The 72,089-nt window shown below is 37.4% G+C and overlaps 8 protein-coding genes and 1 pseudogene across 8 annotated transcripts; all 9 read right to left on the reverse strand.

Annotated features, from left to right (window-relative positions):
• Positions 1 to 3,551: 3,551 nt before the first annotated feature.
• On the reverse strand, positions 3,552 to 4,535 carry LOC148830595 (olfactory receptor 51F2-like). Its single transcript, XM_088919945.1, has one exon. The coding sequence runs from the start codon at positions 4,524 to 4,526 to the stop codon at positions 3,552 to 3,554; it is 975 nt and encodes a 324-aa protein (XP_088776071.1). The 5' UTR covers positions 4,527 to 4,535.
• Positions 4,536 to 8,331: 3,796 nt separating this feature from the next.
• LOC148830596 (olfactory receptor 51F2-like) lies at positions 8,332 to 9,327 on the reverse strand. Its single transcript, XM_088919946.1, has one exon. It carries the CDS (start codon positions 9,325 to 9,327, stop codon positions 8,332 to 8,334), a length of 996 nt encoding a protein of 331 aa, XP_088776072.1.
• Positions 9,328 to 18,561: 9,234 nt separating this feature from the next.
• LOC148830597 (olfactory receptor 51F2-like) lies at positions 18,562 to 19,545 on the reverse strand. The gene has a single exon (XM_088921569.1). The coding sequence runs from the start codon at positions 19,543 to 19,545 to the stop codon at positions 18,562 to 18,564; it is 984 nt and encodes a 327-aa protein (XP_088777695.1).
• A 5,880-nt stretch (positions 19,546 to 25,425) lies between these two features.
• On the reverse strand, positions 25,426 to 26,403 carry LOC148830598 (olfactory receptor 51F2-like). Its single transcript, XM_088921610.1, has one exon. The coding sequence runs from the start codon at positions 26,401 to 26,403 to the stop codon at positions 25,426 to 25,428; it is 978 nt and encodes a 325-aa protein (XP_088777736.1).
• Positions 26,404 to 28,788: 2,385 nt separating this feature from the next.
• Positions 28,789 to 29,780, reverse strand: LOC148830599 (olfactory receptor 51F2-like; annotated as a pseudogene).
• A 9,893-nt stretch (positions 29,781 to 39,673) lies between these two features.
• LOC148830600 (olfactory receptor 51F2-like) lies at positions 39,674 to 40,651 on the reverse strand. Its single transcript, XM_088921644.1, has one exon. The coding sequence runs from the start codon at positions 40,649 to 40,651 to the stop codon at positions 39,674 to 39,676; it is 978 nt and encodes a 325-aa protein (XP_088777770.1).
• A 3,142-nt stretch (positions 40,652 to 43,793) lies between these two features.
• On the reverse strand, positions 43,794 to 44,771 carry LOC148830601 (olfactory receptor 51F2-like). Its single transcript, XM_088921719.1, has one exon. It carries the CDS (start codon positions 44,769 to 44,771, stop codon positions 43,794 to 43,796), a length of 978 nt encoding a protein of 325 aa, XP_088777845.1.
• A 4,365-nt stretch (positions 44,772 to 49,136) lies between these two features.
• Positions 49,137 to 50,165, reverse strand: LOC148830602 (olfactory receptor 1M1-like). The gene has a single exon (XM_088919948.1). It carries the CDS (start codon positions 50,157 to 50,159, stop codon positions 49,137 to 49,139), a length of 1,023 nt encoding a protein of 340 aa, XP_088776074.1. The 5' UTR covers positions 50,160 to 50,165.
• A 2,195-nt stretch (positions 50,166 to 52,360) lies between these two features.
• LOC148830603 (olfactory receptor 1M1-like) lies at positions 52,361 to 53,545 on the reverse strand. Its single transcript, XM_088919949.1, has 2 exons — positions 53,537 to 53,545; positions 52,361 to 53,341 (listed from the first exon to the last, which is right to left on the reverse strand). Exon 2 carries the CDS (start codon positions 53,333 to 53,335, stop codon positions 52,361 to 52,363), a length of 975 nt encoding a protein of 324 aa, XP_088776075.1. The 5' UTR covers positions 53,336 to 53,341; positions 53,537 to 53,545.
• Positions 53,546 to 72,089: the final 18,544 nt, after the last annotated feature.

Raw genomic sequence — 72,089 nt, forward strand, 5'->3', positions numbered from 1 at the left:
GGTTAACATTCTAGCAATGGTAGCAAAAACAAAATCTACTGTACAGTATGTTTAATTGGCACTAATCCAATTATTTCAACTGAAAAAGCTTATTATCAGCTTTCACGTTAAATACTGTTAAACCATTACTGCTGATATCTCACATTAATTAGTTACTGTTACACACGTATTTATATGATATATTCAATATACTGTATAAATAATGCTTTATATTCAAGAAAACTGGCTTAACAGGAAACACCAACATAAAGTGTCTAAATAGGGTGCTGGACCACCAAAGCAGCTTCTGTGCACGTTATTGATGGTGATAAAAAAATTCAGGCTGTACTGCAGAATCTTCCAAGTGTTCGATTGTGTTGTGATTTGGTGACTGGAAAGGCCATAGTACTGTATATGGTTTACATTATTTTCATGCCCATCAAAACATTCAGTGATTTCAGGATAGAAATGCTTTACCATAGGTTGAATGTGATCACTCAGAATGACTTTGTTTTTATTGGCATTTACCTTGCCCTCTAAAGGTTGAGTGGACTTAAACCTTGCAAGGAAAATACACCCTACATCATAACAGAGGCTCCAGAACTCTTCACCTTTAAGAGAACAGGATGAAGGATGACTCATCTGACAATATGACTTTTTTTCCACTGCTCAGTGGCACTGCCTTTGCAGTACTACTTGAAAACAAAATGCATATTAAGGTGTAATAATGCAATGTAACCCAACTATAGTATCCCTCTCTGTGAAGTTCTGGATGGACTGTAGTTGATGACACTGCTTTCTCATGCCTTAGATTGACATTTGCAGTCACCTGATTCAGAGTCACTTGTCTGACAAAACAGGGACAGTGAGGTGGCTCTGTGGCTAAAGATCTGCGCCTGTGGCTGAAAGGTTGTCAGTTCAAATCCCATGGTCGGCAGAGGAATGCTTCGTTGGGCCCCTGAGCAAGACCCCAACTGCTCCAGGGGTGCCGTATGAATGGCTGACCCTGAGCTCTGACCCCAAGCTTCTCTCCCTGTCTGTGTGTCTCATGCAAAAAGACAAATTCCTAATACAAGAAATGTATATGGCCAATAAAGTGATCTTATCTTAAACCTTGAACAAATGCATGGGCATCACAGTCAAGGAGTATGTGCTTTCATCCACAGTTGTCCCTAATTGATGATGTCTCTGCCTCAGACTTCCATGCCAAAATTACCCTAATCACTATTCCTCGTGAAACATCGGCAAGTTAAGGAGTCTTCATCACTGAAGCTCCTCCCAAACATGCCCTAACAATTATTCCTCCCTTAGATTTACTGAGATTTCTTCTTCTAGTCGTGATAGCTAAAATTATGGTCAAATAAGCCTGCCCAGTATTTTTATACATGACCCTAAGAATGTCATGTCATGTCATTCACCAAACCGCTTTATACCATACGGTGTCGCCTACCCAGTAAGCAATGAGCGAAAGGCAGAGTACACCCTGGATGGGGCGCCAGTCCACTGCAGGGCAAGTGCAAACCAATCATACATGGGGACAATTTGGAGGCCATGGTAAAGGCAGAGAGGGGAAGTTTTGCCAAGACATCGGGATAACTCCCTACTCGTATCGGGAAATGCCTGGGGATCTTTAATGAGTCAGGACCTCGGTTTAACATCTCATTCGAAATATGGACCCTAAGAATGATGGGATCTTAATTTCTATAATATTAATCTGTTAATTATTTCTAATTCTTAACATTATCTTCTCCTAAAATGCTGTTATTAATAGATAGATTTCTTGGAGTATTAATATCTATTGGTTTTCTTCTATAAAAAAATCGTCATTAGAACTTTCACTTATAATGTGAATATTCAAAGGAAGAAGACTGTGCTTTTTATAAAGACTCCATATTCCAATTAATATAAATATGCAATGTAGAATAAACTAAATGGTGAGACTATTCTGTGTGTAAAAAATAGGAAAAATTTATTTACTGATATACTTGCCTAGATGTGTGAAGGAGAAAGAGGGAGTGTTTTTTTTAAACAGATCAAATATTGAGACATGTCTACTTGTGCTTTTATTATTCTCTACTAACAAACAATAATATAGCTAGATTCATATTTTTTATTTGTTTTTGTATTTAATAAAAAGTAATAATATTTTAGATGTTCTTTCCAGACAATTTGTGGGATATTGAATAGGAATTGAGAACACAGGTTGTAATATGGAGTGCTACAGTCTTGCCTGTTTGGATAAAATTCTTCACAGCATGTAGTCTTTCGTCATGTATGAGCTGAATACATTGACACAAAACTACATGTGAAGTACTATCCACAGATATCCATACAGTATATCATGTACAGTGTTAGTATCATTCTTGCAGAATGCCTTCATCTAGATGCCATTAATTACACTACTGTTTTGCAAGCTAAAATTAAAATTATTAATTTTAATTAAAATGTTTGGATGGATATCTGCTGTACCTGAATAGAATAAAAATAGAATTCTTAACAATTTAAATATATTCAACTAAATATAGTGCAGACGTTTATCAGAAACAATGCATTGCATACACTGCATACACAAAATCATTCAAATCACTACTCAAAACATTTATTTTAATATGACCTTTTTGTTCTTCACATGAATTATTGCTTTAAAATATTGTTTTTAAATCTACTATATATAATATGTTTTTGTAAGTAAAATATAAAATACAATTATCTGTTTTATAATTGCCATTTATACACAATTAATAATTATACACAATTCTGTTTACTGTATGTAATTAATCCAATTAATGTTATACAGTATTGTGACATATCTCATTTGAGGTGTGATAGTAACGTAGTAACAACATCCTGTCAATAATGTAATAATTTTGTCTAATTATATTGTTTGTCGCTAGAATGCATACAGAAAGCCATTAATGTGTTTTGATAAACATTTAATACTGTACCAATTGACAACTGCCAGCTCACAGCTGCAGTACTTTAAGGATTCACTGTACCACATGTCAGTTTTACAGAGCTGTGCAGTCCCGCATCACATTATTAGAAAAAATTAAAAATTGCCATGATATGCAGCTGTCTGGAACACTGAGGTTCAAACTGCAGTCTCCCAACTGACACATGGAGCATTACCTAGATGGCCTGTATATTGGGAACCAGTGTTTATAGTTACCACTTGCTCATGTTTTCTATAATTAGATGAGGATAGTTTAAACACAGATCCTCCAATTTTTTTTTTATTAGAGACTGTCTACTGTCTGTTTGTATATTGTCTTGATGCACTGTCTGCACTTAGTGTTTTTTTATAGTTTTTAACAATCGAGAGACTTTATGTAAGTAAGAATTCCATTGTACCATTACATGTTCCGGTTACATATGGCAATAAAGTTCAAGTTCAAGTTCAGTGAGAATGCTACAGATTGGTGAGGTAAGAACATAATCAAAAAGTGTGTAATATTATCAAAACAAAAGGTACAGTAGCTCAAACCAGCTAAGGTCAAACAAGACAGGAACATAAAAAACAATAAGTCTTATACATTAATGAAGACACCGCACTAATGTCATATATTCAAACTCTACAAATTCTGTTTATTGATTGTCTTGTTCCTTTCGTGAAACCTTTTCACTGCTTTTATTACCTCATCTGTTTTGATTGTATAAATGATGGGGTTCATCATTGGTGGAATGGTGGAAGATAAGGATGTACTTATTATTCTGGTATTTGGGTGAATAGTGGTAATGTTTGCTGCAATGTAGATGGCAGATATCGGAAGGTAAAACATTGCCACTAAGATCAAATGGGAGGTGCAAGTTTTCATTGCTTTTATGCGTTCCTCCTCTGAAGCGATTTTTAGTAATGCCACTATTATACATACATAGGATGACAGAATTAGAGTCAAAGGTGCAGCTAGCAATATTGTAGTACCAATCTTGGCAATTACATAGTTAGGAAAATTGTCATTGCAGGACATCCGATAAATAGGTCCATGATCACAGAAATAGCTGTCTATCACAATTGATTTGCAGAATGATAGTTTGGAAGTGAAACCAACAGCTGCAATTACTACCCCAGCTGCTAGAATCCATATCCCAGCTAATATTTTACCCATCCCAGTAGTAGTGATGATGATATGATACTTCAGAGGAAAACAAATAGCAACAAATCTGTCATAGGCAAGTGCAAGAAGAGTTAAAGACTGCATGAATGTAAACAAATGTACAAAAAACATATTGGCCAAGCAGCCTTCATACGTGATGAATTGGGAATCAAAGAGAAAAGTCTCAATCATCTTAGGAATGAGAGCTGTGCTGCCACACATGTCAACTACAGCTAAATGAAAAACAGCCACATACTTTGGGGTATGAAGGCTTTGCTCCACATATATAATTAACATAATGAATGAGTTTCCTAATACCGTTACAGTGAAGACAAAGCATAAGAAAGCGTAATAGTACTTCACATGAGGGATGTTAGAAAAGCCATTAATGTAAAAGAACTGAGGCTGAACAAATGAAACATTTGAAGGAATAGTTGAATTCAGGGAGCTCATGGCTGACTTCTTTCTTCACAATTGTTTTCTCTTTCCTGTAATTATAAAAGTCATTATTGCATTGAATTTAAATGTTAAAAAATCTATGACATTATAGTTCAAAATACAAGGATTTCAATTACAATGTTCAATTGCCACATTTAGCTGGTCACTATTGTCTAATTTTTAATACAATCAATGATACTTCTAAATGGACAAACAGGAACCTGAAGCAAAATGTTGATTATGATCTACATCATTTTGATTATGCAGTTGTTAAAAGGCATTTTTCCAGGTGTAGTTTAAAATTAAGTTAAAGGTGTACCAGGTGGTTAGATTTCCTGCTTAGTATTGTATCAACATAATTTAAACAGTATACAGTACTTTGCATGTTGTTGTCATATGCTATGGTATCATCTTGTTGTTATATACCAATGAATTGTGGCAGTTTTAAAATCAGTTTTTGCCAGGGTGAATTCTAAGAAAATGTAAAGCAAGTAGCATGCCTTGGAATTGAATAATAATGATACCAGTCTTATAACAAATAATGTGCAATGTAACATACATTACGTTATACATTAAATTGCATTGTAATGCACCATTACAATGTATTACATACTACTTAATTTCAGAACACAAAAATATAGACAAAATTAGAGTTATCAATACAGTGATAAATAGTATAATGTTACAAAAAGAAAACAAGCTGGTTCCATACTCACCAAAACTACTCTTCTCGCATGTAAAAAAGAAAATGGAGATGAAATGCAACCTTAAAAGAATAAAAAGCTTAATTTGTGTTTCTAAATTTGTGTTCTATCTTATCTCCTGTTTAAGTATTTTATTTCTTTTTAAGGCTCAACACTTTTATACATCCACTAATATAGTGTTAACATTTTCATTCTTCCTCTAAGTTTGGTTCTAAAGAAGACTGAACTTATTAAACAACAATAAAGCACTTAAAATACACAATATAAATATACATTTTAAGAAAAAATCAGTTTTCTTTGAAGTGCTCTATAATGTATTTTTATGTTTGGTTTCTTTGCAAATAAAATGCATTAAAGTATTTAAGTACTATAACTCACAGGACATCAATGTGTGTGAGTAAAACAGAAAATAACCTAAGGGCTTTTATACATAAGATGCTATAGACTGCAATCAACATGGGAATATACTGTACAACAGTCTCTACTGTGGCACTATCGGTGCTCCAAAGAGAGAGTAACATGTCTCATTTGATTATATGGAGGTGTTTGTAATAGAAGACATTAAAGTGCTTTTTTTTTGCATGTTTTTCAGGACAAATCAGTTATTAATATGTACAGTCTTAAGAAAGATAAATATACTGCTGATTTTGCAACTATATGTATTCACACATTTCTTTATATAACGTACAGTACATTACTGGTGACACTAGCAGCATTATGTATACTGAGTAGATTAAATGAATAGAACTACACATAAGCTAAGCATATTTTAAAATTAACAGGGAATCTAATAATACAGTCTTTAATTATTTTAGTCTTTTTATTTTGTTGCTCCTAATTTCCAAGTACTTTTTCTAAGTAGTTTTCAAAATTGATTCACTGATTTTTGAGGGTATTTAAAATTTTAAACTTAAATTTAAATATACATTTTAAGCAGAGAAGCACAAAGATGTTGAACATCTAAACAGAGCAGGTAGTGTCTGTGCAGTTATTAGTTGGCTGCAAGTATTACCTAAATCTTCAACAGATCCCTAGGTCACCAGTGGCATTATGAACAGTTAATGTTCTTCAAAATCCTGAGAACTTTAAGTTTTTTTGGTTTATCTGTTAAAGGTGAAGAAGTTGCAACCTCACAACAGGACAAGGAAAACAATTTCTTTTTTGAGCTCATGGCAAGTGGCAGGGCTTGGAGGGACTCCAATTCGACCCCATCATCCACTTGCACTGATTGATGATGGACAATCACCTGATTTAGAAAGTTCTTATTTGATGTGAGTTTGATAATTTGTTAGAGTATGTACTGATTGTGAAATGTGTTTTGTGAAATAAAGTTTATTTTGATAGAAAAAAATATTGGGAACCAGTAATGATTTACCACTTGCTTATGTTTTCTATGACTGAATGGAAGTGGAAAATTTACATGCAGAGCCCCCCAAAGTAATAAAACCATTAGCTAAGGCAAAGTCCTGAGTCCCGTGCCCTTGAGAGACTGTGGGTGGAAATTTGTAATGTGAAAGAAGAGTTGAAGGCCAACATTGCACCTGTTGGACACCATAGGAGGGGGAAAAGCCGTAAGAAACCTGTACTCGTGTCAGCTGGGGCTGTGACTGGTGAGGGTTAAGAATGAGGAGCTCAAACCCAGTGCAAAATGATACTGTATATTTATACTGTATACATACTTATACTATATGCAGTCTGAGGACAGAGTGGTCATCAGCAATCTGGGGGATTTTCTACATGGACAGCAAATAAGTGGAGGAGGAGGTAAATGATGGTCAGATCACCAAGTCAAGCTGTGATAGAAAGGTCAGTGACCATGAGGAGATGATGAGGTGGGAGTTGAGCTGGGAGTGTGAAAGAGGCACAGAAAAAAACAAGAAGTGAAATGTAAGGTCTCACACCAATGACCAAGAGAGACCTCTGACCTTAGCAAGTACAAAACACTGAACATGAGAAAAACTGCACACAAAGTAGTGTTCAGCAGTTGAATGAATCTAACAGGGAAGCTAATAATACAGATTCCTATACAGATACCTTTTGTATTCTGCTAACCTTCACTATAAGATCTGTTATGTTAATATACACATTTTATTTATAAATAAATGTATCCTCGTGTATTAGTATCCATGTGCGTGTGTTGCTGAGTTCTTCCGCAAGGTCGATTTTCTAGAAGAATCATTTTGTGATTTACTGCTACAATTAACAATTATCCCACTAAATGCACAAACCCCTATGACATCTATATGTAATGGTGTGCCAAAGTGTACAATTCACAGTATAATGCTTGTTAGCACCAAGAGATTCCTAGAACTTAAAGGCAGCAATTATCCATTTTACAATGTACAAAATGAAAAAATAATCAACTGCAGAAGTACATACTTTAAAATCGTACAATAATATTCATAATGTATTAACTTTATTTTGAAAAATTGAAAAATCTAATTACAATATGTTGTGCTTAAAATAAATAGAAATATTGTCCACAGTATAGTATGACACACTTTTGAAGTTGAAAAAAAATAGGTTTCTATGAAATGTACATAGCACAGAGAAACTTAAAACAAAATCAACTATAGTCTGGTAGAATCACACTGGTAGAGTGACAGTACCACAGAACATTGAAAAAAGAATAGCAGAATAAGAAAAGAATTAGCACAAAAGGAGAGAGTCTCAATAGGTGATGACAGATTGAGACTAGTAGGAGAGAAAACAGTAAGAAGAAGAATAAAATAAGTAATGTGTAGGTTTGTAGAATAGGTGTAAAGCTTAAACAGTACAAGGAGAAAAGTTCAGGCAGATACAGCTGAATAAATAAAGTGCAACAAAGAAGCCAGAAGCAGAATAGAGAAACAGTGAGGGTGCTGCATGACAATGAACAAAGAACAAAATAAAGAAATGCACAAAACTGTTAAAAAAATTTCTACATGCAGCTACATTCAAAGAAACTAGCTACATGTCATTACAAAACTTAAAAATAATATGAGTTTCATTCATTTCTCATTGCATTTCATGTACAATTACATGGTTTCATATTCAATTCCTTCAAAATGTATACTGTATATTAATCCTACTTATACATTCCTGAAGATACTTCACTAATGTCTTATATTCAAACTCTACAAATTCTGTTTATTGATTCTACTTAATGTAGGTTTAATTGTCTTGTTTCTTTTGTGAAGCTTCTTAACTACTTTCATTACCTCCTCTGTTTTAATTGTGTAGATGATGGGGTTCATCATTGGTGGAATGGTGGAAGATAAGGATGTACTTATTATCCTGGTATTTGGGTCAACAGTGGTAATGTTTGCTGCAATGTAGATGGCAGATATCGGAAGGTAAAACATTGCCACCAAGATTAAATGGGAGGTGCAGGTTTTCATTGCTTTTATGCGTTCCTCCACTGAAGCGATTTTTAGCACTGCCAAAATTATACAAGCATAGGTTAAGAGAATAAGAGTCAAAGGTGCAGCAAGCAATACTGTAATACTGATCTGGGCAATTACATAATTGGGAAAATTGTCATTGCAGGACATACGATACACAGGTCCATGATCACAGAAATAACTGTTTATCACAATAGATTTGCAGAATGATAATCTGGTAATGAAACCTACACCTACAATTAATACCCCAGCTGCTAGAATCCATATTCCACCTAACATTTTACCCATTCCAGCAGTAGTAAGGATTAAATGATATTTCAGAGGAAAGCAAATAGCAACAAATCTATCATATGCCAATAATACAACGGTAAATGACTGCAGAAATTGAAATAAATGTACAAAAAACATATTGGCTAAGCAGGCTTCATATGTGATTAAAGGAAAATCAAACAGAAAAGCCTCGATCATTTTAGGAATAAGAGCTGTGCTGCCACACATGTCAACTACAGCTAAATGAAAAACAGCCTTATACTTTGGGGTGTGAAGACTTTGTTCTATGTAAATAATAAACATAATGAAAGAGTTTCCTAATAGCGTTACAGTGAAAACAAAACACAAGAAAATGTAATAGTATTTCACATAAGGAATATTAGAAAGTCCATTGATATAAAAGAACTGAGGTCGAACTAATGAAACATTTGGAGGAAGTGTTGAATTCAAGGAACTCATGAGGCTGGTTTTTCCCAGTTGTCCTGAAATTAAAAAAATTAAATTAAATTAAAAAGTCGTTATTGTATTGCATTTTAAAAGTTTTTCTTTCTGTACTAGAATTTACAACATGCAAGAATTTCAACTCCAGTAGTACAGAATGCAGCCAAAAAAGATGAAATCTTGGTGCTATTTTTGCTCCATGTAAGAAGAAGAAGAAGTAAACAATAAGCATGAATGTAATAATGCTTCACATGAGGAATATTAGAAAAATCATTGATATACTGGAACGGAGGTGAATCAAATGAAACATTTTGAGGAACTGTTGAATTGAAGGATATCATGTTAGTTTCTTTACAATTGTTTTTTTTTCTGTCCTGTAATTAAAAGGATTTAAAACTCAATATTACAAAAATGGACAAGACATCATTTTGGTTTTATTTTATTTTGTCATGTAAGGAAAGACTTGATGATTGGAGATCTTAATAACAAAATTGAGAATTGGTTGCATTACTATTTTTAGGTTATTAAAGGGCATTTGGAATTGTAGGTGTGGATTAATCTTATGTTAAGGGTGTAACTGTAGGTTTAATTTCCTTCTAAGCAGTATATTAAATTATTTTAAACAACATACATTACTTAGCATACATATAGAATTTTAGATGTTATCAATCAATTAAATGCAGTACTATATAGAATACAGTATAAAACAAATTGCTTTCCTTGGAAATTATTTAAATGATCTTAAATGAATTGTCTTATACTTAACAGAAATAAAGCCAAGCACCATCTCGTGCATTACCTACTTCTCTGAAAATAATAATGAAAACAATGTAACGATATTGTAAGTTTCAGTGCTGGGACTGTAATAACAATGGTTTCACAAGAAAATAGTTTCACAATGTAGTACAGTGCAGTGGGATAATGCATAAGAAGTCCAAATTGATTCTGTAATTATAATATTTCTACATAAATAAAACACGTTAACATTTTTATAATTATTGAATGTAATAGGACTTTGTAAATCTTATTTTTGTAGGAAATGACTTTGTATTTTAAATTTCTTGTTCAATAAAAAACTATTTCGATGTTAATAATTTAATCGTGTAAGGAAAGCAAGCACTTTATACTCACCCAAAAACTTCTTGTTCACGTGAAAAGGAAGTGGGAGATAAAATGCAGCTTTGAAAAACAAAAGCAGCAATTGTGGCATAATTTGAATTCCTTAAAATGTTTCGATCTTGTCTTCTGTCTATATTTATTTTCTTTTTCATGTGCAACACTATAATGACTCCACTGTTACATTGCTTATACTTTAGAAATAGAGCACAAGGAATTAGAATAAAGTCAGTATTTAAAGTCATTAACAAATATTGTTTTTTGAAATGTAAGATATAACTAAAACTATACAACTGAAATATATCTGTGGAGTGTTATATAATGTGCTGTGCCATTGCATTATCTTACCAAATAAAGAAATTTTAAAATATTTTAATATAATACCTGATAGAGTAAAAGAGAACACGAGTAAAAATGACAAAAACCTAAGGCCTTTTATAAATAAGATCCTGCAGAGTGCAATCATCATGGGAATGCACTGTTCAACAGTATTACTGTGGGACTCATCAGTTCCACTCATAAGGACTAAGTAAAGTAGCAAAGTATTTTCTTTGCCCAGACCAACTATAAACATGTACACACTTGTACCTTTCACATCTTTCTAAACTCACACTTTTCTGAATGTAACATACTTTCCTGATCACACCAACACCTCTAAATAAAGCTTTTATTATTTATTATATCAGCTTTACAGATGGCCAGGTCAGATTGACTATATATCCTGAGTAGAGCCAATTAGGTGCCAGTACATTTTGGCAGTTTTTGTTTGGTGGTTTCTAAGCATTTTTTTTTGGAAGGTCAAGACTGGTAAAAACCCTACACAGGAAAACATTGATGTAGACTTATTCAATAATGGGGTTATAGGTGTGTACATTTTGGTTGATCGAGTCTGTTTTTAGGTTTTAGAGGAACAGTGATCTGAGAATGTCTGCCATATGTCACGACTCTCTTCCTATCCCTAGAGGGCGCTCCACATTTCTGTCCTGTTCCTTTCTTCCCTGTGCCCATGCTTCCGGTGCATCTAGTGGAGGATTGTCATTTATTTCTGGTCTGTCCTGTCCTCCTCGATCGGCATTGGGTTCAGTTGTCGAGAGGCTCGCCTCACCAGGTCGCCCCATGTCCACTACCTGAGGGCTTATGTTGCGTCCCTGACTCTGCCTGATACCTTGAGCACGGAACGAACCCCCGTGTTTGCTCTGTTCCTGCCACTTCACATAGGCTCTTCCTGTTCTGCCAGCCTCTCCACGGATAGCCTCCGGATTCCGTGACAGAATGGCCGAGCCTGCACTGGACCCCACAAGCGGTTCTGGCCTCCCTGGCTTATGGTTTCTTGCCTGCCCTAGCCTCTGTTTCCCTTTCTCCCTGGTCTTTTTATGTTTCATTGTCCCCATGGATTCCAAGGTTTTATCGGTTGTGCATTAATTTTTTCGTGTTGTTTGTTCCCCTGTTCCATCATGGTTTTTTTATGTTGTGGGTTATTTTTTCATGTGTCATTTGTTGCCTTGGATTCCGGGTTATTTCTGTTGTACCTTATTTTTTACATGTTTTGTCTGGTTTTTGTCTCTGGCCTCAGGATCCCTGCCCAGCTCCCCCTTCCTCTACTAATAAAGTTTACCCCGAAGGAGGGGGTTAGCTCTCAGCTGTGGAATCCTGGAGGTTTCACCTCACCAGGTCTCCCCACATCCGCTACCTGAGGGCTTATGTCTCATCCCCGACTCTGCCTGATACCTTGAGCCTAGAGTGAACTCCCGTGTTTGCTCCGTTCCTGCCACTTCACATAGGGTCTTCCTGTCCTGCCGGTCTCTCCATGGCAAGCCTCCGGCTTCCGTGACACCATAGTGTAGAGTGAATGAGATCCATGTATGATGTGGGTGTTGGAATGTAATACAGCAAACAAGTGGCAGTAGGGCCATCCAGCTCTAACTCAATCGAAGACATTTGAAACACTTGACTTGAAAAGAGCATCCTAAGGTCATCCGCAATATGGACCTTTACAAGATGGCAGGATATGACCTGCAGAGAGCTATGAGGAACGCTAAAAGGCAATATCATAACAGACTAGAAATACAAGCTGCCTCTTTCAATGTATGCCAAATGTGGTGGGGTATTCAGACATTAACAAATCATAAAGCTAAAATAAGCATTGTTATATCCACTGATACTGATTTCTCTCCCCCAGATCAGTTGAATGCCTATTACGCTCGGTTTGAGAAGGGAATCATGGAGCCACAAGCGCCAGTGTTCCCAACCGCTGATGATACAGCCATGTCTGTCACAGATGCTGAAGTCAGGGCAACCTTCGGACGGGTGAACATACGGAAGGCGACTGGCCCAGATGGCGTTCCTTTCACTTTTACAATCTTCCATTTCTATGTGTTTTAAGGAAACTACCTTTATACCAGTGCTGAAGAAAAATACTGTGACCTGTTTAAATGATTACAGACTGGTATCATTCACTGCATCTATTGTAATGAAATGCTACAATGATACCTGAGTGCTTAAACCCCCTGCAGTTTACATACCGGAGTAACAGGTCCACTGACGATGCCCTGGCTTATTTGGATAATAATTTAGATAATAAACCTTAATGACCTGGGAATCAACACTTCTTTACAGTATGCAGCTGGATTCTGGATTTCCTGACTGGCAGACCACAGATTGTGAGGGTCGATGGAAAGCTTTCTTCCATGCTGACCATCAATATACAGTAGGTACCCCTCAGGAATGTGTGCTTAGCCCCCTGCTGTTTTCCACCTTTACCCACAATCATGTGGTCAGACACAGCTCCGACTCCATCTACAAATATGCTGATGACACTACTATCATTAGCCAAATCACCAGTAATAATGAGACAGCCTACAGGGATGAGGGCAGGAAGCTGGTGGAATGGGCCTCGACAATCTCTCCTTCAATGTCAGCAAAAAAAAAGATCTGATCATCAATTTTAGAAAGTGGGGGGGGGGACCACATCCCTGTTCAAAATCAATAGGGTGGCTGTAGAAATGGTTAGCAGCTTCAAGTTACTGGGTACCATTATTACTAACGATTTAACATGTTCCGAGCATGTAACTGGAGCCACACAGAAAGCACAACAGCACCTTTACCTCAGGCAGTTGAAAAATGTGGTCTCTCTTCAACTATCCTTACTAGATTTACAGGTGCGCTATTGAGAGTGTGCTCACGTGTGGTATTACATTATGGTTTAGCAGCAGCTCATTGTGTGACCAGAAGGCATTACAGGGGGTGATCAGGTCAGCCCTGTCCATCATTGGAGTATAGCTCATCTCTGTTGTGGACATTTTTATAACTCACTGTTTCAGGAAGGCTGGAAGTATTTGTTGTGCCAAACAAAGGGCATCAGCCGAGAGTTTGTGTGTTGAAAGTAGTCTTTATTTTATATACATATGGGAGTCTTGCTCTTGTACGCAAGACTCAAAAGACAAAGCTTACAGTGCTCTTTTATACAGTGAAACAAACAATACAAGATACACTTCCACATGAATCCCTGCTTGCATTGTGACTTTATATTCTAGAAAGCTGACCAGTACCTATATTTTCTTTACTGCTGGCTTGCGTGACAAGCAGCCCCTTCTGCTTGTAACTGAATAGACCATTTGTTCCAGGAGAGGTCACTCAGTCATTTCCCTAAGAACTATGACAGCTATGGGAATCCCTCCTTCCTCTGGTAAGCATTAAAGGAGCATAGAGGCACAAATTTCCAGATTCAAGGACTGTTTCTTCCCACAAGTTATCAGATTATTGAACTCTATCCCTACCACTGACTCACACTGACGTTTTTTTTATCTTCTCACACTGCTTGTCTGATTTTTTTTTAAATGGCATGTGTTACGAAATAGAAGTGAGGACCCTATGCAGAAAACCTGAATTATATCCAAAGGTGTAGTCAAGAGGGCAATCCGAGGTCCAAAAGCCATGGGTAAACAAGCCAAGCAAAAGTACAAAACCAGGAGCAGAGCCATAAGCCAAGAGTCAAAACCAGAGCAATCAGTAAAGAGCCAAAACAAAAACCAAGCCACATATTTGGGGAACAAACCAGGGTCAGGAAGCCAATAACCAAGCAGTAAGTGTGTGAGAAGCAGCATTAAATAGGCTGGGGAAAATTGGCTAATTGGGAACCGTGCTGGAATGCAAGGTGGAATGGCGAGTCTTCTGGGGACGTGGCATAAAAGTATTTTATAACTCCTTGTTGCTGCTGTTTATGTTTTGGTGATTCCTTTAATGTCTTTGTATTGGAGCATACATGCAAATAAACATTTCATTGCACTTGTGCATATGACAAGTAAACTAAACTGAACTGATACAGAAGTACAGATGCAGCCATCGAGAATGTATATAGAATCAAAACACACATTAAAGGAAAGCAAATTGCAATATACTACAGTCTGTTCCAGCATATTGAATTTAGCCCTTATTTGCTCAGAAAAGTTTAAAAGGATGAGCATGTGCTGCCTTAGATGTTAGTGAAATGGTAGCATCATTTATTTTTTTCTTAGCTATATTTCTTGAAAATATAACAAAATCATATGAAATACAATAGTTAGCACTTTAAAATGTCATGTGGCTGTAAAGTTTTTTTCTGAAAATCTATTAAAAACTGTGAATGGAGCCTGGATCAGGCCTCATTTTTGTCTGGTGTCTGGTTTCATGAAAATTCTCAGAAAAAAAAATTAACTTAATGGAGTGAATATAAAGTAATCAAAACATCTGAAATTGTTAATATTAAAATTTGCAGTACAGTCAATCATTTAAGTACAGTACCTCAACTGATAATTTTATTTTAGATTTTTGAATAATAAAAGCATGGTATGTATAGGGACTTTAACAAAATATCATGTTTAAAGCAAATAAACATGTAAAACAAAAACAAAAAAGAGGTCAGATTAAAACAGAGGTTTTGAGTAGTGATTTGAATGACTTTGTCAAATGCTGTAAATTGCCTTGTAGCTAATACAAATCTGCATTGCACTGTTAAGTGGTTTCTTTTTGAAGGCATCCTTAAATTCCCTGGATTGCATGGATTCAATTTATCTTCTTTATTTCTTTTTATGTAATCATTGTATTTAATGAAATTTTTGGATGCTACCATACATTTAGTATGATTGGCGCAGGGAAGAACTAATGAGTTAATAAACATTTAGCACTATATAGATTTTTATGACAACCACTCACAGCTGCTGTACTTTAATTCACTATGCTGCCTGATAGGTTTACAGAATAGTGCAGTTCTGCATCAAAATATTTTTAAAAATACTACATGATACCCGAACATCTCTAATATCTGCATCAGCAAAACTTGCTGATGTGAAGAGAATTTGTTTACATATCCCCCAAAAGTTGTAAATCATTAGATAAAGCAAGCTCCTAAGTCTGGTTACCTTGAGAGACTGTGGGTGGAAGCTTGTAAAGTGGGGTAAGACTCAAAGGCCATAACTGCACCAGAGGAGGGAGAAACAGAGATTGGCGACCTGTAGCCATGTCAGCTAGGGCAGAGACAGGTGCAGGCACCAGAGCTGGTGGGGACTGAGAACAAAGAGGCAAAACCAAGTTCAAAATGATCCTGTGCACTCAGGACAGAGTGGTCATCAGCAACCTGGGGAAATTTCTACAGGCACAGCAAATAAGCAGAGGTGGAGGAGATAAATAATGGTCAGATCACCAAGTCAAATTGTGCTGGAAAGGCCAGTGAGTATGAGGAAATGGTGAGGTGGGAGTCAAGCTGGGGTTGTGCAAGAGACACACGAAAAACCAAGGACTGAAATGTAATGTTTTGCACCAATGTCAATGAGAGATGTCTAACTTTAGCAAGTGCAAAACGCTGAACATGAGAAAATATGTGTGAAAGGAGTGTTAGTAGTTGAATATTTACAGAATATGTAGAAGACCTGAAGTGTGAGATTAAAATTTTACCTCCTCCACAATTTTTGTTGTAGCGGCAATGCTTGTTAATAAGACAGAATTCAGCGTTGCTGTGCTTTCCTAAATGAGGCCCCATCTCTCTCTCTCTTCATCTCTGTGGTGCAGCCACAAAGAAGCTATTCATGCAGGCTGATTTAAGGTGTTTTCTTTTGAAAAGGAACAACTCCCAAACAGGGATGCACTTAGCTAAGCCTGACCATCATGATCAATGGTCATCCCTGGTGCCTGTCTGTCTATGGAATGCCGGAAGACATCTGGATTGCAGTCCTAGGTGTCAGGGGTCAGTGACTCATCTCTCACCTTGGTCAACCAATCAGGGACTGGCAGGGCGTGGTAACACCACGTGGGTCTCTAATGCCTGCCAAACTCTCACTCAATCATCACACATCTGTGCCTTGGTTAAAAAGGTAGCACAAGCTCAGGTCAGGGCTCTCCTTGGCCATTTTTGCGCACCCTCAGAGACAATCACGTGACAACCAGTGTTGTCTGCACTGGGAGTTGGACTTTGTTCTAAGTGCAAGGCCGAGGATCTCATACGTACTCAGAATTCTGCAACGACCAACGTGAATGCTTTGCTTGATCAACGGAAGACTACAGTTGGACCCTCGTCGACAACCTGAATAGTTTATTCAGAAGCAGCGCTGGACCGGGAACGGACCAGTTTTCTTCCCGTGTAAAAGAGTGACTTGCGAGGACCCGCGGTCACACTCTGTGCATAGAGACTACTAGTAGACCCCTGGGAGAAACAGCTGCACTGCACGCCGTAGTTAGATTCCTCCGTCCGTCCTACTCCGAGCTGCACCTCGACTGGTTGGCCGGTAGCCAGAGGACGCCAAGACGACGCCTGTTGGACGACCACTGGGACAGAGTTGCAACGGAGCCTGCCAGCTGGTTTTGGTGTTTGTGCCGGGAAATCCAAACCCATACACGGTGGATAAGTAAACCCCATTTTCCACATTGCATCTCGAGAATTTAATTGTTACCTCAACACAAGTTGTTATCAATTTAATTAATGAGTAAGGTATTTACTTTCGAGTCTAGTGTAACAGCGTGACACTGATTAGCGATATGGTATAGCCGAACGGCATATTGAAGTATATTCTCTATTGTGTATCTCTTTGTGTTTGCATCTCTACGAGATTATATACCTCATATTTTTTATAACCCTCACAGTAAGATCTGCCACCTGCAGACTGATATGTTTGGTGCAATTTATGTTTAATAAATGTATCTCGTGTATTGAATCCGTGTGTGTGTGTGTTGCTAGTTGTTCTGACGAATGATTGTCTAAAAGCCATAACGAATCACCTCCTGATTACTGCTACAATTAATAATTGTCTCAGTAAAATCACAAAACCCCTACACTGTGCAACAATAGGATATAGGTTGAGGTTATTCTATTCTTAACTTGATCACTTGGTCAAATAATGTAAATTTAAGACTTGTTAATAATGACATTTTAAATCATTACTATGAATGCCATTATTATTGATACTAAGTACTAATTAATTAACAATTAGATAGCACATATGTGATTGTATGCAAAACAATACACTTCACAGTTTAAGTCATATTAGCACCTAGAGAGTCGTGGAACTTGTAAAGGTTGTAAAATGCATATATATTTTTTAGAATTTACAAAATAAAAAATATCACCAAATAATGAGATAAATTCTATAAAATCATACAAAGACAATCATAATGTAGTCAAAATATTAAGAAAAATTAAAGGATTTAATTACAATGTGTTGTGTTTATAATAAATTGGAATGTGGTCAATATTACACTATAACATAATTCAGGATATGAAATAGAAGAAGAAGCTCAAGGCTTCTGTGAAAGTTGCAAAATCAGCAAGAGATGAATTTGAAGGCTTACACAGTTACACTCTGCTAGAGTGGCAGCTCCAGAGAGCATTGGAGAGATAATAGCAGGACAAAGAGAGATTGAGCACGAAGGGAGGGAGACTAGACATGTTGTTAGATTGCAAAAAAGAGAGAAACATTATAAAATAAGTTCTGCTCTGGAAATATAGGTACACTGAGTGCAACAAAAAGACAGAAGAGACAGAGTGATGAAACAGTACAGCACTGGCAAGACAAAAGGTTGCTCTAACCAGTTAGGATCAAACAAGAAGGCAAAAATGTAAGACTTATACATTCCTGATGACATTGCACACTAATGTCTTATATTCAAACTCTACAAATTCTGTTTATTGATTCTACTTAGGTTTATATTTTTTTTGTAAGACTTTTGCACTGCTTTCATTACCTCCTCAGTTTTAATTGTGTAAATGATGGGGTTCATCATTGGTGGAATGGTGGAAGATAAGGATGTACTTATTATTCTGGTATTTGGGTCGACAGAGGTAATGTTTGCTGCAATATAGATGGCAGATATCGGAAGGTACAACATTGCCACTACGATTAAATGGGAGGTGCAGGTTTTCATTGCTTTTATGCGTTCCTCCCGTGAAGCGATATTTAGCAAAGCCCATATTATACACATATAGGATAACAAGATTAAAGTCAAAGGTACAGCAAGAAATACTGCAATACTAATTAGTCCAATTACATAATTGGGAAAATTGTCATTGCAGGACATACGAAACATGGGTCCATGATCACAGAAATAACTGTTTATCACAATTGATTTGCAGAATGATAGTCTAGTAGTGAAACCTACAGCTGCAATTACTTCCCCAGCTGCTAGAATCCATATTCCAGCTAATATTTTACACATTCCAGCAGTAGTAATGATGATATGATATTTCAGAGGAAAGCATATAGCAACAAATCTATCATATGCCAATACTACAAGGGTAAGTGACTGCAGAGACATAAAAAAATGTACAAAAAACATATTAGCCAAGCAGCCTTCATATGAGATGAATTGGGAATCAAAGAGAAAGGTCTCAATCATCTTAGGATTAAGAGCTGTGCTGCCACACATGTCAACTACAGCTAAATGAAAAACAACCACATATTTTGGGGTGTGAAGACTTTGCTCTATGTAAATAATAAACATAATGAAAGAGTTTCCTAATATAGTTACAGTGAAAACAAAACACAAGAAAATGTAATAGTATTTCACATAAGGAATATTAGAAAATCCATTGATATAGAAGAACTGAGGTCGAACTAATGAAACATTTTGAGGAAGTGTTGAATTCAAGGAATTCATGAGGCTGGTTTTTCCCAGTTTTTGTCTCTGTCCTGTAATTAAAAAGTCATTATTGTATTGCATTTTGAAAGTTTTTCTTTCTGTACTAGAATTTATAACATGCAAGGATTTCAACTCCAGTAGTACAGAATGCAGCCAAAAAAAGATCAAATCTTGGTCTTATTTTTGCAGCATGTAAAGAATAAACATGATGAAAGAGTTTCCTAATGCAGTAACATAGAAGACAAAACACAAGAAAATGTTTCTTCACAAGGTAGTTTCTTCACAATTGTTTTTTTTCTATCCTTTAATTAAATTCAAAGTCATTATTGTAGCAAATTTTAAAATATTTCCTCTGTACTAGAATTTCCAACATGCAAGGATTTCAAACTCCGTATTACAAAAATGTTGAAGAATTAATTTTGGTGATATTTTGGTTTATTAAAGGGCATTTTGGAATTTTAGGTGTGGATTAATCTTAAATTAAGGGTGTAACTGTAGGTTTAATTTTCTTGTAAGGAGTGGATTAAATTCTTATACACAACATACATTACTTAGCATACATAAAGAATTTTAGATGTTATCAATCAATTAAATGCAGTATTTATATAAAGAGAATATAGTATAAAACAAATTGCTTTCCTTGGAAATTAATGTAAAATGATCTTAAATGAATTATCTTATACTTAACAGAAATAAAGCCAAGCACCACCTTGTGCATTACCCATTCTCAGAAAGTAATAATGAAAACAATATAACGTTATTATGAGTTTCAGTCTTGGATCTGTAATAACAATGGTTTTGCAAGAAAAGGTAAATAGTTTCACAATGTAGTACAGTGCAGTGGGATAATGCATTAGACCTCCAAATTGATTCTGTAATTATAATATTTCTATATAAAAAATAAAACACGTATTAACGGTTTTATAATAATTTAATGTTATAGGACTTTGTCAATCTTATTTTTGTAGGAAATGACTGTGTATTTTATATTCCTTGTTCAATAAACATATTGATGTTATGAAGTTAATCGTGTAAGGAAAGCACGTTATACAGTACTTACCAAAAAACATCTTGTTCATATGAAAAGGAAGAGAGAGATGAAATTCAGCTTTGAAAGACAAAAGCAGCAGTTATGTCATAATTTGAATTCCTTAAAATGTTTCCATCTTGTCTTCTGACAATATTTTTCTTTTTGATATGCAACACTATAATGACTCCACTGTTACATTTCTTGTAATGTAGAAATAGAGTGCAAGGATTTAGAATAAAGTAATTCCATTACTAATATTTAAAGTTATTAACAAATATTGTTTTTTGAAATGTAAGAAACAACAATAAACTCATTTCAGATACATAGAATTATTATATACATATACAAATAAAAAATGGCTGTGGAGTGCTATGTAAAGTGCTGTGCCATTGAAATATCTTACCAAATAAAGAAATTGTGAAATATTTGAGTATAATACCAAAAGAGAACACGAGTAAAAATGACAAAAACCTAAGGCCTTTTATACATTAGATCCTGCAGAGTGCAATCATCATGGGAATGCATTGTTCAACAGTATTACTGTGGGATTCATCAGTTCCACACATAAGAGCTCTTCAGAGAAACATTGCTTGTTAATTATATGGAGATGTAAAAGTAGCAGAATTAGTAGTTTCTTACTCCCGACCAACTATAGACACGAACACACTTGTACCCTTCACATCTTTCTGAACTCACACTTTTCTGAATGTACAGTAACATACTTTTCTAATCACACCAACATGAACCTCTAAACAAAGTATTTAATATTTATTATATCAGCTTTACAGATGGCTAGGTGAGACTGACTATATATCCTGAGTAGATCCAATTAGATGTCAGTATATTTTGGCGGTTTTAGATTTTTATGATTAGAGGTTTCTAAGCATTTTTTTGGAAGGTCAAGACTAACAAAAACCCTACACAGGAAAACATTTAGATTTATGTAGATTTATTCACTAATGGAGTTATAGGTGCGTAAACTTTGGTTGATGGAGTTTGTCTGGCTAATCAAGGTTTTGGAGGAACAGTAATCTGAGAATGTCAGCCATAGTGTAGAGTGAATGAGAACCATGTATGATGTGGGTGTTGGAATGTAATACAGCAAACAAGTGGCAGTATAGCCAACCAGCCCTAGCTCAGTGGAAGACTGTGCTGACTTGAAAAGAGCATCCTAAGGCCTTCTGCAATATGGAACTTTATAAGAAGGGAAGGTAAGACCTGCGGAGACCTATCAGGGACCCCAAAGGCAATATCAAAACAGACTAGAAATACAAGCTGCCTCTTCCAAATGTGGTGGGGTATTCACACAAATGCAAATCGTAAAGCTAAAATAAGCAGTGTTATATCCACTCACTTTGATTTCTCTCTCCCGGATGAGCTGAATACCTGTTATGCTCGGTTTGAGAAGGGAATCACAGAACCGCCAGTGCCAGTGTTCCCAACCACTGATGATACAGGCATGTCTGTCACGGAGGCTGAAGTCGGGGCAACCTTCAGACGGGTGAACATATGGAAGGCAACCGGCCCAGATGGTGTTCCTTTCACTTTTACAATCTTCGATTGTTTTTAAAGAAAACTACAATTACACCAGTGCTGAAGAAAAATACTGTGACCTGATTAAATGATTAAAGTATCTACCACCATATCTACGGTAATGAAATGCTTTGAAAGGCTGGTCATGAGGCACATTAATATATTGGTTCCTGAGTGCTTAGACCCCCTGCAGTTTGCATACCGGTATAACAGGTACACCGACATTGCTATTTCCCTGGCCTTTCACACTGCCCTGAATAAAGACACATACATTATGTGAGAATGCTATTCATTGACTACAGCTCCACATCACAACTCTAGTTCCATCCAGATTAGTCAGGAAGTTTAATGACCTGGGCATCAGCACCTCTCTAAGCAGCTGGATTCTGGATTTCCTGACTGGCAGACCACAGACTGTGAAGGTCGATGGAAAGCTTTCTTCCATGCTGATCATCAATATGCTGTTTTTCACGTTTACCCACAATCGTGTGGGTGTTTTAAGGAAACTACCTTTATACCAGTGCTGAAGAAAAATACTATGGCCTGTTTAAATGATTACAGACTGGTATCATTCACTGCATCTACTGTAATGAAATGCTTTGAAAGGCAGGTCATGAGGCACATTAACACAATGATACCTGAGTGCTTAAACCCCCTGCAGTTTACATACCGGAGTAACAGGTCCACTGACGATGCTATTTCCCTGGCTTTTCAAACTGCCCTGGCTCATTTGGATAATAATTTAGATAATAAACCTTAATGACCTGGGAATCAACACTTCTTTACAGTATGCAGCTGGATTCTGGATTTCCTGACTGGCAGACCACAGACTGTGAGGGTCGATGGAAAGCTTTCTTCCATGCTGACCATCAATATACAGTACAGTAGGTGCCCCTCAGGACTGTGTGCTTAGCCCCCTGCTGTTTTCCACGTTTACCCACAATCATGTGGTCAGACACTGCTCCGACTCCATCTACAAATATGCTGATGACACTACCATCATTAGCCAAATCACCAGTAATAATGAGACAGCCTACAGGGATGAGGGCAGGAAGCTGGTGGAATGGGCCTCGACAATCTCTCCTTCAACATCAGCAAAAAAAAAGATCTGATCATCAATTTTAGAAAGCAGGGGGGGCACATCCCTGTTCAAAATCAATAGGGTGGCTGTAGAAATGGTTAGCAGCTTCAAGTTACTGGGTACCGTTATTACTAACGATTTAACATGTTCCAAGCATGTAACTGGAGCAACACATAAAGCACAACAGCACCTTTACCTCAGGCAGTTGAAAAATGTGGTCTCTCTTCAACTATCCTTACTACATTTTACAGATGCACTATTGAGAGTGTGCTAACATGGTATTACAGTATGGTAATCTGCTCAGAAAAGATAGAAAAGTTGAGCATGTGCTGCGTTGGATGTTAGTGAAATGATAGTATTGTTTATTTTTTTCTTAGCTATATTTCTTGAAAATATAACAAAATCATATGAAATACAATCGTTAGTTTTTGTTTTGTATTTAATTAAATTTTTGGATGCTAAAATGCATATAGTATGCATATAGCACTACATGTACAGTATATAGTTTTTTATGACAACCACGCACAGCAGCTGTACTTTAATGATTCACTATGCTGCCTGATAGTTTTACAGAGTAGTGCAGTTCTGCATGAAATTATTTTCAAACATACCATGGGATACCCCAACATCTCTAATATATGCATCTGCACTTTTGCAGAAAGTAATGAGATACCACTTGCTGATGTGCTGGAAAGGCCAGTGAGTATGAGGAAATAGTGAGTTGGGAGTCAAGCTGAGGTTGTGCAAGAGACACATGAAAAACCAAAGACTGAAATGTAATGTTTTGCACCAATGTCAATGAGAGATGTCTAATTTTAGCAAGTACAAAACACTGAACGTGAGAAAATATGTGCACAAGGAATGTTTAGTAGTTGAATATTTACAGAATGTGTAGAAGAGCTGAAGTGTAAGATTAAAATTTTACCTCCTCCACAACTTCTGTGTAACAATTGGATATAAATTTGAGGTTAATCTATTCTTCAATTGATCAATCAATTGAAAGAAAATAATGTAAATTTAAGACTTGTTAATAATGACATTTTAAATCATTACTATGAATTGATTATTATTATTATTATTATTATTATTATTATTATTATTATTGATACTAAGTACTAAAGAATTTAACAATTAGATAGCACATATGTGACCGTATGCCAAACAACACACTTCACAGTATAAGCCGTATTAGCACCAAGAGAGTCGTGGAACTTGAAGGTTGTAAATTGGATATATTTTTTTTTACAATTTACAAGATAAAAAATATCACCAAATACAGAGGTAAATTCCATAAAATCATACAAAGACATTCATAATGTAGTCAAAATATTAAGGAAAATTAAAGGGTTTAATGACAATGTTTTGTGCTTATAATGAATGGGAATATGGTCGATATTGCATATTGACACAATTGACACAATTCAGGATCTGAAATAAAAGAAGAAGCTCAAGACTTCTGTGAAAGTAGCAAAATCAGCAAGAGATAAAGTTGAAGGCTTAAACAGTTACAGTCTGCTAAGGTGGCAGTTCCAGAGAGCACTGGAGAGATAATAGCAGGAAAGGGAAAGATTGAGCACAAAGTGAGGGAGACTGGACATGTTGTTAGATTGCAATTGGAAGAGAGAAACATAGAGACAATAAAGACAGCAAAATTGAGAAAGATAAAAAAAAGTTATGCTCGGGAAGGTACACATAAAGGTACACTAAGTGCAACAAAAATGCCAGAAGAGACATAGTGATGAAACGGAGAGGGTGTTAGAATTCGGTGAGGGAAGAACATAATATGTACAGCATTGGCAGGACAAAAGGTAGGTCTAACCAGCTAGGATCAAACAAGTCAGAAAAAAAGTAAGACTTATACATTCCTGATGACACTGCACACTAACGTCTTATATTCATACTCTACATATTCTGTTTATTGATTCTACTGAGGTTTGTCTTGTTTCTTTTGTGAAACTTTTGCACTGCTTTCATTACCTCCTCTGTTTTAAGTGAGGAAGTGATTGCGAATTACTGATAGCTGAGTCTAATTGAACTTGGCTGTTGTCATCCCTCCTGAACTTTCATGACCAACATAATATTTAAATTGCTTGTTTGCTCTGAAATATTTTGGAATATGCTTAAATTTGGGAATCCCATTTGACCCACTTAATGCAATGTCACATACTGTATATAAAATGTGTAAATATATAATGACATGTTGCATGCATGCCAATTTCTATAATTTTCTATTTTCAAACCCACTAAAATCTGTTTATTGATTCGTCCTAGGCTTAATTATCTTGTTTCTTTTGCAAAGCTTTCTCACTGCTTTCATTACCTCCTCTGTTTTCATTGTGTAAATGATGGGATTCATCATTGGTGAAATTGTAGAAGATAAGGATGTACTTATTATTCTGGTATTTGGGTCGATAGACGTAATGTTTGCTGCAATGTAGATGGCAGATATCGGAAGGTAAAACATTGCCACTAAGATTAAATGGGAGGTGCAAGTTTTCATTGCTTTTATGCGTTCCTCCTCTGAGGCGATTTTTAGTAATGCCAATATTATACACACATAAGTTGAGAGTATTAAAGTCAAAGGTGCAGCTAGCAATATTGCAATACCAATCTGAGCAATTACATAATTGGGAAAATTGTCATTACAAGACATCCGATAAATAGGTCCATGGTCGCAGAAATAACTGTTTATCACAATTGATTTGCAGAATGATAGTCTGGTAGTGAAACCTACAGCTGCAATTACTACCCCAGCTGCTAGAATCCATATTCCAGCTAATATTTTACCCATTCCAGCAGTAGTAATGATGATATGATATTTCAGAGGAAAGCAAATAGCAACAAATCTGTCATATGCAAGTGCAAGAAGAGTTAGTGACTGCATGAATGTAAAACTATGTACAAAAAACATATTAGCCAAGCAGCCTTCATATGAGATGAGTTGGGAATCAAAAAGAAAAGTCTCAATCATTTTAGGAATAAGAGCTGTGCTGCCACACATGTCAACTACAGCTAAATGAAAAACAACCACATACTTTGGGGTGTGAAGACTTTGCTCTATGTAAATAATAAACATAATGAAAGAGTTTCCTAATATCGTTACAGTTAAAACAATACACAAGAAAATATAATAGTATTTCACATAAGGAATATTAGAAAATCCATTGATATAGAAGAACTGAGGTCGAACAAATGAATCATTTTGAGGAAGTGTTGAATTCAAGGAACTCATGAGGAAGGTTTATCCCAGTTGTAGTCTCTGTCCTGTAATTAAAAAGTCAATATTATATTGCATTTTAAAAGGTTTTCTTTCTGTACTAGAATTTACAACATGCAAGGATTTCAACTCCATAATAAACATGATGAAGGAGATGAAGAAAAAACACAAGAAAATGTAATAATGCTTTACATGAGGAATATTAGAAAAATAATTGATATAATGGAATGGAGGTCAATCAAATGAAAAATTTTGAGGAATTGTTAAACTGAAGGAGATCATGGTAGTTTCTTCACAATTGTTTTTTTTTTTCTGTCCTGTAATTAAAAAGTCATTATTGTATCAAATGTTAAAGTATTTCCTCTGTACTAGAATTTTCAGTATGCAAGGATTTCAAACTCAATATTGCAAAAATGGAGAAGACATAATTTTGGTGTTATTCTGGCACCATTATATTACTGTGTCATGAAAGGAAAGAGTTGACAATTGAGTATTTGCTGCATTATAGTATTTAGGTTATTAAAGGGCAATTTGGAATTCTAGGAGTGGATCAATCTCAAGTTAAGGATATAGCTGTAGGTTTAATTTCTTTCTAAGCAGTGTATTAAATTATGTTAAACAACATAAATTACTTAGCATACATTGTTATTGTGAGTTTCAGTTGGATCTGTAATAACAATCATTTTCCATGAAAAAGTAAATAGTTTCACAATGTAGTACAGTGCAGTGGGATAATGCATTAGAAGTCCAAATTGATTCAGTAATTATAATATTTCTAGATAAAAAAAATTAAACACATTAACATTTTTATAATTATTTAATGTAATAGGACTTTGTACACCTTACCTGACACACCTGAAGAAGGCTCCACAGACAAAACATTGTGTTTTCTTTCATCTCTTTACCATGGAATAAACCTATTACCTGTTCCTTTGCAGCCTATGCATGCTGATGCAGCTACCCACCTGAACTACATTATACATCTTATTTTTGTAGGAAATGATTATGTATTTTATATTCCTTGTCCAATAAACAAACATATTGATGTGATGAATTTAATCATCTAAACAAAGCAAGCACATGTTATACTCACCAAAAAACGTCTTGTTCATATGAAAAGGAAGAGGGAGATGAAATGCAGCTTTGAAAGAAAAAAGCAGCAGTTGTGGGTTAATTTGAATTCCTTAAAATACTTCCATCTGGTCTTCTGACAAACTTTTATTTTCTTTTTGACATGCAACACTATGCTGTTATATTGTTTATACTTTAGAAATAGAGCACAAGAAATTAGAATAAAGTCAGTATTTTAAGTCAATAACAAATATTGTTTTTTGCAATGCAAGAAACAACAATTAAATCACTTCAGATACATATAATTATTATATACATATACAATTAAAAAATAGCTGTGGAGTGCTATACTGTATAAAGTGTGGTGCCGTTGTATTATCTTACCAAATAAAGAAATTGTAAAATATTGGAGTAAAAGAGAGCATGAGTAAAAATGACAAAAACCTAAGGCCTTTTATAAATAAGATCCTGCAGAGTGCAATCATCATGGGAATGCACTGTTCAACAGTATTATTGTGGGACTCATCAGTTTGTCTCATAAGAGCTCTTCAGAGAGAGAAACAATGCTTGTTAATTATATGGAGATGTTTGTTAAAGTAGCAAAGTATTTTCTTAGCCCAGACCAACTATAAACACTTGTACCTCTCACATCTTTCTGAACTCACACTTTTCTGTATGTAACATACTTTTCTGATCACACCAACATGAACCTCTAAACGAAACATTTATTATTACTTATATCAGCTTTACAGATGGCCAGGTGAGATTATGAGACAGTTCAGTAGTGGAAATAAAAGCAAGAAATCAAGGGTTTCTGGGAAAGATACATAGTCAGCATGTAAATGAAGTTAAAGGCTTAAAAAAATATACTCTAGCTGAGTGACAGCTCCAGAGAATACTAGAGAGAATAGCAGGATAAGGACAGACTTAGCATAAAGGAAGACCTGAAGAGTGATGATAGATGGTAGATTCAGACTAGTACAAAAAGAGACTGTAAAGACAGTAAAAAGAGAGGAGGATATTTAAATAAGTGTAGGTCTGTAGAAATGTTTGTATAAAGACTAAGATATGGTGAAACAGACAAGGGGGGTAGTACCCAGGAAATAAAGGTACTCCTAAGTATAACAAAGAAGTAGAAGCAATTGGGGTGTTTCAAATTTGAGAAAGAAGAACAGCGTTTAAAAGTACATAAAACTGATAAAATTGGAGTTAAAACCGACTAGATTGGAAAAATGCTGATGCAGCTACCCTTTGGAAAAAGGTCCAAAGAAATCAAAAACTGAAACATTAGACATTTTTCATGACATTGCATGCAAGCGGATAAATATTTTAAATATAAATAAAAATATTTTTAATGCCACTCAAAATCTGTTTATTTATAGGTTTAATTGTCTTGTTTCTTTTGTCAAACTTTTTTACTGCTTTCATTACCTCCTCTGTTTTGATTGTGTAAATGATGGGGTTCGTCATTTGTGGAATGGTGGAAGATAAGGATGCACTTATTATTCTGGTATTTAGGTGAACAGTGGTAATGTTTACTGCAATGTAGATGGAAGATAGAGGAAGGTACAACATTGCCACTTCGATTAAATGGGATGTGCAGGTTTCATTGTTTTTATGCGTTCCTCCCGTGAAGCAATTTTTAGCAAAGCCCATATTATACACATATAGGATAACAAGATTAAAGTCAAGGGTACAGCAAGAAATACTGCAGTACTGATTATTCCAATTACTTATTTGGGAAAATTGTCATTGTAGGACATACGAAACATAGGTCCATGATCACAGAAATAACTATTTACCACAATCGATTTGCAGAATGATAGTCTGGTAGTGAAACCAACAGCTGCCATTGTGACTCCTGCTCCAAGAATCCATATTCCTGCTAAGATCTTAGTTATTCCAGCAGTAGTGATGATGTTGTGATATTTCAGAGGAAATCAATGACAATGGTAAGTGACTGCGAAGAAGTAAAGGAGTGCACAAAAAAACATATTGGCCAAGCAGCCTTGATATGAGATGAACTGGGAATCAAAGAGAAAGGTCTCAATCATTTTAGGAATAAGACTAAGAGCAGTGCTGCCACACATGTCAACTACAGCTAAATGAAAAATAACCACATATTTTGGGGTGTGAAGGCTTTGCTCCATGGAGATAATGAACATGATGAAAGAGTTTCCTAATACAGTTACTGTGAAAACAAAACAAAAGAAAATGTAACAGTACTTCACATGAGGAATATTAGAAAGTCCATTGATATAAAAGAACTGAGGTCGAACAAATGAAACATTTTGAGGAAGTGTTGAATTCAAGGAGCTCATTGCAAGATAGCTTTTCCCAGTTGTTGTCTCCATCCTGTAATTTAAAATTTTATTGAATTTTAAAATATGATCTGAAATAATGGTTTCCCAGGAAAAAGTAAATAAAGTTTTACCTATAATAAATAAAATAAAATTGTACGATGGAGTAAGTTGATGATATTGTAACGCCCTTGCCTGCTGGTGAGGAGGAAGCGCCCCTAGGCGCTCGTAGTACCGCTGGGCATGCTGGGAGTGGTAGCCGGGGAGAGTCTGAGGGTCAGCACGATGACCAGCGGCTGACCCTATCTGTGTAAATAATGTCCTAGTAGTTCTAGTGCCCTGTGTAGTCTTATAAAAGTATAGCATGTTGTAAAGTAATTACCACCCTAAAGATGTGTACATGTTCCGTCAGTCTCCTCATGTGCGTGTATGTTTTTGTGTGGTTGTTAATGAATAAAGCTAGCGCTTGGTTTGGTAATCGCGTCTCCACTGGTCCTTTATTCTGAAAAGAACCTGAAAACACTACATTGGTGTCAGAAGCGGGCAGGATGGACAAATCGTGGCGGACACTATCCGATTCTGTTAAGCGCCGGCTGACTCTGAAAGAAACAGAACCCATCGGCAGCGCACATAGGGAGCCTGAGCAACTCCTGGGTGCGACAGGTGGCCACAGCCCTTACCAGGGCTACTCAGTAGTGGTTCCACCGGCAGAGTTGGGGCGACTGGCCGCTACTCCTGGTCAGCGGGTGCCCCAGAGAGAGGATACCCTCCCTGCCGGAGCCGATCAGCGATTACCACACCCATCGGCGCGGGTGCGACCAGGTCACTACGATGGGGAAGCGCCTTGGGAAACCTACGAGGCGCAGTTCCAGCTCGCGGCCCGGACGAATGGCTGGAGCCGGGCGGAGATGGCCGGCCACCTGGCGGCGGCGCTGGAAGGAACGGCCTGCCAGGTGCTCCTGGATGTCCCAGAGGAGGACGGAGGCGAATACACGGCACTGGCAGCAGCTCTCCAGCTGCGCTTCGGTGTGGAGGAGGCGCCGGACTTGATGCGGGAGAGGCTGGCCCTGCGGCGGCGCCGACCAGGAGAGAGACTGGGCCCGGTTGCCGCGGATGTCATGTTCCTCGCCCGCCGAGGATACCCAACTTTCCCCCGGGAGGCGCAGCGGGAGATGGCTCTCCAGGCCTCTCTCAAGGCCCTCTCACCCGAGGAGCTGCGGCGCCACGTGCAGCTGGCCGCTCCAACATCGCTGGAGCAGGCCTTGGCCCTTGCTACACGGGCTGAGGCCGAGTTCGGGGTGGCTGGAAGCGCCAGCAGACGCAGTGCGCCCTGCCGGCTGACCGAGGCAGCGACAGAGGAATCCAGCGAGGGGGAAGAGGAGCCAGCCCGTGCAGCGACCCCCGCGGAACAGCCCCGCACGCTGATTTGCAACCGCTGCGGGAAGAGAGGACACCGAGCCCGGTTCTGCCGGGCACCCGAACCTCGCACTCCTCAATCGGCGTCGGGAAACGGGAACGGGGCGGCTCAGCGAGGGGAAGGCCGCCCTTGGACACCTCAACCCCTGCTCCAGAGAGCACTGTAAAGACCGGCGCCCCTCATGCCACCGTGGGGCGAGTCGGCTGTAGCCGGGGCCTGTACCTCCACTGCCAAATCGAGGACCAACCCTGCCTGGCCCTACTCGACACCGGTTCATTGGTGACCCTACTCCGGTCGGGCGTCCTCCCCGACACCGAGGGCACCAACCCCCCAGGATGGGAGGCCTCCAGCCTGCGGCTAAGGACCGTGACGGGACAGCTCGCTGCAGTCCGGGGGAAACAGGTGCTTGCCTTCCGTCTAGGTGCAGCGACGGTGCGCCACCCCTGCTACCTCGCACCCATCCAGGAGGACTGCAGCGAGTGGGGGCCAGTTTGGACTTGAGCCGGCAGGAGTTGGTGTGGCAGGGGGAGCGACTTCACCTGGTGGAGGGCAGGCCCGGCAAAGGCCGAGGGACGCGGGCTTGCCGGAGCCGGGAGAAAAAGATGCAGTGGCGGCGGCGGCGGCAGTCGCCGGGGCAGACCAGGCCTGCGAGCCGGGGAGCGAGCATGCCGGATCCTGCCCCCGAGTCAGCCGGGGGGCCAGACAAGGCGGCGGCGGCGGGGGCCGAGCGTTGCGTGGAAGCGAGGTGCGCCGTGGAGGACCTCTACCAGCGGAGCTGCGAGGGCCTCGATCAGGACCAGCGGCAGCGGCTCCAGGAGCTACTCGCCCAGAACGAGGATCTCTTTGCAGCGAGAGATGAGGACTGCACCGGCACTGCCCTGGTCCAACATGAGATCAACACCGGCGACGCTCGGCCCATCCACATCCCACCGGGACGCATGGTTCACGCCAAGCGGACCGCCGCCGAGGAAAAGATCCAGGAGATGGCCGCAGCGGGGGTGATTGAGCCCTCCGCGAGCCCGTGGTCGGCACCAGCTGTACTGGTAAAAAAAAAAGACGGCTCGTGGAGGTTCTGCGTCAACTACCGCAAGCTGAACGAGGTCACCCGGAAAGATTCCTACCCCCTGCCGAGGATAGATGACGCCCTGGACTACATCACCGGGTCGACCTGGTTCAGCTCCCTGGACCTCCGCTGCAGCTACTGGCAGGTACCGCTTGCTCCCGATGGTCGCCCGAAGACGGCCTTTTCCATCGGCCAGGGCCTCTGGCAGTTTACTGTCATGCCTTTTGGCCTGTGCAATGCCCCGGCGACGTTCGAGAGGCTGATGGAGAGAGTGCTGGCATCGGTCCCGCGGAACCAGTGTGTGCTGTATCTGGACGATCTGCTGGTTCATGCCCGGGGTTTCGACCAGGCCCTGACGAACCTCCAGGCGGTGCTGGCCTGCATCCGCCGTGCTGGCCTGAGGCTCAACCCCCGCAAATGCGAGCTCCTGCGGCGGGAGGTGACCTTCCTGGGACATGTTGTTGGACCGCGAGGGGTGGATACGGACCTAGGTAAGGTCACCGCAGTGAGGGGCTGGCCGACTCCACGCACCGTCGCGGAGCTGCGCAGCTTTCTGGGGTTGGCTTCGTACTACCGGAGGTTCGTCCGGGACTTTGCCAGCATCGCTGCCCCGCTGCACCGCCTCACCGACAAGGGCCGCCGTTTCGACTGGGACTCGGGCTGTGAGACGGCCTTCGGCCGGTTGCGTGAGGCTCTGGTTGGGGCCCCCATGCTGGCCTACCCCGACCCGCGGTTACCGTATGTTCTCGATACCGACACAAGTAACTCGGGGGTGGGTGCGGTGTTGGCGCAGGATGGGCCAGATGGGGAGCGTGTAGAGGCCTACTATAGTCGGGCTTTGACTAGGGCTTAACGGAACTACTGCGTGACCCGTCGCGAGCTGCTTGCGGTGATGGCGGCGGTCCACCACTTCAGGCCGTACCTGTTCGGGACCCGGTTCCGGCTGAGGACCGACCATGCGTCCCTCACCTGGCTGCTCCACTTTAAGGAGCCGGAGGGGCAGATGGCGCAATGGATAGAGATCCTGCAGGAGTACGACTTCACTGTCGTGCACCGTGCGGGGTCTCACCATCTCAATGCCGACGCTCTCTCACGGCGCCCCTGCGAAGCCGCGGACTGCCACCACTGCGCCCGGCGGGAGCAGCGTGAGGGCGCGGTCCGCACCGTGGCGGAGGCGAGCACCGCGGCCACGGCCCGGGAGGGGCTGCTGGGGGTGGGCCTGTCAGACCTTGCGCAGCGTCAGGCAGCTGATCCTGACGTGGGGCCAGTGCTCCGCTGGAGGGCAGCAGGAGTGCGGCCTACGCGAGAGGAGCTCGCCCCGCACCCAAAGTCCGTCAAGGCTCTCTGCGCCCTGTGTGAGGCCTTGGAGGTAAAGGACGGGGTGCTGCGCCGGGGGTGGCGGGTACCCTCCAGTGGCGAGTTACGGTGGCAGCTGGTGGTGCCACGGTCGCTCCGCGGGGCGGTGCTCCGAGCAGTGCATGGCCAGCCAGCCGTGGGGCACTTCGGCGGTAAAAAAACTCTGCAGCGTCTCCGAGGCCATTTTTATTGGGGTCTTTGCCACCGGGACGTGGAGCGGTATTGCCGAACGTGTGCGGTGTGTGTGGCGCAGAAGGGCCCCCCCGAGCGCTCTTGGGCCCCCCTCCAACAACACCAGGTGGGGGCTCCTATGGAGCGGGTGGGGGTGGACGTTTTGGGCCCGTTTCCGCGCACCGAGGCCGGGAACCACTACATCTTGGTGGCCATGGACTATTTTACGAAGTGGCCGGAGGCCTACGCCCTCCCGGACCAGAGTGCCCCCACGGTGGCCGATGCCCTGCTGGAGAGGATGTTTGCCAGGCTGGGGGTGCCGGAGGAGTTACACAGTGACCAGGGGCGTAACTTCGAGTCCCAGGTCTTCGCCAGAGTGTGCCAGCGCCTGGGGATCACTAAGACGCGGACCACACCGCTGCATCCCCAGAGCGACGGGTTGGTGGAGAGGTTTAATCGGACGCTCGCCACCCAGCTGGCCACCCTGGTGTCCCGGCACCAACGGGACTGGGACCGCCACCTCCCCCTTGCGCTCTGGGCGTATAGGACCACGGTCCAGGAATCCACCAGGTGCACCCCAGCCTCGCTCATGCTGGGCGGGGAAATGCGAACCCCGGTGGACCTGGTCTTCGGCCCGCCGCCTGGAGACGGGTCGGCACTGCCGGCTGGACTGGACTACGAGTGGGACCTGCGGCAGCGGATGGGGCGGGTGCACAGCTTTGCACGGACCCACCTGATTCAGGCGGGGGTCCGGCAGAAGCGGCACTACGACCTGCACTGCAGGGGGCCTGCCTTCCAGCCCGGGGACTCGGTTTGGGTGTACAACCCGCGACGCCGCAAAGGCCTCAGCCCTAAGCTGGCGCCGTTGTGGGAGGGGCCCGCTGAGGTACTCGGGGTTGTGGGCGAGGTCTGCTACCGTGTCCGGTTGCGAACACGGGGGAGAGTGGTGGTCCTGCACCGAGACCGCCTGGCCCCCTACCGGGCCCGGGAGGAGGAGTCGTGTGGGGAGGCTCTAGAGGAGCAGCCGGGGCTGGAGCCGGCCGATAGTGGGGCGTCCGTGGGTCGCCAGCCGTCACCGCGGCGCAGCGGCCGCTCACGCAGGGTTCCACAGCAGTTAGCCGAGTACGAGTACAGCTTGAGGGGGGTGTTCGACGTCGGCGAGACGCCAGACGCTTCAGGTGGGGGCAGTGTAACGCCCTCGCCTGGTGGTGAGGAGGAAGCGCCCCTAGGCGCTCGTAGTACCGCTGGGCATGCTGGGAGTGGTAGCCGGGGAGAGTCTGAGGGTCAGCACGATGACCAGCGGCTGACCCTACCTGTGTAAATAATGTCCTAGTAGTTCTAGTGCCCTGTGTAGTCTTATAAAAGTATAGCATGTTGTTAAGTAATTACCACCCTAAAGATGTGTACGTGTTCCTTCAGTCTTCTCATGTGCGTGTATATTCTGACTTTGGTTTTTGTGTGGTTGTTAATGAATAAAGCTAGCGCTTGGTTTGGTAATCGCGTCTCCACTGGTCCTTTATTCTGAAAAGAACCTGAAAACGCTACAATATATTTGAATTCCCAATTGATTCTGTATTCATAATATTTCTACATGTTAAAGTACTGCACAGATTATTTTTAAAATTTTTTAACCTATGACTTATTTAACCTACAGACTTATTTCTGTAGAAAATGAATATGTAATTTATATCCAATGTTAAATAAACAAGAAACATTTTACATTATGAATCTAATCATTTAAAGAAGTAAGAATGTGTTATATTCACCTAAAAGAGAAAGATAAAGTGAAGTTATCAGAATAAAGTAGCAGTTGTTTCTTAGTTCCCTAAAATGCCTCCATCTTGTTTACTGACAGTATTTTCTTTTTTGATATTCAGCACTATTATACTGTAACTCTAATGTTATATTGTTTTTCTATAATGTAATACTTTGTGCCTTATTAAAGTCAATAAGAAATATTGTTTTATAAGTATATACTGTATGAAAAACAATAATCAAATCCTTATCATTTTATGTATATATACTAAAAAACATCTGTGATGTACTGTAAATTGTACTGGTCTATTTGATTTCTTATCAAGTACAAAAGTATTAAAACATTTAATAATAATAATATTAATAAACTTTATTTTATATAGCACCTTTAAAGGTGGCTTCTCAAAGCGCTTTACAGAATGACAACAACAATAAATAAAAACAATACACAAGATAAAACACAATTACAATATACAGAGAAGACTGACTGGTGGTACTAAGAAAAGCAGAAGGGTGAAGAATGGAACCAGTTAAGTAAAGGCTTTTCTAGAGAAGAGGGTTTTGAGTCTGGATTTGAAGGAGTTAGAGAGGGTGACTCTCTGTCCTTGGGGAGAGAGTTCCAGAGCTTGGGGGCATAACAGGAGAATGGCCTGTCACCCATACAATGTAGACGGGCTTGGGGGACAGTAAGGAGACCAGAATTAGAAGAGCGAAGGTTGCGAGGTGGGGAGTAGGGCGATAATAGTTCAGACAGGTACTGAGGTGCCAATCCATGCAGAGCTTTATAGGTGAGCATAAGAATTTAAAGTCTACATGGAATTTGACCGGAAGCCAGTGCAAGGACTCCAGGATAGGAGTAATGTGATCATTTGCACTAGACCAGGTCAGGTTTCTGGCTTCTGAATTTTGGACATACTGCAGTTTGTTCAAAGTAGATTTAGATACCCCAGAGAGTAAAGCATTACAGTAGTCAATTCGAGAGAACACAAATGTGTTGATCAGCTTTTCAGCCACAGTTAGTGATAGCATAGGGTGTAGTCTACCGATATTTCTGAGGTGAAAAAAGATGTTTTGACAATATGCTTCACATGTGGGTCGAATGTTGAGCCAGAATCAAATATAACCCCAAGGTTTTTCTATTTAGACTGAAGCTCAAGTACAGAACCATCTACAAATAGGGTTACAGGACTGGCTTTACGAAGTTGATGGAGGGTGCCAATAAGCATGACTTCAGTCTTGTCACAGTTAAGATGAAGGAAATTTTGAGTCATCCAAATTTTTATGTCAGAGATGCAATTAGATAGAATAGAGACAGCCACATCAGTGTCATGTTTGGTATGAATGTATATTTGAGTATTGTCAGCGTAGAAATGAAACCTGGGGCCATGTGATCTTAAAAGCTAGCCAAATGGAAATATGTAAATGCTGAATGTCAAGGGGCCCAGTATTGAGCCCTGAGGAACACCAGACTTAACAAGACCAATTTCAGACCTATACCCATTAAGAGAGACAAAGTGACAGCGATCAGTGAGGTAAGATTTAAGTAAAATACCTGACAGTGTTCCAGAGAATATGAGTAAAAGTGACAAGAACCAAAAGCCTTTTATACATAAGATACCGTAGAGTGCAATTAGCCTGAGAATGCACTGTACAAGAGTTTTACCATGGCACTATCAGTGCTCCACAAAGAAAAAATAATGGCTCATTTAAATATACAGTAGGGATGTGTTTGTGAAAGCAGCACAGTAAATATTTTAAAGACATTTTATGCATTTTAACATGTACACTCTTTGGAATGAGAACTGTATTTCTCAACACATAGTACCTTTAAGAGCTTTATGAGCACACATATTTCTGTATATAACATACTTTTTGGATTATACTAACAGGAACCCCTTGAACAAATATTTATGTTTATTTGCATATTGTAACGCCCTCGCCTGGTGGTGAGGAGGAAGCGCCCCTAGGCGCTCATAGTACCGCTGGGCAGGCTGGGAGTTGTAGCAGGGGAGAGTCTGAGGGTCAGCACGATTACCAGCGGCTGACCCTACCTGTGTAAACAATGTCCTAGTAGTTCTAGTGCCCTGTGTAGTCTTATAAGTGTATAGCGTGTTGTTAAGTAATTACCACCCTAAAGATGTGTACGTGTTCCGTCAGTCTCCTCATGTGCGTGTATATCCTGTGTTTGGTTTTGTGGTTGTTAAAGAATAAAGCTATCGCTTGGTTTGTTAATCGCATCTCCACTGGTCCTTTGTTCTGAGAAGAACCTGTAAACGCTACAATATAATAGTTTAATTACAGGATAGACATAGAACTTTAATCACAAAACTAAAGTTATATTCTCCTGTCTTGTATTGTATGAATTTTAAGCAGCATATGTGCTTATGATTAGAGTATTAAATGTCCATTGTCCACAATATTTTAATGGAACTTGATGCATGATATTTCCAACAAATTGATTCATAGGACTATCTCTAAAGTCAATGAGGATTGTCTTGGCATGAAATTGTAACTTTGTAAATAGCTTTTTAGTTGCACAATTAAATTCTAATTAATTTGATGAGAAGACATTTTGCTACAAAATAATCTTTTTACTAATATATAATTACAATTACTAATCATAATGTAATATTTTATATTATATTCATATTTAAGTGTTTGTCATTCATTTGCCTGTCTGAGGAAATAACAGCCCTAACTATAACTATGTCAAGATTTAATTGGGTCTGGATGGATATTCATGGTTTTGGAGGAACACTGATCTTAGAATTTGTGCCATAGTGTAAACAAATGAGAACCACGTATGATGTGGGTGATAGAAAGCTAGACAGCAAACAAGTGGCAGTAGATCCAATCAAGTCTAGATCAGTTGGGATGTAAGTTCTATGTTGGGGAGTGGAGGACACTAGGTTGAATTGGAAAGAGCAGCCTAAGGTTATCTGCAAGATACTGGGAACCAGTGATACCACTTGCTAATGTTTTCTGCAACTGAATGGATGAAGACAGCTTACACGCAGATCCCCCCAAAACAGAAAAATCGTTAGCTAAAGCAAGGTATTGAGTCTGGTACCCTTGATAGACTGTGGAAGCTGGTGAGGTGGGGGAAGAATTGAGGACTGACACCGCACCAGATAGGTGCAAGTGGATGGGAAAATGGAGGTTGGGAACTTGTAGCTGTGTCAGCTGCGACTCTGACTGGTGCAGGCACCATTACAATCATTTGAATGTCACTATTATCGATGCTAATTATTTTTAACAATTATATAGCACATACAGTATGTAATGGTATGCCAGAGAATAGAATTCACAGGATAATACTTATTAGCACCAATAGATTCTTGGAGTGTAAAGGCTGTAAAAAGGATATGTTTTACCATTTCCAAAAATCTCCACATACAAAGAATATTTTAACAACTCACACACACATTCATAATGTATTCAGTATATCAAGAAAAATTAAATAATCAAATTACAATGTGTTGTGGTTGTAATGAATAGGAATAGGGTGCAAAGTTAATTATAGAAACATTTCAAAAGCAGGAGAAAAAGGTTTCATATGAAACCTACAAAGTTAGCAGAGGTAGAATGACAGTTCCAGCAGCACTGGAGAGAACTGCAGGATAACATGAGAATTAGCACAGGGAGAGACACTTGATGAATGATGTTAGTGGAGAGGAGTAGAATAAATAAGTGTGGGTCTATAGAATATGTATATAAAGAATTAGAAGGTAGGGAAACACAGAGAGATAGGTCCCAGGAAATGAAGATACTCTAAGTATAACAAAGAAGCCAGAACAGGCAGAGTGGTGAAACAGCATGGGAGGTACAGAACAGTGAACAGTGAATGTGAGGATATAAAAGGGAAGAAAATAATTAAAAAGTTCATAAAACTGATAAAAAAGAGAGCACACCCAGCTACATTCAAACAAATTAGCTATAAGTCATCAAAAACACAAGGAGGCACATCATAACATGTAAAAAAAATTACTATTTGTAATAGTGATCACATATTTTGGAATGTTCATACATTTGGAAACCCCATTTTACTCACTTGTAACTGCATGTACAGTACAGGAACATGCAATATGTAAAAACATAATGATGTTTCATGCATGCCAGTGTGCATAATTTACAATTTCCATTAAGATCTATTTATTGATCCTCCTTAAGTTTAACTACCTTGTTTCTTTTTTGAAGTTTTCTCACTGCTTTCATTACCTCCTCTGTTTTCATTGTGTAAATGATGGGGTTCATCATTGGTGGCATGGTGGAAGATAAGGATGTACTTATTATTCTGGTATTTGGGTCAATAGTGGTAAAGTTAGCTGCAATGTAGATGGCAGATATAGGAAGGTAAAACACTGCCACTAACATTAAATGGGAGGTGCAGGTTTTCACTGCCCTTAAACGTTCCTCCATTGATGCAATTCTTAACAATGCCAATATTATAGAAATGTAGGATGATAGAATAAGAGCCAGCGGGGCAACAAGTAAAATTGTGATGCTGATTTTTGCAATCACATTGTTGGGAGAATTGTCATTGCAGGACATACGATACATAGGTCCATGATCACAGAAATAACTATTTACCACAATTGATTTGCAGAATGATAGTCTGGTAGTGAAACCTACAAGAGATAATATTACTGCAGCTGCTAGAATCCATATTCCTGCTAAGATCTTAGTTATTCCTGCAGTAGTGATGATGATATGATATTTCAGAGGAAAGCAAATAGCAACAAATCTATCATATGCCAGTATGACAATGGTAAGTGACTGCAAAGAAGAAAAGAAGTGTACGAAAAACATATTGGCCAAGCAGGCTTCATATGTGATGAACTGGAAATCAAAGAGAAAGGTCTCAATCATTTTAGGAATAAGAGCCGTGCTGCCACACATATCAACTACAGCTAAATGAAAAACAGCAACATACTTTGGGGTGTGAAGGTTTTGCTCCATGTATATAATGAACATGATGAAAGAGTTTCCTAATACAGTTACAATGAAAACAAAACACAAGAAAATGTAATAGTACTTTGCATGAGGAATATTAGAAAATCCGTTGATATAAAAGAACTGAGGTCGAACAAATGAAACATTTTGAGGAAGTGTTGAATTCAAGGAACTCATTGCAAGATAGCTTTTCCCAGTTGTTGTCTCCATCCTGTAATTTAAAATTGTATTGAATTTTAAAATATGATCTGAACAAAGGTGTCATTAGAAGGAATTATTGAACTTAGGATAATTCATGGCAGACTTGTTTCTTCACAGCTATTTTCTCTATTCTGTAATTACAAAAAACATTATCAGATGTAATTGATTGTCAATATATAAAATGTGTGTGTGCATGAATGTTTCACTTTTACTCTTGGGACATCAACAATATAAGCACAGAGTGCTGTTAAAAATGGAGACGCCATTATCTTCCTCTTCTAATGAGGAAAAATGTTTCTAAGTAAACAAGTTGTAATTTCAATTAAAAATTGATTATCAGTTAACTGCATAGTTGTGATTAGGTTACTGCTATAGGATTTGTAGGATCAAGGGACACAGTAGAATTTTGGAGTCCCAGCTGTGTCTTAACATTGTGTTAATCAAACTTTAAGTTAATCTTTGATTTCCTTTATTATATATTATTAAGTGCATTAAAATAATTTAAAAAAAATAAATGTATATAACTGCATGTTTGCTAAATTAAGATTTTATAAAGTGTAGCAGTTTTTAAATTCAGAATTTAAAGTAATATGTATTGAAAATTGCTATTTAATTATAATAATATGTATTGATCTTATCTCCATTACTTAATTATGTTTCCATTAATTTAGTAAGTATAATATCTCTTAATATATAATATAAGCTCTAAATAATAAAATTTTAATCTATTTAATCTATTAGTGATCCCTAAAAATATACAATGTTTTGATGCTCATTATATACATAATAATAAATATGTATATTAGGTTTATATATTGTATGTTTTAAAGAAGTAAAATATTTACTGGTAATCTAGCATTTTATGCATGTTAACATTTTCTTCATATACACAAAACATACATACTATAATTGAATACAATTAATACAAAAGGTCTTTACTACTTTCCACAGTAGAGTTTATTTTGACAAAAGTAGCACTTTTTTCATTTTTAAATAACTTGTTTTTTCAATAGATGATTAGAATTTTAAAAGGAAATCATATTAAAGTGTTTATTATAAAGTATAGAAAACAACAAAGTCATACTCACCAAAAATATCTCTTGTAAATATAAATACACTGAAGATGAAATGTTGTTTTGAAAGATAGCATCATCATTTTTGCCTTAAGTCTAGGTTTCTGTCTTGCCTTCTGACATATTTATCTTTTTGGTATTCATATAAATGCTTATGACATTTTTATTCTTCCACTATTGTACTGTGTATAAGTATATGCAATTATAATTCATATCATTATAGTTTTAATATACAGTATATAGCAATACATACTGTACATCAAACAATAAAACAGTAATACAGTAGTATTTTAAATACTTACCACAGTATAACTATATGGATATACATGGCAAGACAAATTCAGCTTTTTGTGAAATGCTGTAGAATGTTGTATTTTATACTCTCCATTAATTTTCTTATGTTTTTCCTTTGTGTTTTTTATCAAAGAACAAAAGCATTAAAATATTTTTTTAAATGGCAATGCATCAAAAGCATATACCTACTGTAAAAGTGACATGAAACTTCGAGTTTTTATAAAGATGTAGATGGAAATTGCCATGGGAATGTACTGTAAGCAGTCTGTAGTATAAGGTAGTACAATTAGTGATCCCATAGAGAGAAACATGACTCATTTACAGTAATTGCATGGAAAAGTTTGCAATAGTAGCGATATTTTTACTTGCTTGTTTTACAGGTCAGATCAAATACTAATACAAAACGCCATAGGAAAGATACATTTACTTCTGAACTCAAAGCTTTATGACATCAAACTTTTTTGGATATGACATATTTTACAGGTGAAATTAGCAGGAAATTGCAAAACAAATATGTGTATGACATCAGCTTTACAGGGGGTCATAAAAGATTGATTATGTATGCTGAGTAGATTAAATTAATAGTGTTGCAAATAGGCAAACTCCTGTATATTTAACAATAATGGGCAATCTATTGAACTACTGCTTATTTGCCTTTGTCTGGGTATTTTTATTTTCTTCACTCTTTTTATTTTGTTGCTGACAGTTTCTAAGTATTTGTTTATAATCATGATTTTACAGTATAAAATTATGAGATGTTCAACATCTACCCAGAGCAGGGTTTCTCTGTCATTTATTCGCTAAAAATGAGAAACTTGGAACAACTCGAGGATGCAGACCTACCATCACAAATATGGAGACTAAACATACAGTACTTCTCTAAATGCCCATCCCTAAAAAACACTAATACAAGACCAAAGCTATTCACAACAACATTATTTTTAATTATATTTCATTTGTAATACATTACAACCAAATAAAAACATTTCAAATTCAAGGAATCAAGCAAAGCATTACTGTACATGACAGGGATACAAATTCAAAAGAAAAATTAGTATGAGTTATGGTATAGAGTACAGATGCAACTATTTTTAAAATAGTTTCCATGGGCTCCATCCTCTTGAAATGTCATTGCTGTCTAGTGTATCCGTAATTCTGAAGGAAATCCAGACTCACCACAGCAGTCCCATTTTAGCCAGTACTGACTTAGTCATAGCAAACACAAGAAGGCCCTTTATTACATGTTCACTAGGAATTACAACACCCAAGAATTAAGCGTACTGAAAGGACTTTGGAGTATGTAGTCAAGACTTTGCTTAATACACTTGGTCAAGGGCTAATCTCCTGGCCATAGGACTGGGACCCCCATGCAGAGTGAGGAGTGACCAAAGGGCAGCTGCAAAGGTGGAGATGAGGTGAAGGTGGGGACCAAAAAGAAGCATGAGAGAGAGAGAGAGAGAAGGGGATAAAGTACAGTATCTATAATGTTTTAAGTGAGGAAGTGATTGCGAATTACTGACAGCTGAGTCTGATTGAACTTGGCTGTTGTCATCCCTCCTGAACTTTCATGACCAATACAATATTAAAATTGCTTGTTTACTCTGAAATATTTTGGAATATGCTTAAATTTGGGAATCCCATTTGACCCACTTAATGCAAAGTTACATATATACAATATGTAAATATATAATGGCATGTTGCATGCATGCCAATTTCTATAATTTTCCATTTTCAAACCCAATATAATCTGTTTATTGATTCCTCCTAGGCTTTATTGTCTTGTTTCTTTTGCAAAGCTTTCTCACTGCTTTCATTACCTCCTCTGTTTTCATTGTGTAAATGATGGGGTTCATCATTGGTGGCATGGTGGAAGATAAGGATGTACTTATTATTCTGGTATTTGGGTCAATAGTGGTAAAGTTAGCTGCAATGTAGATGGCAGATATAGGAAGGTAAAACACTGCCACTAACATTAAATGGGAGGTGCAGGTTTTCACTGCCCTTAAACGTTCCTCCATTGATGCAATTCTTAACAATGCCAATATTATAGAAATGTAGGATGATAGAATAAGAGCCAGCGGGGCAACAAGTAAAATTGTGATGCTGATTTTTGCAATCACATTGTTGGGAGAATTGTCATTGCAGGACATACGATACATAGGTCCATGATCACAGAAATAACTATTTACCACAATTGATTTGCAGAATGATAGTCTGGTAGTGAAACCAACAGCTGCAATTGTGACTCCTGCTGCAAGAATCCATATTCCTGCTAATATTTCACCCATCCCAGCAATAGTAATGATGATGTGATATTTCAGAGGAAAACAAATTGCAACAAATCTGTCATATGCCAATACAACAATGGTAAGTGACTGCAAAGAAGTAAAGAAGTGTACGAAAAACATATTGGCCAAGCAGCCTTCATATGTGATGAACTGGGAATCAAAGAGAAAGGCCTCAATCATTTTAGGAATAAGAGCTGTGCTGCCAAACATGTCAACTACAGCTAAATGAAAAACAGCAACATACTTTGGGGTGTGAAGGCTTTGCTCTATGGAGATAATGAACATGATGAAAGAATTTCCTAATACAGTTACAATGAAAACAAAACACAAGAAAATATAATAGTACTTCACATGAGGAATGTTAGATAGGCCATTGATATAAAAGAACTGAGGTCGAACAAATGGAACATGTGGAACAACAGTTGAATTCAGGGAGCTCATGGTAAACTTGTTTCTTCACAGCTGGTTTTATCCTGTAATTGTAAAAGGCCATGTTGGATTCCTGACATGTTTGTCTTTAAAGCAAAAAGTCACCGTAAATATACAAGGATTATATTTAAATATATTAAATATTAAAGAAATATATTATATTTATTCTCATGGAAATGTACTATAAAATATACCTTTAAAAGAGAGGCTTGTATCAATTGTCCTGAAACTCACTAAAAGTACCCTTCATGCAAATGATTTTTAAAACATGTAACATGCAGGACACAATATTGGAAATAATTATGTGAACAAAGCAAATGTCAGTCATTATTGATCAGTACCTTTTGCATGAAAATGAAATATCTTGATGTACAAAGATTTTGGTTGTCGGGGAACCCTTCAGAGTATAGCACATTCATGCAAATTAAGTATAGGCATACTCACTTAACTGATGCTTTCGTAAAATTTTGAAAAATTGGTGAATACTGTGGCTCCTTCTCCAGTACAGATCTTGTGAATGATCTTGCTGCAGGTGCAAGAGTTAAAGGCTTCTTCAAGGACAATAATACATAATAAAACAATTACTATAATTAATTGTGGATTAACACATTTACTGAGCATGTACAGTACAAATGCATTGAAATCTTTGATAAGATGACATGAAACATAGGGCAAAGGTTTTTGTATCAAATATTAACTTCTGTACTGACAGGAAAGTGCCGATCCATTAGAAATGGCCTATCATGTGAACATTTGATAGATTTGCATCAAAATCATACTCCATTCCACATCAAATAAGGGATAAATAAGGGACCCATTAGGTGTATTCAAGTCTCTCCTGACTTTTTTGACTGTTTTGTCATCTGTATTTGTTTTGTAATATTGTGATATCTATGTCTTATGTCATGTATAGCTCTCTCAGAGGACTGCTTTAAAATAGACTATATAATATAAAGTTATATTATTATTATTCAACCAAAGACAAATCATGTATTGAGTAAAATTATATTTGCTAAAATAATAATTTGTAGGTTCTAGTACAGCTTGAAAATAATTTCTCTTTCTATGCTCTGTTTGACCTTTGGGCTTTGTTAATGAATGACATCTTAGCATGTAAATATAATCCTGTAATAGGTAGCAATAGATTCTTACATGAAACCTTTTAGCCTACAATTCATTTTTTAACCATTTCTTTTAATTCAGAGTAACAGTGGAGCTAGAGACTATCTTGGCAAGCAACAGAAGCAAGGCAGGTTACACCATGGATGGGACATCAGTCCGTCATAGAGCAAACACACAGACACACACACATGCACTCACAGACCTAGGACCAATTTTCTTAGAAGCCACCCACAGTACCAATATGTTTTTGGATTTTGGGAGGAAACTGGGGCACCCACAGGAAACTCACACAAAAACAAGGGAAACATACTGTACAAATTCCATGCACCCCAAGTAAGGAATTGAACCCAGTTCCCCAGTGCAGCAAGGCAGCAATGCTGTCTGCTGTTCCTCCATTCTGCACTTAACCTACAATAAGTTGCATTATATATTGCCTTAATATGAGTGAATAACACAATAAGTTATTCACTACATATCCATAAATCTAAAAGACAATAAACTATTAAAGTATAAACTATAAACTATTAAGTAAAATATTGAAGATTTTAGTAGAGGGTCTCATTAACATTGTGGTTCTGCATAACAAAAGAAAAACAGATTACGAAGAATAATCCAAAAAGTCAAAGGCTTTTTCATAGCAATCCATATATATATACTGTATGTGCGTGTGTGTTTGATTTTAGGACATTTAAGACTATATTCATAGAAAATCAAAAACAATAACAATATACTCCTTATACAGTACTTACCAAAATTTTATCAAATGCATATACTATACAGTTTGAAGGCTCCCTCTGAGGTTCTAGGTCATTTTTCCAATATGTCTTCATATATATACATAATAATGCAAAGGAACAAGTAATAGGTTTATTTCAAGCTGAAAAGAGAAGAGAGAAAACACAACGTTTCGGCTGTGAAGCCTTCTTCAGGTGTGCGTAATAATAATTATTTTGCTTTTGTAAGCTTGTAAGTATTTCCTTTGAGGTGTCTGTCTCTAAGAAAAGCCTATAGCCTTTTATAAATATTGGTGTGATACTCCAGCAGTATGCAAAGGGGATTCCACATGGAGTGCTCTGTACAGTGACACCAGCAGCACTCCTGAGGGAGAACTGGCTTACACAGAACAATGAGTGGTTATGAGAGATACAGTATAGGATTGTTTTCTTATTAATGTTAAAAATATGACAACAAATAAAATGCTTAGAGGTGTTCAAAAAGTGTTTGTCTTTGCTTACAGCTTTTGCAAGAGATATCACAACCACAACTACAGTACAAGGCTTTTTATTACTCTTTACAGAATCTGGCTTAAGGGCTGCATGCTTTTAGGCTTATTTTGCAAATTACAGTCAGTGAAAAAAAATTGGAGATCTATAGAAATATTTTATAGGACAGTGAACAATTAATTTTAATGAAATTTCTGGAGACATTCTACCAAATGTCTTTAAGATAAAAAATAAGGTCTACAGTATGTATCATTAATGTAGACTTTAAGTTCTGGTATTTAAGTAGGCTTATGTTAATATAAACCTAATTTTGTAAGTTTAAATTTATGTATTTAATTGATCAAACCTGTATTTGTTTCTTTCATCTATGGTATAAAGTGGCATTATGTCAATTATCGTAGAGCTGTCAATTTTATTTTGTCTTCTTCTATGCAGTCAGTATTGAACACATTTTATAACCCATTTGCAAAATAGTATATTTAAAAGCATCTTTTTTAAGCAAGAGAAGTACAGTATCATCACAAGACAAATTAATTTTACAAAATTTATGAGATCATGAAAAAAACAACCGACAACATTCTTAATAATGATTTTTAAGGTCTTTATTTCTTTTTTTTAGTATATAACAATGCATTAGAATTAAAATATTATTATTATTATTATTATTATTATTATTATTATTATTTGAAGAATCCAACAAAAACTCCATCAGTCTACTGTATCTGTCATCAGCATATTGCATATTGCTTATTGACCCACCTGAACTACTATTGCTTATTGATGGTATGTTTTCTAAGCAACCTGGAAATCAGGATGAATTAAGTGAGACATCTTGCATGGCACCCAGTCCGTCACACGGTGCACACAGGTTAGAGGGTTATAAGACTTGCCACTTTGCCATGCAGCTTTTTGTGTTTTTAATTTGGGACAGACTGGAAGAGAGGGGCACACTTTGGTGATTTGCTCTTGAATCCTGGGTTCAATTCCAAAATGGGGAATGTTTTATTATGATATATGCATATGTGTTATGTTCGCAGGTATGTGTCATGCTATGTTTGCAGAATTTCTCCAGCTATCCAATTTACAGGCTCCCAAAGACAGGCAGCCTAGACTAAGTGGTGTCTCTAAAAAATGTCCTCATATGAGTGTGCCCTGTGATGGACTGGCATCTCTTCCAAGGTAAAGTCCTGCCTAGCAACACAGTGCTTCCCAGGATGCCATGATCTTTATCAGGAACAAACGGCTCTTTAAAAATAAAAAAGTCTATTTGGATAGAGAATGATTAAATTCTATTACACAACACATTAAATTAGAAAGGTGTGAGGCTGTAGATAACATTAGAAAGCTGTAAACAGAAAACACAGGTATTGCATACACAATCTGACAATGACAACATTCAACCTACAAGGAGCTTCACCCCCTTGTAGGTTGAAAAAGAGCAACAAAAATTAAAATTATATTTAATTTTTCATATCAGGTGGAGCACATACTGAATACATCTGCTGCCCAGAAGCGGATTACTAATCTCCACTTAAGTGTTTGGGCACAGTTCTGATTGTGGTTATTAGAACATGCTTATTAGGTCTAATGCTTCAGCCACTCTAAAAGAAAATTATGTTAACCCAGAAGTTTTACTGGATGACAACAGTGCTCCAGGCACTTTTGCAGTTATTCTCTTTTAAACATTCACTACATACCACTGTTTACATACTGTAGATTGATTATTTACCGCTATTCTGTGTCCAATTCTTGCAAATATAGACAATGTAACCTAAAGTATCATTATTGATAAAAGAAACAAGTTGTCTTGTTCTGCTATTTTTTGTTATTTTCCAGTCATTACATTTACTGTATATTGCCAGGTAAACTGTATCTATAACTTAGTGTGGTAGGTAGAAATGATCTGTGTCACATCTGCTGTATATCACACGTGTATCAGTGTTGTATATATCTATTTTAATTTCCAAAATGTTAGCAGATAAGTTATATCTGGTCACCTTATCCTGGTAACTAGAAATCATGCATAACACATCTACATCACATGTATTAATGTTGGGTTATTTTTATGTCTATTTCCAAAATACCAGCAATTCCTACAAGTGATTGTTTTTCTTTTGTAAAGCTTCTTGATTGCCTTCATAATCTCCTCTGTTTTTAAGGTATAAATAATAGGGTTTAACATTGGTGGAATGGCAGAAGACAAGGACGAATTTAATATCCTGGTATTTGGGTGTATAGAGGAGGTTATTGCAGCAATATATGTGGCAGATACTGGGAGGTAAAACATAGCCACTAATACTAAATGGGAGGTGCAGGTTTTCATGGCCTTCAAACGACCCTCCTTTGTTGCAATTTTTAACAAAGCAAATATTATACACACATAAGACAGAAGAATAAGAACTAGAGGAGCAAAAAGAACCATTGTGATACAGATTTTTGCCATAATGGAATTTGGATAATTGTCATTGCAGGCAAGACGATACAGTGGTCCATGATCACAGAAAAAGCTGTTTATCACAGTAGATTCACAGAAAGACAACCTATTTATTAAAGCCACTGTTACTGATATTATTACTGCTGTAAAAACCCATGTTACAGCTATAATCAGAGCCATTCCATTTTTACTAATAATGATGTGATATTTTAATGGAAAACAGATAGCAACAAACCTGTCATAAGACAATATAACAAGAGTGAGAGACTGCATGGTAGTAAAGGAGTGCACAAAAAACATATTGGCCAAACAGGCTTCATACGTGATGAACTGAGAATCAAACAGAAAGGTATCAATCATCTTAGGAATAAGAGCTGTGCTGCCACACATATCAACTACAGCTAAATTAAAAACAACCACATACTTTGGGGTGTGAAGACTTTGCTCCATGTATATAATGAGCATGATGAAAGAGTTTGCTAACACAGTTACACAATAAACACAGCAAAAGAAAATATAATAATAACTCACATATGGAAGGTTAGAAAACCCACTAATATAAAAGAACAGAGGTCGAACAAATGGAACAGTTGAAGACACTGTTGAGTTCAGTGAGCTCATGGCAGACTTGTTAATTGTTGTGGATGGACCTGCAATTATAAAATCATTATTATTTTTTGTTTCCATGCAATTTAAAAAATAATCTGAAAATGCATAACAAATGTGTTCCTTTCCACTAGCCTGAGTCTTTGCAAACTGATGTACTGCTATTCATTCTGATGCGTGCTGATGGGTGCTAGTAGAAAGCAGCACATTACTGAACTAGAAAATAACTAACTTTTTTACTAAATTAAATTTAACTTACGTACTGAGTACTGTAGTTGACATATGATTTCATGATGTGGTTTAAAGACTTAGAGTGGTATTGAGAAAAAAATGCACAAAAAACGCAATTATAAAATGATGTTAGCTTGTGTTATTGCCAATGAAGTGCTTTATGTAGCAAGTTTTGGAATTGCAACAATTCCCATTCACTGTATGCTAATTCTTCACATAATATAAAATTACTCCTGACATTTATAGATTTATTTAAATCCGAAAGGAACTCAATTATGTTTAGCATAGTTATAAATACAAATCACAATTACTAGCACTTTCAATTAGTGTATATTATTTTTTAATTCGTAAAAAATAGTTTTCTTAAACTTAATCAAGAATGAAATAATAAGTTATTTAAATTAGAATAATAGATTTTAAATATTCACAATTCAGTTCCCAGGACTGACAAAACTTGTCTCTGTTTATAGGATAAGTGGAAAGAGAAAGAAAAAAATAATATAGCAATAATTTACAACTTTTGGATTATCTTTGATTTAATTTTAGAAATTTGTTTTCTTTTTTGGATCAGCTTTTCGGTAGTATAATTTCTTTAATCTATAAAATATATTTTAAGGCAGTATATGACAGTTCAAAACTCTAAAGGTATGCTTTTAAAATACTCACTCAGATATCGATTTATCATGTAGAAATAAGTCTGGTCTTGCCCATGTGTTGTATGATATTGGGGCTGATTCTCCTTGTTATTTTCGCCTTGAAAGAAAACTTGTGAAGAGCAATGTGCTTTTATGGACAGTAACTATTTCAGTTACTTAAGAATGGACAGAAAAAAGGTATTGTTTGTTTGTGAAAGTGATGCTGTACAGTGCAGGTGACCTGGGAATTTAGCACTGATTAATCCCAACTGATACCCCCTGGAGAAAAGGTAGAATTTAGTTATTGATGTTGTCATAATTGCTTGGGTGTTACAAATGTGAATCTTTCTGCTGACAATTTTGAAAGAGAGTTCAAATGGGTTAATGAGTTGTGTCATAATCAACACAATGACAGAAGTGGCCAACAAAAGTAAATCAGATTAATTTGATAACTGCCATTCAATAACAAGAATTTAAAAATATCTATTGTAGAATTTGCTGGCCTACAATACATCTTATGTAGATGATGTGTGAAGAATAAATCCTGACAATAAATATAACTGATCTCAACCTGTTTGTGATTGCATCCTTGACTTAACATATTTAATATATAAATGTCTTTTGGAACTCTTTCCATTGGTTTAAACAAAGTATCTTCTTTTTCTAATGTAACTGCTTAAATTCGTGTTTTTATTGTATTGTACCATAATTTTGTATTTCATTATATGTGTCTGTATTATCCTACAGTCATGCAAGTGAGTGAATGACCATAGCAGACTCATATAGCATACTGTTTGAGCCCTATTGCAGAATTGCTGAGAAATAAAAACAGATACTGCTCACAGTCTGAAAATCATTACATTTAACTTACAATGAGTGTCTCTTCTTCTGGCTTGAGAAAGAGCCACAAAGTTATATAGTGTTTTATATTTCATTATCAAGCAGATAGCAACTTTGTGCTTGCAACTTTGTGTGCATGTAATGTCCAGAAACAGATCAGTGACCCAGTACAATTCTGGTTGCTGTTAGAACATGCTGTTAGTTTTTATACTTTTCACACCTCAAATACAATATACAAATCATTTAACACAGAAATGGGGTTTATGGATGAAAGGATGACAGTAGAGCTCCAGGCAATCTTTTAGTTATTTCCTTTAAAAGACTGATTTTTCACCTCTGAAATTCAAGTTGGTGCACTATTCAGCATTCTGGTAACTTTTCTGTGTAGATGTTATTTTCTGGCCATTCCATTTACTTTCAGAATTAAGATATTTCTGGTCAACTTAGTCTGGTAACTACAAATGATCTGCATTATCCCTGTATCACATGTGTATTTGTACTGCTGTATTTTTATATACAATTCCAAAATGTTAGCATTTTTCTCTTGTACAATTTCTTAATTGCTTGCATAATCTCCTCGGTTTTTAAGGTATAAATAATAGGGTTTAACATTGGTGGAATGGCAGAAGACAAGGACGAATTTATTATCCTGGCATTTGGGTGTATAGAGGAGGATATTGCAGCAATATATGTGGCAGATACTGGGAGGTAAAACATAGCCACTAATACTAAATGGGAGGTGCAGGTTTTCATGGCCTTCAAACGACCCTCCTTTGTTGCAATTTTTAACAAAGCAAATATTATACACACATAAGACAGAAGAATAAGAACTAGAGGAGCAAAAAGAACCATTGTGATACAGATTTTTGCCATAATGGAATTTGGATAATTGTCATTGCAGGCAAGATGATACAGTGGTCCATGATCACAGAAAAAGCTTTTTATCACAGTAGATTCACAGAAAGACAATCTATTTATTAAAGCCACTGTTACTGATATTATTACAGCTGTAAAAACCCATGTTATTGCTATAATCAGAGCCATCCCATTTTTGCTAATAATGATGTGATATTTTAATGGAAAACAGATTGCAACAAACCTGTCATAAGACAACACAACAAGAGTGAGAGACTGCATGGTAGAAAAGAAAAAGACAAAAAACATATTGGCCAAGCAGGCTTCATAGGCGATGAACTGAGAATCAAACAGAAAGCTATGAATCATTTTAGGAATAAGAGCTGTGCTGGCACCCACATCAACTACAGCTAAATTAAAAACAGCCACATACTTGGGGGTGTGAAGACTTTGCTCCATGTATATAATGAGCATGATGAAAGAGTTTGCTAACACAGTTACACAATAAACACAGCAAAAGAAAATATAATAATAACTCACATATGGAAGGTTAGAAAACCCACTAATATAAAAGAACAGAGGTCGAACAAATGGAACAGTTGAAGACACTGTTGAGTTCAGTGAGCTCATGGCAGACTTGTTAATTGTTGTGGATGGACCTGCAATTATAAGATCATTATTATTTTTGGTTTCATGCAATTAAAAAAATAATAATCTAGAAGTGCAAAATAAATATTTAGTCTTTGAAAATTGATGGACTGATACTCAGCAAGATACCTGTCTTGCTGGACTAGGAAGCACAGCATTACCGAATTAGAATAAGTAAAATACTTTTTTTTTTACATTTAACTGACATGTCAAGTATTGTGATATGATTTCATAGTTTAAAGGCTTGAGTGATATTAAAAACTGACCTTGCAAAATACAGGTAGCATAAGTAATTTATAATAAGATGTTATGGCAGTGTTCTCAATGAAGAGCTTTATGAAGGAAGTTTTGCATAACACTATTCAATTGCAACAATCCCCAAAAATGTATGATAATTCTTAATATAATATAAAATTATTTCCTATTATTTATAGTTAATAAAATCTGAAAGGATCATGGAGCTCTTTACATTTATTTATCAGTCTGTATTTATAAATACAAATCACATTTACATTTACACTTTCAATTCGCCTATATTATTTTTTCTTAATTTGTAAAAAAAATGTCTTAAACTAGACCATGAATAAAATATTTGATTATTAAAATTATAGTAATAAAAATGAAATACTTACAATTCAGTTCTCATAACTGCCAAAAATGATGGAAGAATAGAAAGAGAATGAAAAAAGGTAATATTACAATAATCTGGATTTTCTATAATTTAATTGAAGAAACATATTTCCTTTTTTGGAACCAACTTTTTAGTAGTATCATTTCTTCGATCTACAGTATCTTATATACTTTAAGGCAATATTTAACAGTTTAAAACTCTAAAAATATACATTTACTCTATAATACTTACACAGATATGGCTTTATTATGAAGATTTAACTCTGGTCTTACCCATGTGTTTTATGATATCGGAGTTTGTTTCCCCTTAAAGGAAGGAACCTTGGAAAGAGTGATGAGGTTTTACAGACAGTAACCACTTCAGTTCCTTAAGAATGGACAGAAAAAGTATTGTCTGCATGTGAATCTGATGCTGCACAGTGGAGGAGACATGGGGATGCAGTACAGATTAATACCAACTAACATTCCCTAGAGAAAGGTCAAGTTAATGTCATTTTGTTACAAATGTAAATCTCTGCTGACAATTTTGAAAGAAGAAGGTGGTTAATGAATTGTGTCATAATCACTCCAAAAGGCAGAAATAGCCAGTAAGTACAGTATAAATCAGCTAAATTATCACCATAACTTCCATAACAAGGACTCAAATATAACAATTTGTGTTGTAGAACTATGCTTACCTGTAGCATGTCTTATGTGTGTGCTGTTGGGTGAAGAATAAATCCTGGCAAATTCTTCTGATCTCAACCTCTTTGTGGTTGCATCCATGACTTAAAGGGGAACTGCAACACTATTTTTATATTTTGGGTTTAGAAAGAATCAGCATTGATGAATGCATTTCAAACCTCAATAAAAGTAACATGTACACAGTAACTTGTAAAACCTCCAATTCACATCACAAAATAAACTAAATGTGAAGTGTCATATTCACATTTGACAACAGGCTCATAAACTTTATAAACCCTATTGCACAATCAGGTGTATTCAAACTGAAATCACCTATTCTCTAATGAATCTTTCAGGCAAAATGCAGTCACTGCCTCTCCTCTGAGTACTGTACTCGTAACACCTCTACCCCTGTCACATCAGCCCTGCCTTGTAGATCATTGTCAGTATTTGCCACATTTTGTACTGATAGAATCTCTTTTGCTTTGCCAATTTTTTTCAAAACTTTGAACCTCATTAAACCCACTGTATAATATTTCTGCAGAGAGCTAGCTTTTAAATTTCACCTCTTTCTTTTCTAGCTGTTGTTTTAAGTAGAAACAGAAGTATATTCAAATTCATGGATTGCATTCTCCCTCATAAAACTCCCTCATTTTTTTTCCTTCTGAGTCTGGCAAAGGCAAAAACTATGCCTCCCAAAGTCAGTTAGTCTCAAGTTTTACTTATTGTCCTGCACCACTCGGTGGTTTGTGTCCTTGGTAATTGCTTTAGCCTTTAGTACATAATGTGTCTAGACCGCTGGCAGAATGCCCCCCCCCCCGCCACCCCCTAACTCCCCAATTGGTCTGTACTGTTATATCACCAGAGCCAGTAGCCTGACCAAGTCAAGCAGTACAAGATTACTTGCTCTGCGTTCCAGGATTCATGACCAAGAGGACGAGGTTGTGCAGTCCTTAGTTTTTTCTTCCTTCTCCTTGGCAGTTCTCCTTTAAGGTGCCCTTGTGACTGAAAGCAACACAGGTGTCAGGTGTCAAACTCCATCCCTACAGGGGTCACCCACTCACCAGCTCATAGGACGCCACTGGCAAGATGATACCATAACCTCCTTAGAGTGCATGTAGAGCAATTGACCTCTAACACAGATGGTGTTGTCACCACTACTGATCAGTTGTTTCCCTTCCTCGTGAGACTTATCACCCACTTCGCCCACACCTCTGTCGTTTCAGAATCTCAATGCTCTTTTGTTGGAGAGGAGTATAAGGATGCCTTGCCCTGCACGATTTCAGAAAAATGTGTCACTGTAACTGAAAGACCACAGTGTCCCTGCAGTTCAAGTAGCTGGAGGAGACCTCAGCGCTACTTTCTCTGAGCAGATCATTGACTTCCCACATTGTCCTAATGAGCACGTAGATGAAGCCACTAATTATACTCAGATCCTTTCCTTATCTTTATGGAAAGATATGGATGTTCTACTTTCAGATCCTAAATCATTTAAATAGATTAGTAACTGACAGAGCCCTGTGGCATAACATTGCTTACATTGCCCAATTAGAACTTGCCAGTTTTTTGTTGTCGACCCATGTGCATTAATTACCCAGAATTCCAATGCCTTATAATTTGAGAAAAAAACGTTTTAAGGAAGCCCACATCAGTAGCTTTCTAGAAGTCTAAATAAATCGAGTTTGTGTGCCCGAAATGACCTGGCATCCCTACCAGGTTGTAGTCCCACCTGCCAGCATATGCCTCCCAGGATAGACTCTGGGTTGGCATGTCCCTTTTCAGGATCAGGCAGCTTCTGATAACAGATGGATGTTCTGGACAAGCAAAAAAAAAATTCTACATGCATGCAGAATAAATAAATTATATTACACAGTACATTAATTATATGAAAAAGTAAAATATTTTATTAATTTTATTAATTATCATTATTGTCAAAAACAGGTGCAGCGCACAATCTGACAAAAATGTACAATGAGTGTCTTTCCGTCTGAAATGTAAAAGAGCAGCAACATGTGAGAGTGTAATATCCAGAAACTGTTCAAGTAGGTAGGTGCGCCACAGCCGAAACATTGTGTTTTCTTTCTTCTCTCTTCAGCGTAGAATAAACCTATTACTTATTCCTTTGCAGCCTACGCATGCTGACGCAGCTACCCACCTGAACTACATATTAAGCAAGTCTTATCACAGGAACAGTGGGACTATCCTGAGCCAAAAAGTAGTCAAAGCTCTGGGAAATATCCACTGACTTGCAGTTCCTTTGTATAAGTGAGTTTCAGACTCTAGGGAGAAAAAAGAGTGGGGCTGGGTGATGTCTAAGACTTCTTTTTAACTCAAACATATATATATATTTTAATTAAAGGTCCATAAAACCTTAAAAGCTTCCATACTAAAAGAACATCAAACACCAATGATATATAATCTAGACATGAAAGGATGCAAATGAAAGAAGACCATTTATCCAGTCAGAGTCTGGACGTCAAAAAACATGTCTGTGAAGTATATTCCATAGAATATTCCCAGAAATGTTTTCTATTCTTCTTCCTAAATAAATTCACTTGTACATTACATTTGTTATCCTGCATAAAAGATTAATTACTAAGTGTTAATTACTTTGCTGGTATAATTAATTAAATACCACTTAGGAAAATCACTTAGAAAATCAACCTGAAGGACCTGCTGGTTTTCATTACAGCTGAGCCTAATCACCTAATTGAATCTTTAATTGAACGAAAAGAAGGTGCTTCATTGAAATATTTTTATTATGGAAAGTCTTTTTTACTACTCAAAAGATTAAGATTAAGAAAACACAAGCTCCAGCATGTTCAAAATCAGCACACAGTAATAGAATTAAAAAAAATCATTTTATGTCAATAAAGGATTCAATTTTGTAACTGAGAGCTTGGCTGGAATAAAAACCAGCACTTGTGAAGGGATCAAGGACCAAACTCCCTATCTTAGAATATTTTATTATTTTATTATTATATTATTATGTTATTTTATTATTTTAAACAGAAGGGATTTAGCTCCCTTAACCTAGCATTGTGTGATAATACATTAAGAACTTGGATCATTCTTGCTGAGTCTATAAAATTATTTTTTGGTATAGAGAACCAAAACAATACAATATACAAAGTGAGTTTGTACTAGTGCTTTGTAAAGCTTAAGGATAACTTCCCTTGAACCAAATTCAGCACCTTTTCAAGTGCTGCAAAAGTACATTTCATTTGTTTTTATTTCTCCCCACATTACCTCTCTGAGCATATTGAAGAGTCTTCAAAATATAATCAAATATCTTTCATTTGTATCTTCCTGCAGCTCCAAATCACCCAAACGACAGGTATAATCTATGTTCCTACTACTAGTGTGTAGCCATTTTCATTTATCAGTATTAAATTGAATTTGCCATGTGTCTCCCAATGCCATGATTTTAGCTGTTTGTAATCACCCGTGCCACAATTTCTGTTTGTTACTCCCCTAATCATTTAAATAAGATTGGTAACTACAGGTATTTCAAAATGTAAATTATTTATGTACAGTAGATCAGGAAGGGCAACAGATCCAGAACAGACCTGTGCAACAAACCTTTGCATACAGTAAGTATTCAGTAAGTATAGCGCAATTAGAAGTTGTGCCCATTTTCTGTTATCGACACGTGCTTTCATTACCTTGGATCGCTGTGCCTTTTGATTTAAGATTAAACCTTTAATGTAAGATCTCTTCAAAAGTTATTTAGAACTCTAAATATAACGTAATAATAATCATTTCTTTCACTTATATTGTAAAGCGCTTTTCTGGATACTCCACACAAAACACTTTACAGGTAATGGGGACTCTCCTTCACCACCACCAATGTGCAGGATCCACCTGTATGATGTGATGGCAGCCATAGTGCGCCAGTAACTCACCACATACCAACTATTGGTGGTGAGGAGAACAGTATGATGAAGCCAATTCATAGATGGGGATTACTAGGAGGCCATGATTGATAAAGACCAACTCTACTCTTATTGAGAAATGCCCTGGAATTTTTAATGATCACAGAGATTCAAGACTTCAGTTTTATGTCTCAAAACATAAAACCGAAGGATGGCATCTTTTTACAGTATAGTCCCCCCATCACTGTACTGGGGCATTGCGACCCACACAGATTGCAGGGTAAGCACCCCCTCCTGGCCCCACTAACACCTCTTCCAGCAGCAACTTTAGCTTTTCCCAGGAGGTCTCCCATTCAGATATTGTCCAGGCTCACATCCGCTTAGCTTCAGGGCTGCCAGTTGTGAGTTTCTTGCTGATATGGGTGCTGGATGTATACATTGCACCATACTTTAGTATTAAGATCACTTTATTGTCTATATACAATTTCTTGTATTTGGAATTTGTCTTTTGGCATACCCCAACTTGTTTCCATGAGACACACAGACAGGGAGAGAAGCTTGGGGTCACAACAAAGGGTCAGCCATTTTATATGGCGCCCACGGAGCAGTTGGGGTTAAGGGCCTTGCTCAGGGGCCCAACGGAGTAGGATTCCTCCGCCGGCCACAGGAACCAAACCGGCAACCTTCTAGCCACAGGAGCAGATCCTTAGCCATATTAGCAACTATTCTCATTGCTTGTTTGAAGGAAGTATGTTAAACAAGACCTTCCTTAATACTTGCTGCTTGACTCTCAAATTTGCTGTTGTTTTCTAAGTTTACTACAAATTTAGCTCCAAATATAATTAAGAAAACTAATTCCTAGTTAGGTGCTCTTTCCTTTTTGTAAATTTGTATTATATCTCTAATCTGTAACTGATGTCTCCATTCTAAGGGAAAGTTGAAATATCTTAGCTAGCGGACTGATATACTGTATGCCATCAGAACCAGGTAATTTATCAGGTTTCAGCCACCATAGCCTCTGTAAACCCATTGTCAGTTCTATTAAGACCAATGAGCAAGGTTTTGTAAACATTTTCAAAACTACTCACTTACTATCTCTTTACTACTTTATCTTCTATCATGAATCCCCTATTAGAATTATACTTTCAGTAAGTTAACTAAATCCCACAAGTAAGCAACACCTAGATGTCATGTTTTGGAACTTATCAGTCCCTAAAGCTCTATTAGTGCACTATAAATTTATTAATGAGAATTTGCAGAAATTAATTTAATCCCAGTGGGCAGTTTTACATTCAGGAAAATAATTAATGTTTGTGCACCAGGCAATATGAGCAAATTGAATAGTAAATATAGAATTAATGGCTTACAATTAATACAAAATCAAGGTAAACATCATAAAACATCAGATTTGTTGAATTACATGTTATCTATGGATGTATGCCTTTTTGAAATGATTCACCTTGCTGAGATTTAACTATAAACGGTATTGAATAAAAGACAGCATTAAGCAAATACACAGACAGTATTCCATGCTAACCACACAGTCAGATAACTGGCAGCTTTAACAGTCCCAAAGGCATGCTGTAACAACACAGACATTATGCTGCAATACTGAGGATAGACTGTAATGTTTCAATATTAGGATTAATTTTAAAAGCCTGCAATTTCCATAACTAAAATATTACATAAGCTTTCCAGAAATATTAATGAACAGATGTTTTCTGTTCATTATGGTAAACGTTTGATTTGTTTATTTCAATTTGATTTAATTTGAGAAGCCTTGATCACATTACACTACGTAGCACCTGCATTAGGTTCATGTGTGCTGATCTCAAAAGTTTTATACTATTTGCATCACTGAGAAATATATAAATTTAAAGAATTTAATGATTACAGTAAGACAACCTGTTACTGTATTTTTTATGTACTGAAAAGGCCTGTATATAAAGTCCGGGGTCTATAGTGTTTATTGGGGTTTAACTATTTTCATCTATGCTGTCTTGTGAGATACATTTTTTGTCCTACTTTGGGCTTTACTTTAACTTTAAGAGAGTCTCAGAACACAGCTAGAAATGCTTTGGGTAAACAGTTTCCATTGTTTGTCAGTGAAGTGAGAGATGTTAAACAACTTTAGACCTGAGTGCATGCTCTTTCAGCAAAGCATACAGGGGATAAGGTTTAAAAAAACAATTCTTTAGAGTGTCAGTTGTCAAACACAATTATCAAGCTCAGGTGTAAAGCTGTTAATTGACTGGCTAATTAGTGTTGACTCCTTTGTTTACAGAAAACTCTAAGGAGCTTGGTGGAACAAATGTACCTGCGAGAATATTGACATCAGTCAGCTCATTAGTGGCTGGTGCAATGAAGCACAGACATGACAAATCATTAGAGGCATACAGTCCAGGGTGAAAACAAGATCAAAACAAAATAGTTTGTACCTTGGCACAGAAGTTGTGCATCTCAATATAAGATCATGTTTAAAAGTGTAAAAAGCAACTTCCTACTGTTTCAAAATTGTTTATATTAAGTATCAATACCATTAAACCATACTTTAGTTCAAATGCTTTGTTATGAATGGATTTCAGCCTATAACAAAAGCCTTTTAATTCTGGAAATAACGACCTGTTCGCCTAGGTTTCACCTGTAAATAAGCACAAGTGTCAATGCTGCATACTGTATGTACTATAAATTTGTATGTAGTTCCTGCACCTACAGTATACAGTAGATGTAAAATGTGATTTTCTTTGTGTATTACTTAAACAACGTGTTCTGTAGTTATTACATTTCCATATTATACTTTATTTTATGCAGTACAAGTGGGGGGCTGTGTCAGCATGTTGGCTGCAAAGTAACGAGTAAAGCATTAATTCTGCACTAAAAAATATGAAGAAAATCCCAACTTGAAAATTGAAATGTACAAAAAATGCTTTTTATATTATCTTATACTAAATATTTATATCTGTTAGGAAACAGTGACTTATAAATTATAAGAACATAACATCCTAAGAAAGGCTGCAGACAAAAGGAGGCCTTTTGGCCTATCTAGTACCTTTAGTTGGTAGTGACCTTCACTGAAAGGTATAGTCTTGAATCATGTAAATACATACAATATAGAAATGTAATAAATAATAAATGTACTAAGAGAAGAATAAGAAAATAATTATAATACTTTAATTATAAATAATTATAAAACATCCACTGAAGGTTCATGTCTGGGGGGATATATCTAGAAGAGGCCCAGGACCACTTCTTATTTTCGAAGGAATTATGGATCGTGAATTCTTCGAGGAAGTCGTGGTCAAACAGCATGCCACCCCATATATCAGGGAGCACTTTGGATCAAGGCACTGTTTCTTTCAGGACACCGATCCAAAACACATAGCAGCAAAGGCGAGGGTTATAGCAGAAGGAGTGAACTGGGTGAAAACTCCAGCTGAATCCCCAGATTTAAATCCAATAGAGATGGTATGGCATTTCCTGAAAGACTATATTCGAAAAACGGCTAAACCCAGCACAAAGCAAGAACTGATCAATGTGATTTACAAGTTCTGGGAGGAAGAACTGACAGAACAAAATTGCAACAATTTTATTAACAGGCTGTTTCGTGTTCTTCCTAAGATTGTTGAGCGGGGGGGCATTCGGGAATGTGAGTTATGTGAGTCAGATTATGAATGAATAAAAGCATTTTATTAAAAACGCATTTGCGTTTGTTCGGGTGCTGTGCCAGCTGTACCAAAAAATTGAAAAAGTTTCTCATTCAACGAGTGTCTGAGTTGCTGTGTACGTCCTATATAATAATGCCACAATATGTCTTTTATGTGTCGCAAAAAATTGATTTGCTTTAACAAAATATACTTACTAATCCTTTTGCCTGGCAATCTACCTGAATGCCCAACTATCTGAGAAGCCCTCCGTGAAACCAAAAGAACCACAATTGAACGAGTTTTGATAATAATAGAGAGAAGAGAGAAATAATAAGAGATTCCCCTTTACCCCCATTTTGATTTAAATCGCAAACGTGTGTTTGATTAAATGTCTTTATTGATTCACAATCTGACAATGCAACATAAATCATTATCTTTGTCTTCTAAGTATCTTAATAAACTTTCAGCATAGCTTTTTTCACCATTTAGATTTATTTTTCATACCGTCACTAAACAAAGTATTGTACTTCCTCTTGGGATCAAACGTGGAAAGATTAGATTGTAATCGTTTTTATTTTTCAAATAATTTTTAGAAAAGTGTAATCTATACTAAAAAGCTGTATTTATTTAATACCACTTGATAGTTATATTAATAGAGAGAATAATTCAAGTTGATACTGTATATACTTTTAATTATTTTAAACTGTATTACAGCATCATACACATTAAACATGAAAAAGTCGGTATATTTTATAAAAGCAAGATTGCTCAGTTGGACAGTATAAAACAAGTATGATTTTAATGTTTGTAATTGCTATTCTTGCAAGTACAAACACAACATAAACTGGAATGCTACAGAACCCTAAACACACACTTTTAGTTTAGCAGGATTTGTGCGATAAGCACATTGTTTAATGGGGATGACATTACCCATGTCTATTATCACTGTACAACACTACTTCAGCCTGTGTAGTCTGCAAAGGAACAAGTAATAGGTTTATTCCATGCTGAAAAGAGAAGAGAGAAAACGCAATGTTTCGGCTGTGAAGCCTTCTTCAGGTGTGAGGGTCTTCAGCTCAAAATGAAACGCTAAAGTGTAATGTAGGCTCTGAACATGTTAAACTTTGATTTGGCTTCACTGCCTTTCATATGAAATCCTGCTTGAATCCTGCTAAACTAAAAATTAGACACGAGAAGGGTATTATTGGACAATGTTGTGAGGCTCTGGTGAAATTTCTCTGTGAACTGAAGAGTTAAAGTGTAAAGTGTGTCCTCCTTTTAAACTTGTTAAAGCAACACGGAAGATATTACTGTATTATGATGTAGCGTTTTCGGGCTCACGTGGGTTTGCGCCCCACACCCTGCGGTACTGCTGTGTACATACAGTACGAACATGTTGTGATATTTACATATATAAAAAATGTCAATATAGTGTCCATAATATTTGCTATTTTAGTTTTTCAAAGAAATGTTTATTTGTTAAAAGAAAACTCATAGCGATTGCTGGATTTGAACACCCGACCTCACGCTTATAAATCGGTCACTTAAACCACTTTTCACTACGGACCAATGCACCATGAGTGCCCCTGTCGGTCATTTTGGCCAGCCAATCACGTACTGTGGTACGGCACGGTGGCTTGTGCATAGTTGCGTGCAGTACATGTTTGTACCGTGCATTTTGAATGGTTGCATCTGTATGTCTAATGCTGGCATCACACCATATGCCTCGTCACAACTTCTAGTCGGAGAGCATATCAAAATTAACGACTGTAGTTGTCGAATCTCACTGCCTTTTCTGTCCTAGAGGGTGTCAAATTATATGACTAGGAATTGCAGGGGGTGACTAATTATAACATTCCCTCACGACTTTTCATCACGGTTCCAAATGCTGCCGTTGCTGTAGCCTGCGCTCTCCTTTGTGATGAGAAAAACAAAGAGGATATGCCAAAAAACTTGGAGTAGACCACATTTGTTTGGTCGTGGACAATATGGTTTGCTCACCATTGTTCTTCACTGTTTGTGAACCTTGTATGCATTGTACTTCCAGTTAAGAGCTCATTGGCTGTTGACTGTCGCAGACACAAGAACCCACCCCTACGACTTCCAACTCACTACAAGAAAATCAAACCAGTTTGATTTTGTCGTAGCGAGTCGCAGAGAGTAGTAGGGGCAGTTTAGAGTGCTATGACTGAGTCGCTGGGGGTGTCACACTACATAACTGACGGTAGCGGGTGCGTGCTGCAACTCTACAACACGCGGTGATTTTATTATGATTATGTAAATAAAGGCTACGACATGTAGCGTGACGCCGACATAAGACAAACTCAAGTAAGACAGGAGTGCAGGGTACTGAAAATAAACATTCTGAACAGACAAAGAACTTCAGAGAATTGAAAGTGTAGTGTAATTTCAGTTTTTACAATACACAAAGAATTTCAATGTTTTTTTTAGTTTTAAGCACTATATTTAGAGAAATGTCTCAAAGGTCAAAGGTCCATGTGTAATTACAATTATGCTATTCCCATACTTCTCGCATGCAAAGGAAATTATCAGTGGATCGCTTTCTTGAGATGAAATCTCTTGTGTATAGCCTGTTCCTCCATTGAAACAATCCAGATTAAATACATCTCAGCTTCCATGCATATACAGTAGTTATAGAATTAATATTGATCTACAGCTTAACACGGAATGAAAGAAGATGATTAACTAGAACTATTCTGAAAGAGAAAATTCAGAACACCCGTCCTACAGTGCTGCCTATAAATGAGCTATTCAAGCCATTGGTCTGGGAAACCGATTGAGTAGTGTAAATGTATGTACATTCTTCTTTCCTTCTTTTTCAACTCATGATTACGACCATGTTAACAAATTGCAAAAAAATATTTTTTTAATAATGATCTATTTAATTTAAAGTATGATATTCTTGTTTGGAACAAGTGTTATTGCCATTCTGTATATACAGTAGCTTTTGTTAAATAATTTTAATACCACAATGAAATTTATAAATTTAACAAAACACAAATATGTTATATTTGTATGAACAAAAACATACCATACCTTAATTTGGCAAAAAAAATTAATAGTCTAGTATTTGGACAACAGTTTCAAGAAACAAAACTGGACAGGAAGCAAGAATATGGTGAACTTGTGAGAATTTAGCTAGAGATTCCTGGTTAAAGAAAAATGGAAGATTTACATAGAACTGGTAGACTAGTTAACCCAGAAACAGGTTGCCTTCTTTGTACTGTATGTTTAATGTTTTTATTTGTTATTAATGAGAATCATTTTATGCAAAGTAGAATAAGTGTTATGATGTAAAGGGGCTTATCATTAGAAATGTTACATTATATATCAATGGTTTACTTTTCACAATTTTCTAAATGATAACATTTATAATAGCTGAGATTATGTTTTTTTCCCAATTACGATTGAGTAGCTATTGTAATTAGTTAAAACTTTATTTAAGTGAAAAGCTGTCATAAGTAGGTTAAACTTAATTTCATTATGGATTTAAAAAACTCAGTCATTAATATAAGATGAAATATTTTTTGTCAAGAAGAGGCATTCCTGCTTCTGTCATCAGCATAAACAATATAACCTTTTGTTTAATTTTAAATGAGAATGATGACCCAGTTAATTACTGTACATATATTTTTCAACTTTCCTTTTTTATCTCCCTCAAAATGGTACAAAATGGGAAAGGAGTTTGAATGATTTATGTCTTTTGTTACAGATATTTGGAGCTACAGTGCATTCCAGATCATGCCATTCAGAAATGTCACGACTGAAGTCATAACAGAATTTGTCATCACTGGTTTCAATGGGACTCAGCATCCAAGAGCAGTTGGATTTTGTATTTTGACAATTTACTTCCTAATTTTGCTGGGAAACACCACTAATATATGCATCATTGCAAGGGACAGGCATCTGCACACACCCATGTACTTTTTTGTATCCAACCTTGCTGTTGTGGACATTCTTCGCAGCACCAGTACCAGCCCAACAATGATCATCATTCTTCTAGCTGACATGACAACCATCTCTTACAAACAATGTTTATCTCAGTTGTTTATATGCGGATGGGGTGATACAATGGAGGTGTTGACCATTACTCTAATGGCTTATGATCGTTTGGTTGCTATTTCCAATCCTTTACGATATCACAGTATCCTCACAAAGTCTAGAGTAGTGGTCTTAACTGTAGCATCATGGGTCCTAGCATGTACTGTTGTTGCCATTGTTACAGGAATTGCTGATAGGCTCCCTTACTGCCAACAGTTTCTTCAGTATGCTTTTTGTGACTATGGTGCTTTAGTCCGAGCAGCCTGTGTCAACACGAATGATCAACTTTTACTGCCATCTGCTATTTTTTCCACAATTACATTTGGCAGTCTCACTTTTATTTTGATGTCCTACCTAAAGATAATCTTTGCTGTGATTAAAATTTCCTCGCCAGCAGACAGGAAAAAAATGTGTAACACTTGTTTAAGTCACTTGATAGTAGTCGCCTGCATTTTTGTCCCTCCATTTATTGGAGTTATTCTAACCAGGATAGGCCTGGTGTTGAGCCTTGTGGAACGACATGTAGTTATTACTCTCTGCACTCTGGGTCCCTCTCTTCTCAATCCTTTTGTATACTGTTTCAGAACAAAGGAGATAAGGAATCAGGTTTTCAATATATTTAATTTTACTGCTGCAATTAAATAAAACAAATTCAGGGTTTCCCCTTGTGTCCTATCCAGGGTGTATCCTGATTTGCTCCTTGTGGGATAAGCTGAATGGATGGATGAATAGATGAAAGTTTAGGGTTCCTTTCTAATATTTTTATTCAACTGTTTTGTTTGTGACTTTTCAAATTCCTATATTATGAATAATGAGATGACCCAGTATCATATCCCAATCGTTGAAAATCAAACATTACTGTAATATTTAATACAATGCAATATATTGTTGCTTCTACAGAGTGTAGTGAAATATAAACTATTGTTATTAAAAAAACAGCACACAAGTTACAGATGCAGCCATTCAAAGTGCGCGTTACAGACACGTACCGCAGGTGACGTCGCTCAGTATGACGCAAGATGACGCGGGGCACCGCAGTACGTGATTGGTTGACCGACAGGGGCACTCGTGGTCCGTTGGTCTGTCGTAGAAAGACAGTAAACGTCTTTGCTGTGCCCGTTGTAGGTATTGAATTTTACCACTGAAGGGAAATCTTAGTAGCTGAGCATAAAAAGAATAGGAGCATACTGTAACGCGTGTGAAGGTCATAAACGATATTAATTTTGGAACATAAACATACAGTATATAGCTGGTCTTGGTACTTTAAAGAAAAAAATACACACCAGTATTCCATTTCTCCCTAAACATTTTAAGCTTCGAAGTCTTTAACTAACGCGATACCGGAGTCAACAAGCATACTTTTAGAATTTGATTAAAAGGGAATATAATATGGAATCGCGTATCTAAAGAATTTAATAATGGTATTCGTGTGCTGCGACAGGGCTGTGTAGGGCTGTTTCGCCTGCCTGTTCATGTGAGCTGTCTTGTAGACGTGACTACCAGCTGACAGGTTGTGTTTTCGAATCCAGCTGGTGCTGGTCTTTTCTTTTAAGAAACATTTCTTCGAAAAAATAGAATAGCGATATTATGGACAATCAATTGACTTTTATATTTCAAAATATCGCAACATGATCGATATTTGCGATATTTTGAACATATCTTCCCTTCTGACAGCGGTGCCTGCTTCTATTGTGTGTGTGTGTGCAACAGAGTAAATTTTTAATAGCGTTTTAAGCTAATAGGTAATTAGATTGCTCGTAAACCTAATCGCTTTTTCTACATAAACACAGCATGATTACTCTCTGAAAATGCTTTTCCTTTATTTTTAAAGTAGGCTCAGATTTCAACTATAGATCGTATTATTATAAACTTTCTTGGAAAAATGTATTTTATGTAAACCATGTTTGCTATTAATTCATTTAGGGCTAAAATACGTTCATTGTCTTCCAATCGAGTCGAGTTGACATTGGAAGCCTGCCACACCCGGACTGTTAAACCAACGCATTAGCACGTCAAAGCCCATTGAGGGTATTGAGCCAGTATTGGCTTTAGTATTCCCCCCCTCTCCCCTCAATTCAATTCAATTCAAGGTGTTTTATTTGCATGACAGATGGGTACAAGCAGTGTTGGGTATGTATATTGTAACGCTTACGGCAGACAGGCACTGTGTAACAGCCGGCGCACCAGAGCAGCGCACCGAGGGAGCGTCTGCATTTATAACTTGGTTTTTAAAATTAGTCAAGCAATATGAAGCATCTTCTTTTACTTTTGAGTCCCTTAAATACATTGAACACAGCTTTCTCACCACTTAAGATTGCTCTTGATACCATCCTTACACAAAGCAGAAGGGAGATTTTAGTGCCTGAGCATAAAAAGAATAGGAGCATACTGCAACGCGTGTGAAGTCCATAAACGATATTAATTTTGGAACTTAAACGTTCAGTATATGGCTGGTCTCGGTACTTTAAAGAAAACATACACACCAGTATTCCATTTCTCCCTAAACATTTTAAGCATCGAAGTCTTTAAGTAACGCGATACCGGAGTCAACAAGCATACTTTTAGAATTTGATTAAAAGGGAATATAATATGGAATCGCGTATCTCAAGAAATTAATATGCAATAACTGAGTCAAGGGACTCAGAGGATCCAAGGCTAGACTGAGTATAATAGGCTTCGGGCTTCTATTGTGACATCTACTGTAAATTACAGAAATGTTAAAAGTAAACAAAATAAAGTAACTAAAATGTGGTCTAAAATCACCCCTTTAGACACCCCTTTTACTTCACTGGTGTCAGATATGAAAGGCAATAGTCTCCCGTTCTGTCTGCTGTGTGTTGCAGCAGAGGGACTCCCTGCCGCTGAAAGGGGCAGAGTAACTTGCATGCCCTCTAGTACAGTTTACACATGCACGACTTTAAAAGCTAGCAAGACAGGTTTCGATTCACATTAGCTGGCGAGCCTTGTTAAAAAAACGAATGATAATGTAACATGCCACTGTTCATGAACAAAGTTATACTGAGATTTCCTAAGATACGCGATTAAAAAATAAATAAATAAAAATTTGAATCTCCCGCGGAACACATTCCATAAGAATCAGTGGTTTTACAGTATATATCGCCTTTAAAGGTGGCTTCTCAAAACGCTTTACGGGATAAAAACAACCAGAACAGCAGCAACAACAATATTGTATTTCGTTGCACTTTGAAAACCAAGTAATAACTTAACTATACAGTACGTGCAAACGTTTCGTATGTTGCTGTCGTGAATGTCTGCGTACCCATAAGTATCTTATTTGCCTTGAGTCTGTCTACAGTATCTCTGTCCCACTACCCCCATCTCTCCCTCAATTCAATTCAAGGTGTTTTATTTGCATGACAGATGGGTACAATTCTTGTTGGGAATGTATACTTTGATATTTACACCCGGCGCGGCACCGAGGGAGCGTCTGCATTTCTAACTTGGTTTTTAAAATTAGTCACGCAATATGAAGCATCTTCTTTTACTTCTGAGTCCCTTAAATACATTGAACACAGCTTTCTCACCATCCTTACACAAAGCAGAAACTGTCCGATGACTCACAGTACAAGTGGAAAGATTACAGATTTTAATCGTCTTTAATTTTGTCTTTAATTTTGCCTGTGGAGTGTATCTTATTAAGCTCTAAATTGCATTTTGAGCGCGGTTTTTTACTTTTTTTTAATTGCATTTTGGGCGCGGACAGCACATACAAGGGTTAATGAACTGCGCCAAGAAATTTAAAATAGTATTCTTTAGGTGTGAGGGTAGGAGTGGACCGCAGCAGGCATAATCAGCAAACCAGGAAAACAAAGAACAGGACAGGTGAGATGTGTATCCAGAAAGCGAGTGATCAGAAAAAGGAAATGGAAAACGCAGAAAAAGAAAACGCTTTACAGGATAAAAACAATAACAACAGTAGTGGCTGGGCAAACGATTTTTTTTATCGAAATACAAATTGAGATACTGTACTGTATAATGATGTGCATGAACAAAGGTATACTGCAATTTTCCTTAGATACGCGATTAATGCTTCGTAGGAGGAGGCGGTCTTTTCCTCTTGTCTAACAGTTTGTCCACAAACAAAACATTCCTGTTAGACAAAAGGAATTGAAAAAAACCAATTTTGTCAATGAAAACCGGTGTGTGTGTCTCTCCCTGCTGGATGTTCCTCTCACAAACTGCTGAATGAATAAAATAATTTTATTGAAAATGCGTTTGCGATTGTCTGGTATTTAATCTGGTCCCTTTTAACTGTTTTTCGATCTACTGTATTGCTTTGAGATGCCACTTTTAAAGGCGATATGTAAAATAAAGTTTTTTTTATTATTGTTATAGAGAAACATGATCAGATTTTCCCTGGTTCAGAAAAAAGATCTAAAGTGCTACACATAACTTTCTTAATTCGATGTATTTAAAGCAATGAACTACTGTAGGCGTCACATAACATTCAGAAATACAATCACGTATTTGACAAATAAAAACGATTATAATCTAATCCTTCCACGTTTGATCCCAAAATCCCAAGAAATATAAATCTTGACGGGTAGAAAGCTATGCTGAAAGTTTATTAAGATGCTTAGAAGACAAAGATACTGTATCAATTTATGTTGCATTAGCCTGATTATGATTAAAAAACACATATAATTAAACACGCGTTTGCGATTTAAATCAGAACACGATTTAAATCAATATCGATTCCATATTATATTAGCAGAAAAGCTTAAAACTACCACTTTTTCACACGCTATTTCACATGCTAGTTAAATACTTCGATGCTTAAAATCGTTAGGGAGAAATGGAATACCGGTGTGTATTTTTCCTTTAAAGTGCCGAATCCTGGAATCTGACTGGCTGACACCCCTCTGAAGTGGTTCCATAAAATCTGGTATACGGAAAAGAAAGCGTTGATAAATACAAGTGTCTTTTAATACACTCTTTGCTGTGCTCTTGAGGCATGACTTTTTGCATGACTCCAAGGCATGACTTTTTTATGTATAAACATCAGTATTTACTGCTATTAATTACTGTACGATTTATAGTTGAAATCTGAGCCTAGATATAAAGTTAGATATAAAGTTAAAATCTTGACAAAGCAATGTAGGAAATACAGAGAAAATAAATTCTTTCTGACATCTAAAATCAGTTTCGATCAAGGTCTCTAAAACGAACAAGAAAAAGAAGATTTTCGGAGGGCAATTACGCTGTGTTTATATAGAATAAGTGATTTATGAGCAATCTAATTTCTTGTTCGTTTAAAACAGTGAAATGTCAGCTGTAAAAGATCGCACCAGAAACAGCACTCACTCTGCCTGTCATAGACGTTCAGGAAAGGCTGAATGAAGTCATGTCAAGTACAATAATTCGGAGATCAATAATAACAGTTGTAGGACAGTATATAAGGAGGATAAGGATTTTGAAGTTGACTCGAAATCTGATAGGTAACCAGTGCAAGGACTTGAAAACAGGTGTAATGCATCCCTGATAGGATTCTTGCTGTCATATTCTGAACATATTGAAGATTGCTCAGTGTGGATTTAATTTCCCCAGTGAACAGGATGTGCATTTATTAATTCTAGAAAAAAAGCCTTTCTTGATTTCTCTAGTTCTTAGTTTCTCTAGTTCCCTTTAAAATAAACTATTATTCCACAATGCAGAGTATTACATGGCCAGTATTTACACATGATATTTGTGATTTAAAGAAATTAACACAAGCAGCTTTTGGAGATTTAAGTGTTGGCTGAGTTATTGCAGGATAAAAGACTAGAGATGTTGGCAAGAAGAAGATAGTTTGGGGAAAGCTGAGGAATACACTTATAACAAGAACACTTCCTAATGGGGTTA

Source organism: Atractosteus spatula, chromosome 7 (genome assembly GCF_055471065.1).
Source record: "Atractosteus spatula isolate fAtrSpa1 chromosome 7, fAtrSpa1.hap1, whole genome shotgun sequence".
Classification (NCBI taxonomy): domain Eukaryota; kingdom Metazoa; phylum Chordata; class Actinopteri; order Semionotiformes; family Lepisosteidae; genus Atractosteus; species Atractosteus spatula.

Bases quoted from the DNA above. Each gene is read 5' to 3' on its own strand.
- LOC148830596 (XM_088919946.1), bottom strand. From the start codon at position 9,327: ATGAGTTCCTTGAATTCAACACTTCCTCCAAATGTTTCATTAGTTCGA.
- LOC148830603 (XM_088919949.1), bottom strand. From the start codon at position 53,335: ATGAGCTCACTGAACTCAACAGTGTCTTCAACTGTTCCATTTGTTCGA.
- LOC148830597 (XM_088921569.1), bottom strand. From the start codon at position 19,545: ATGAATTCCTTGAATTCAACACTTCCTCAAAATGTTTCATTAGTTCGA.
- LOC148830600 (XM_088921644.1), bottom strand. From the start codon at position 40,651: ATGAGTTCCTTGAATTCAACACTTCCTCAAAATGTTTCATTTGTTCGA.
- LOC148830602 (XM_088919948.1), bottom strand. From the start codon at position 50,159: ATGAGCTCACTGAACTCAACAGTGTCTTCAACTGTTCCATTTGTTCGA.
- LOC148830598 (XM_088921610.1), bottom strand. From the start codon at position 26,403: ATGAGTTCCTTGAATTCAACACTTCCTCAAAATGATTCATTTGTTCGA.
- LOC148830595 (XM_088919945.1), bottom strand. From the start codon at position 4,526: ATGAGCTCCCTGAATTCAACTATTCCTTCAAATGTTTCATTTGTTCAG.
- LOC148830601 (XM_088921719.1), bottom strand. From the start codon at position 44,771: ATGAGCTCCCTGAATTCAACTGTTGTTCCACATGTTCCATTTGTTCGA.